The sequence below is a fragment of the Cyprinodon tularosa genome, unplaced genomic scaffold (assembly GCF_016077235.1).
Source record: "Cyprinodon tularosa strain WSP-4 unplaced genomic scaffold, ASM1607723v1 ctg107, whole genome shotgun sequence".
Taxonomy (NCBI): domain Eukaryota; kingdom Metazoa; phylum Chordata; class Actinopteri; order Cyprinodontiformes; family Cyprinodontidae; genus Cyprinodon; species Cyprinodon tularosa.
Genome location: NW_024037860.1, coordinates 955,596 through 1,027,684, shown reverse-complemented (window position 1 = coordinate 1,027,684; position 72,089 = coordinate 955,596). Strand labels below are relative to the sequence as shown.

The 72,089-nt window shown below is 38.2% G+C and overlaps 2 protein-coding genes across 4 annotated transcripts; one reads left to right on the top strand and one right to left on the bottom strand.

The window, feature by feature from the left end:
• Positions 1-23,268: 23,268 nt before the first annotated feature.
• Positions 23,269-38,338, bottom strand: sybu (syntabulin (syntaxin-interacting)). 3 transcript variants are annotated; one of them, XM_038288772.1, is made up of 8 exons: positions 37,947-38,338; positions 32,766-32,812; positions 30,747-30,933; positions 29,622-29,822; positions 27,674-27,773; positions 27,410-27,469; positions 26,227-26,382; positions 23,269-25,007 (listed from the first exon to the last, which is right to left on the bottom strand). In XM_038288772.1, the coding sequence occupies exons 1-8, from the start codon at positions 38,140-38,142 to the stop codon at positions 23,837-23,839; spliced, it is 2,118 nt and encodes a 705-aa protein (XP_038144700.1). In that variant the 5' UTR covers positions 38,143-38,338; the 3' UTR covers positions 23,269-23,836. The 3 variants fall into 3 exon arrangements, with proteins under 3 accessions (XP_038144700.1, XP_038144692.1, XP_038144683.1); XM_038288764.1 differs by having other exon boundaries at positions 27,410-27,559; positions 29,622-29,768; XM_038288755.1 differs by having other exon boundaries at positions 27,410-27,559; positions 37,947-38,337.
• Positions 38,339-49,666: 11,328 nt separating this feature from the next.
• Positions 49,667-58,708, top strand: gdf6a (growth differentiation factor 6a). Its single transcript, XM_038288741.1, has 2 exons — positions 49,667-50,367; positions 56,370-58,708. Exons 1-2 carry the CDS (start codon positions 50,004-50,006, stop codon positions 57,248-57,250), a joined length of 1,245 nt encoding a protein of 414 aa, XP_038144669.1. The 5' UTR covers positions 49,667-50,003; the 3' UTR covers positions 57,251-58,708.
• Positions 58,709-72,089: the final 13,381 nt, after the last annotated feature.

Sequence of the window (72,089 nt, the reverse complement as noted above, 5' to 3'; positions counted from 1 at the left end):
ACTCAGAAACAAGTTATGTGTAACATAACACAAATCAAATTTTCAAGATTCTGTGCCACCTTCCTGTCATCAGCTAATCTTTGATGGCTTGCACTATCATAGCTCATTCACAAATTTCAAATAACTAATGACAGAATTCATGTTTGCTTGTTGGCAAAGCGCACCTTTTACTCTCACCCAACCCCCTTCCATTCACACAGAGGGCAAAAGGACAAAAACATTTGCAGCCTCAGCTACTCATCTACTGGAAACTACCCATCCGATGGAAAACTAATATTGTGAGGTTGAGACATAATTAAGGTCAGGGTAGGGCAGGAGATTCTACAACATCAAACCAGTACTGATAGGAGAAAATGTTGTTAGCTCAGATAGGAGTTATAAACCTTATATGTGTTTTTTTTTTTTTTTTTTTTTTTTTTTTTTATAAATTGTGGGGCCCATTTTCTGGGAAACATAGCATGTTGCCTGGACCCCACAAGGGGAATTGGCGTTTTGGGGTCAGGGGTTCCATTTAGGACTAAGCTGTAAATAAAGTTTAGGTTAGGGTTAGGTATGGACCCGTAATGCTTAGGTTTATGGTAAGGTTGACGGTTAAGAAGTCAATGGAAAGGCCCCACAAAGATGGCAGCACAAATTTGTGTGTGTGTGTAAGTGTGGGGGTGCAAAGACAGCAAATAATTTCAAATCCATTTGAATTTTATTATAACATATTGGCCAATAGTTTGATTTCATTTTTTTTTTTACACGTTTTCTTTATCTGCTAAAAAACAACACTTTATTCCATTTTTTTACTTCTCTTTAAAAATTATTCAGTTAAAACCAATCAAATATAAAAATACTTTGAAAGATTTCTATGCATAACTGTAAAGTTCTAAAGTAATCGGGCACAAGGGATGTTTCAAGTTTACTGGACTTTGTTTGGTTTTAACTGGTATACTCAGTTTGGGACCTGACTTCCTCATTCATTTCTCACTGCAGCTCATTTTAATTAAACTTCAAGCTGCTGTAGGATTTCAGGTGTGCAGATGGGCTTGTTACGCTGCGTTATTACGGTCTGCATTGTTCAACTGCTGATTTTTATCCCTTTGTTTCTATGCACTTGCTCTTGATTCAGTCTGTGGCTTTTATCATCACTATTTATTGCAGTAGGTTGGTGATCTTGGCCTCTGCCTCGGCCAGAGTTTTTCCCCTTTTTGTTAGACAGCTGGCCAGGGTGCATCTGAGAGCCAAAAGCTGACTCTGAAGTTGTTCTGTGCTAGTAGATTCTTTATGTTTGGGGTCCGGATGGACTATATGGTGCTGGCTCCAACCAGATCACAAACATAAAGCATCTGCTCACACAGACGCTTTATGACTGCTCCCCTTTTAACCCATCAGCAATTGGCTTAAAGCGTGAAGCCAAAAAGCTTGATGAAAAAGTATTGTTTAGGGTTTGATTCTGCAATATCAGTTGGTAGACTGGGCAGGTTTTTGTGGAGTCATTTTTTTTTATTTTCTGTGCTCCACTTTTACTTAAAGAGGTTACTTTAATCTACTTTTATATGGTTTAAAAAAAGGCTTTTTACAAAATGCTTTAGTAGTACATTATACATGGTGTGTGAATATTGGTACGCTATGCTCCAAGTAGAGAGCCTGCAGAATTAGGAAAAAAATCATATTTGACTGATGCTTATGTAAAAGAGGATTATGCAAAAGCTAGGGTGCGCCGCTGTTGAAATCCGTATCTAAAGACCCCTTGTTTGGTTAAAAAGCTACTGTTACTGGCTTAGTTTGGGATGTGATGTAATTTAGAAGAACTGACACCAGCAGCTATACACTGGGCAGCTAAAGCATGCTTAGGAACTGACAATCAGTTGAATAACTTTGGTAAAATGGGAAATAATAAATCATATGTCCCCATTTAATGGTTATTAAAAAATAAGAAAATTATACAACATTAATTTTGTGAAAGTGACATGACCCTAAAGTTACTGGAGAACATTTATTTTGAAAAGAAATATAAAAAAATGAAAGTGCATCAAAATTGGACAAAAGTGAGTGTGCCTCATTTATTCTAAAGTACAATATTGATTTCCCATTCATTTTGTGGTATTAGGTCACAAGACAAAAGTTATACATCTTGATATAAGAAGAGTGTTTGACGCCTATTGATAGTCAGTATGAAAACTATCTTATGTGGGAGGAAGGAGCAGCCAGACAGAACCTCTGAGCCAGGAGCTTAAACTGGTACGGCTCAGGGATGCAGGCCTCCTCAACAGAAACCCCCTCTCTGCTTCCCAGTTCCTCTGTCTATGTTTAAGACAGTAGAGAGAGATCAAACTTCACATGTAGTGAACAGCAGAAGCGCTCATTACAAAGCCCAAAACATATGAAGCTGTTTACATTTACATGTGTCACACAGAATGCAGGTACACATATTTCCTGAGATGTGTTGTGTCCATTTGTTCTGTCAGCAAAATGATTGTGGGCAAACCCCTAAACAGCAGACCGGAACATCAGGAGGTCCTATTCCTATTCCTACCTCCTTCCCTTGTAGCAAGCCCTCACTAGCTACAAACAGCACACATGCTGGCCATGTTGGTTGCCAAAAGGTCAATTGCAAAAGCAGGTTAAACAAACTCCGACTCCTCAACACTGAATTGATCTACCCTGAGGTTAGAAACTATGAGTAATCAGTTTCACAGTGGTTGGTGTGAGTTAGTTTAATCAACACTCTGTGTAGCAGCTATGAAAAGATATCATAACTGAAACCCTGATACCTCAAGTCACCATGACAACAGGCAGCAGGATGTCTGCCCATCACACCACTGGATCTAGAGATTTTAATGTAGAATTTAAAAAGATATTGGTGAATCTGTGCTCTGCCATGGACTGGAGACCTGTCCAGGGTTTACCCCACCTCTCACCCGTAGACAGCTGGAGATAGGCAGCAAAAAAAGAAAAGAAAAGAAAAGGGCAAGAGTAGTACAAAAGAGAGGGAGATGTCATAGGAAAAGATAACTCCTGGAGTTAATGCGTAAGTTTAAATGTAGTCCTGTACGGCAGGCCATTTTTTTTAAAATTTATTATAAAACTATCTCCTCTCTGTTGTTCCATTTATAAATTACTAACATTTTCAGAAAGTCAAAAAACAGAATTGTACTACTATTAAGTTTCAGATACCTTGACATGCTTATGTTTAAGTGCTTATTTTGACATTCATAAGGTTTACTGAATATTACTGAAATAACTATTGATTCAAACAAAAATGTCAAAATGACCTGCTATACTTATTTTAATAACAATATAATTACAGGGCAAAACTACTTTATTGCTTGACTGGTAGTGGATGTATTTGATTTAGGTGCAATCCCACGGGGCACATGAACACATGGCAGCAGGTGCAGATGAAGCAAGAAAACATTCTTCAAACAGGTTTGACCTGTGCATCATCTCAACGGGTTCCTCCTGAGTTTGATTTTGTCTTCAATTACACGGTAAATACTAAATGGTTTGCAGCTGCTTTGAATGTTATCATCCAAATAAATGGCCGATATTTATGGTTACTAGATCTAGAGAATAGCATTACATTGTGCCTCCTAACTACCAGTTGGCTCATTAAATTATTTAATTTCTAATATATTATTTAAAATATATTATCTGCCGTACTGTAAAAAAAATTATATTAATACCGCCCATATAACAAATCAAAAACAATTAAATCTCATATCCTGTCTACTGAGTTGTCTAAGAATCCTCTCCCTATGAATACTTAATTCTCCATGAACTAATTCTGACCAATCTTTAATAACATCCTCGACAAAAGAACATGCAATGTTTGTCTTTCAACCAATAGTGTGTCTAATGGATGCAGTAAATTATACCTTTTTATATGCACAAAACTACAACAAAAATCAGTTTAAAACAGGAAATAAAACAACGTGATTGGCTGTAAGGAGAACGGAGACAGAGGACACTCTGAGTTTACTGAAGAAAACCTGCTCCTGACCAGGTCAGCTCTGGGGAGAATGTTGCTACGGTGACTGAAACAGAGGTTAAGGAAATTATCTCTGTGAAACGGAAAATGTAGTTTCCCATATTTCAGGCTCAGAAAACTTGGAGTTTTCAGTGAACCCGGCTCCCTGCTGGTTACAGCACCCTAGCTGAGATAGAAAACAGAAAACACCACTCACTTATATGCAGACACTTTTGCATCTAACAAGGTGTTAAGTATTCATATTTGCATGTCATCAATTCATTATTATGCATGGTCTGCACCTACTTTGTAGAACAGCTTAGATGCTGCATTGTTTTTCATTCTGTGAAACAATTACCATAATATTATTTTCTAAACTTTGTTATTGTAACAAAAAATTGAAATAAATAAAGACAGGTGTAAACATGATGCAAATTTTATCATGTGGCACTCATAGGCATGAAAAAAAAACAGCTATTTCGACATGCACTGGTTGTATTAGGCTTATCAGACAAAAACTGAGGGTTCATTTAAGATTGCATCACTGCTGTAAAGGTTTTGGTCCAAGCTATGCTGTATTAAAGGTTTAATATCTTAATCGGTAAGACAAGAGTTATATTACCCTAGAAGTAGTTTTTCTTGTTTGGGAATATGTGAGGCGACACACTCATTTGGGCAGCTTCCATAAAAACACAAGCTGCTCAAAGTTGCAAGCTAAATATATGTGAAAACTTAATTGCTAGTTAGTAATCAAACTCTTGGAAGGATAATAATGCTTGTTGTTTTTTCTGTGAACAACTCATGCTTTAAATGTTGTCATATTGAATGATCATTCGTGACTGAATAATTACCAACCAGATGCAGCTGGTTCCCTCCCATTTACGTCCTGCTGCATTCTATGTTTCTCACAAACTACTGTATGCTGGGTGTGAAGTGCGTTATTCTACAATTAGCAGATAAGAGTCTAAGCTGACCTCAAGGGGTGGACAGGGATCTTATAAAAGCAGCCAATTTAATGTGGACACCCTGTTTTAGATTATAATGACATAGCTTGGTCTCAGATATATGCAGTGCCTTTGAGAAGGATCCTCAGCTCTTGAAGTTGTTTTTTTTACTTTTTGTCACTTCTTGTGACCTCAATATTTTCTGTTAGGATGTGATATGAAAGCGCAAAGTATTGAATATTTGTGAAATAAAAAGTTTATAAAAAACCTTTTGTGTTTTTTTTTAAAGATACATGAGGTTTTGGTGCTTTTGTAGAACTATTTAACCATATTTCTCTACTATTAGAGTTGCAATTGTAGTACTTATATAGACTTTGATTGAAAGTCTGTATATGTACATTTTTTTTCTTATGCCTGAGCCTTAGGCAATATTCAGGACTAAATTTTACTGGGCCTATCTAGGAAACATATTTCTAGAAAACATTGCAAATATGTGGTAAACCCCTCTATTATCCCAAAATGGGAAATTCACTCTCTGCATCTTGACCCATCCTCTTGGTGAGCAGTGGGCTGCCATTGTGCAGCACCCGGGGAGCAGTGTGGGGTTAAGAGGTTTGATAACTACTGTTTTTAAGGCTCAGAAGAAAAACACCTCACATGAGGGATTTGTTGATTTGAATCAAATTAGACTATAAAAGAGGCAAAACCCCCGCAATAAGCCTGTGGGTAAAACATCAAGACAGCAGAAAGAGGAGCCTCGCTGCTGAACAGTGTCTTCTAAACTTCTGCAGTTTATTGGGCAGAATTGGGACATTTACACAGAGTTTATTTTAACTGGAGACAGCATTGATACTGGAATTGGCGTTGATATACAGACTGCTTCTCTTATACTTTTTAATTTTGTGGTAAAACATTTAGCAAATTCACGGCAGGCCTTTTTAGTGTGGAGTTCATTGACCACTGTGATAGGATGGTTTGATAACCTGTCCACTTTGGCAAATAAGGCTAAAGCATTCTTCATGTTTTTGTTGATTATATCAGAGAGAAAAGATTATCTTGCATCTTTTAGTCATAAATTATATGTGTGAAGTTTCTCTTCATAGATTTCATAGTGGACTTGGAGTCCATTTTTTTACTACCTTTTACCTCTTCTTTTCTTTTTGCTGGAGCAGTTTTCATGGAGATTTAATCTTTTGAGAAACAATTTTCACTTTAACCGGAGCAATGGAATCAATTATGTCTGCAACTTTAGAAATAAAATTATCAACCAGGTCATCTACTAAATTCCTGGGTAAAGTCGGAGCAGAAGGATAAACCCGGGTAAAATTATTAATTGACAGAATCCAGGATCCAAACAGATCCAGCAACAGAGCATAACAAAGGCAACCAAAACTCAGAAGTCCAGGGAAGGAAACTAGTCAGGATCAGGTATTAAGATACACTCAGCTCGAATAATCTGCTACCGATGGCTGTAAACAGGTGGCATAAATAGAAAGCAGGAACAGGTGAATCAGATGAGTGATAATGAGTGCTGTGCGGAGCTAAGCAGATATGAGAAAAGGGCCAAATCCAGCCATCAGTGCCAAGATCGTGACATATTCAAAAGATTCAAAGTCACCCAAGGTCACTTTTCTACACAATGTGAATCATTAAACAGAGTAACAAGTTTCCCCCCTTTTTTTAAACAGTCTGTTCTGATGGAGAAAATTTTTATTTGGAGGTGTGGTCCACAATAAAATCAGCATCTCATTATTTTCATCAAGCCCCATCTCCGTTAGAAACAAATAAAAACAAAAATCAATATTTTACTGAGTAATTAAGTAATTGATTAAAAATGACTTTCCTGATCTTATTTTAATTAAAGCCAGTTTAAATACCTCGGTCGATATTGTCTCTTTAGCTGGATGACTGCTGGTTAAGCGTTCATCTCTGCTTAATAGATATTGCGTTGACCTTTAGATGTTCGGTGAGGTATGCCAGCTAAGCTCTATCCAATATAAACCGACTGCAGCACAGTTTTTTTATCCATTCCCCACTCCTACTCCTAGAGATGGTCCACTTGAGCATTCTCCTCCAATAGCCCTCCCAGGACAATCTTTTTGACTCTGGTAGACTCAAATTCATACTACTTGGACCTAAACTCTTCCTTAAAGAGACAACATGTAATTTTTTTACAGAAAAAAAGTAACACTTTATGATCCTTTATGACTAAACACTGATGACAGAGCAGTCCTGAGGAGGATTAAAGCACACAAGGCTGCAGGTCCAGATGGCATCCCTTGGCGTGTCCTCAGAGTGTGCTCTGGGGAACTAAACACGGGTGCTGACGGACATCTTCAACCTGTTCCTGGCCCACGCTGTGGTACTGACCTGCTACAAGTCCACCTCCAACGTCCCGATCCAGAGAACTCCAACCCATCCAGACACAGTGACTACCGTCCAGTAGCCCTTACTCCCATCATCACCAAATGCTTTGAGCACCGCTCTAGCTAACCTCAGATCCCATCCTTACACACAAATCCACCAACACTTCTCATGTGCAATTCTCAACTATAGCTGTATATAATCTGTAAATCTTTTATCTGCTATTATTTGTAATCTTTTATCTTGTATTATAACCCCACCAATATATATATATATATATATATATATATATATATATATATATATATATATATATATATATATATATATATATATATATATATATACATTTATTTATAATCCATATCCTAACTTTCCTGTATGACCTGTATATATTTTATTTTGTTATTTTGAAGCCCCTTACAATTACTCTCCGTTTATCTAAACCATATCTAGTTGTAATGATCTCAGAATATTGGACCCAGAACTCAAGGCGAGACAGGAAGTGGGAAAGTTCAAAGCGTTTATTAAACACTAACAGGTGCGCGGGGCTGCTCGTCTGCTGCAGGGCGGATCTCTGCAGAGGTAGGAGAATACCGGTCAGTGACTGGATGTCGTGCTTAACACGACTAGGAGCAAAGTCACTGACCTGATTCAAAGTTCAGTCCGTTCGCGGAGAACATCAGAATCCTGGAGGGAGGTTTAACCACAGATGCGGCGGGTGACGCCCCCTGAGTTTCTAGAGAGCAAGCAGAGCGGGCGCCAGCCGACGCCAAGCAGCAACAGAGTCCAGATGGGAAATCCAAGGCCAAAGTCAGAAGACAGTTCCAGGTTCAGAAGCCGGTAGAATCCTTGACTAGATACGACAAACAGAGCAGACAGGGGCAAGACAGAACTCAAGATCCTCAGGGCAGAAACTGGTCACAATCGGGAAAACAGACAGACTAAAGAATGCTAGGGAACGTCTCACAAAAACACACGAATAACTTGGCGCTGATGGGAGGCAAACACACAACTTAAATAGTAGAGGAACCAGGTGGAAATGATCGGCGATAATCAGCCGCAGAACCAATTAGACAGGGGAGCAAGGAGCAAAGGAAAAAACCAACCATCAGCGCCAAGATCATGACACTAGTCAATACATACATAGCCTCTGTGCACATGTATTTAAATATTTATATCCTGTATAGCACTTCTGGACAGATGCAAACTACATTTCATTGCTTTGTACTTGTGACACGGTAATGACAATAAAGTTGAATTCTATTCTATTCTATTATGTTCTAAAACAGTTTGATGAGCAGACTGACACCTCAGTAGTTCAGAGCATCTACAGCATTGGCCTGTAGCCTTTTTTCCTGAATTTACTTCAGGTTCCCACCCTGTTTGGCGGGTGTGACGTGTTTAGCAGTTCCAACTTAGCAAACAATCGAAGCGTTATATTCAAGAGGGATTTTAAGGATAGCAAGAAGCGACCAACATCCCGCTTGGCTCAGACACTAATAGAAACTCCAAGTGAGGGGAAAGAAGTACAAAAAAAGAAAAAGAAATTCTATTTATGTAGGAGTCTGAGCAGAAGAGTGCTGCAATTCTGTGTTGTGGCCACAGTTTGTAGAATCATTATAAAACACCATAATGCCTGTTTAAGAATAGTTTATACTCCAGAGCACTACTACCTTCCTGTCCAATTAATAGTTGTCATGCATACGGAATGATGATTATTGTTAAGAGAAAATTAAACAAATGTTTTGCCAAAAAACCTATTCTTACCCTTTTTTTTATCATTGAAAAATTATAAAACTTTAATGTTAAAAGAAAAAAAAACCAAATACACCACATCTATTTAAAGCCATTTACTGTGTTTGGGGTATCTGGAAACATGTTGTGATGCTTTTGACTAAAATTGCTTTCATAAATTGAAACAGTGACTGGTTGTGTCAGCTCTAATACCATATGTTGCTCCATATGTTTCTCACCAATTTTTTCTTTTCACATGAACAGAGAAGGCCATTTTTTCTCCCCTCTGCCTGCATCATCTCCATATAATAATCATACATATCTGTGTAAATTCTCAGTCATCTGAGTCCGGATACCTTCCAATTTAAGCATTTATAGACATTGTCTGTGCGCATCATTGTTTCAAATTCTGCCTTTTGGATGCACAGTTAAATCTGCCCTGCTCTCCAGAACTGCAGTCTTTTTTAAGATAGGGCAGTCCCCACCAATGGTGCACTAATAATATATTGTAAACACACTCTGAGTAGTTCACTTGCAGCACTCATTAATTTGAACAGGAGTTTTTTTTTTTTTTTCGTAAACGATGTATTGCTTTTTGATCAATTGTTGTAATCTTATTGTTCTTAGTGCATACATTGTTGACATACTAGACAGTCAAATTAGTTATTACTACATGTATTTCGTGTATTTTCAAAGTTTAATTAACAGCTAGTATTGTTTGTAAGTAAATCAAACCACTTAATAAAAAAATGCAATTCATTAAAAACAGATTTTATCAACAAGGCACATTTGAAACAAAGCTTCTTTCCTCCTGAAGAAGCATGTGTGCTACAACATGAAAAACAGTTTTATAATGTTTTGATGCATCTTCAATTATGATTGTTTATGAATGAGATATTAGAAAAAAAAAAGCAATGGTTTTTTTGCACGGGTTTCCAATTTCTAAGTCAAATATTTTAACATGTAGGTAAATAAGACACCAACGACATGGGTGTGGGAGTTGTTTGTTTTGGATAGAGATAACTCTAGAAAATTCGATTCCATCTAATACTTTCCATTTAAATAATTGTTTATGTATCACATAGCTGTAAATACACAGGGAATTTGACCTCAGCAATGTCACATTTGTGGGCACTTTTAAAAATGAAATTTTACAACAGAAGCAGGAACGTATGCTCCACACCTTCAGGTATCCAATTTTAGGGACTGCATCCACAGAAGGGTCCAGCCCAAGTAGACCAGGTCATTCGAAGACCTAAAAAAACAAAAAAACAAAGAAGACCAGAGAAGATAAGTTGAATTGTGAGGCCTTCAGCTGCCATCCATGCCATCGCTTATGTGAAACTTTGGTCACCTTGCCAACATGGGAGCATGTGCCATAGCTCTGTGCTCTTCTACCTCTAACATATGTAACAGATATGTAATTACTGGTAATATATCCAATGTTTTGGTCACCTAAAAGTCCAACTCTTCACCATCTCATTAGAAATCATTAATTTTAGCATTTCTCAACTACCACAAACTAAACATCTGAAGAACGTCTGAAATAAGAACTTCAACCTAATTTATTTGATGTATTTTCTCCTTTAGTCCTGTAATCAACCCAACATTTGCACATTTTGGATATTTTGGTATCAGCTGCAGCCCTTATACATGAAGAAAATATTTTGTGCAAAACAATCCATGAAGATCATTTCAAAATTACCTTTACGTATTAGGTAGGAGGTTAACTAGATTATATTGGTTAAATCCAGCCTTTTTTATGTAGAAAATCCAACATAAAACACATCTAAAATAACATATCTAACATCCAAGAGATCCTTACAATAAGAATACAGTGCAATTTTCAAAATTAGCTTCTTAAATCTAACTGCATATACACTACCGTTCAAAAGTTTGGGGTTACCCAAACAATTTTGGGTTTTCCTGAAAAGACATCCTTATTCACCACCATACCTTGTGAAATGAATAGAAAATAGAGTCAAGATATTGACAAGGCTATAAATAATGATTTGTATTTGAAATAAGATTTTTTTTTACATCAAACTTTGCTTTCCTCAAAGAATCCTCCATTTGCAGCAACTACAGCATTGCAGACCTTTAGCATTCTAGCTGTTAATTCGTTGAGGTAATCTGGAAAAATTGCACCCCACGTTTCCAGAAGCAGCTCCCACAAGTTGGATTGGCTGGGTGGGTACTTCTTGCGTACCATCTGGTAAAGCTGCTCCCACATCAGCTAAATGGGGTTCAGATCTGGTAACTGTGCTGGCCACTCCATTACCGATAGAATACCAGCTGCCTGCTTCTGCTATAAATAGTTCTTGCACAATTTGGAGGTGTGTTTAAGGTCATTGTCCTGTTGTAGGATGAAATTGGCTCCCATCAAGCGCTGTCCACTGGGTATAGCATGGCGTTGCAAAATGGAGTGATAGCCTTCCTTATTCAGTATCCTTTTTACCCTGTACAAATCTCCCACCTTACCAGCACCAAAGCAACCCCAGACCATCACATTACCTCCACCATGCTTAACAGATGGTGTCAGGCATTCTTCCATAATCTTTTTATTTGTTCTGCGTCTCACAAACGTTCTTCTTTGTGATCCAAACACCTCAAACTTGGATTCATCCGTCCACAACACTTTTTTCCAGTCTTCCTCTGTCCAATGTCTGTGTTCTTTTGCCCATCTTAATCTTTTTCTTTATTGGCCAGTGTCAGATATGGCTTTTTCTTTGTCACTCTGCCCTGAAGCCCAGAATCCCACAGCTGCCTCTTCACTGTAGATGTTAACACTGGTGTTTTGCGGGTACTATTTAATGAAGATGACTATTGAGGACGTGTGAGGCGTCTGTTTCCAGAGTTGCCATAACCATCTTGACTGCTTTCCTGATCAATGCTTTCCTTCACATCCAGCATCGCCTGTTTTAAATTTCTTCCCAGCTTTACATCCAAACTTTCGCAGGTACCATTATTGATGTGATAGTGTCCTCTTATAACTGTTGGGATATGGAGATCTGCCACCTGTCTCCAGCAGGGTGCGCTGTGGATCTCCTGGGCTGGAGCCCTCCAGCACAGCTGACGTTCATCAGCCCATCAGGAGACCTGCCTATTTAAGCAGCTGCCAGACCTTCCTTCAACGCCGCAGTGTTGACCAAGTTTGGTTAGCGAACCTGAGCCTCTGTCATTTTTAGAGAATCTTAGTTGGCTCAAGTGAGAAACTAGATTCTAATCAGCCTTTGTCTTCTTTACTCACAGGAAACCCAGAAGCTCTGGATGAGCTCTGCCTGGAAACCTGCCAGTCTGCCCAAGGAAGCCAAACTAGAAGATATCAGTCTGGGTTCCTCCTGCAGCTCTCAAGGAAGAGCTAGGAAACTGAGTCAAGGTCAGAAACCCAGAAGCTCTGGATGAGCTTTGCCTGGAAACCTGCCTGCTTGCTCAAGGAAGCCAAACCAGAAGATATCAGTCTGGATTCCTCCTACAGCTCACAGGGAAAAGCTAGGAAGCCGTGTCGAAGTCGGAAACTCACAAGTCAGAAGCTAGACGCTGCTGCTGCTGAGCTCCCTGCTGAAACCATAGTCTCTGGACCCAACTGGTTCCCCCCCTCTCAAAGGATCTGCCAGAACCTCTCCAAGGTACTCACTGAATTAACACGCTCGACAAGCCATCAAACTGCCTGGCAAATCAAACTACTCATCTCTGCAGATATCAGTGATTCCAGTCCCGGACCTGTACCAGAACCTGATTATATTTCTCTGTGTGTGTACCTTTAATAAACTGTTGAACTTTTACCCCAGACTCCGTGGTGTGTTCTGCATGTGGGTTTACTTCCTTAAACCATTCATGACAATAACCTGATACTTTCACAGATTTAGGTGTGCCAAAGTGAACTGGTATATACACTTCAAATATATATATATATATATATTTTTTTTTTTTTTTTTTTTTTCTATTTGTACATGCTGGATGATTTCAAAATAAAACCCATATAAACTACTTTAAAGTTTAAAGTATAAGAAAAAATATAAAAAAATGACAAACTTTAAGAGGTATTTCTATTTGACTAAAAACTGGATTTTTTTACTTTAACACTGTTCCTTTATTTAAGGTGAAACAGATGAGGAACTAATAACAAACCAAATAAGCTTTTACTATACAAACACTGGACCTGAATGTGGTCTGCTTCAACAGGGTGTCCAGCTGCCCGAGGCTGCTCCAGCTGAGATAAGTGTGGTAATGGGTGGCGGCAACGTCAACTGTAGACTGAGGCAAAAGCAGATAAGGGGAGTCTGAAAAAGCTCCAAGCAAGAAGCAAAGTCTTTGCAAGACCTTTTGCACAGAGGCTTCCACTCTCTACACAAAAGGGATGTCTGCATGAGTGTTCCTGCTTAACGAGGTTGAATACAAACACCTTTACAGAGAGTGGGTACAAAGGATCACCAGCAGTAATAGAAACCCATTCACCTTTTCTCCTCAGTTAAGGGCCTGCAGTGGTAATTAACCACGTCTCCTCACATATAGATAGGCCTTCTCTGTCATGTGGGCCTGCACTCAATCAAGGGGCCACTGGCTCTGGGCAGAGTAGGTAAAGTATCCATCACTCTGTCACAGGCTGATTCAGGAGGAGTCATTTCCCACTCCAACAAGACAGGAAGCTCATACTAAATTCCTCACTGACAGATGGAGAGTTATTCTCAGCCAAATTTTCAAACGGCAGACATGTGGGCATCAAGCCGCAAAAGACCTTTCACTTTTTACTTTTCATTAAATGTTTTCCAACTTTTCTGACTGGTCGTCAGGGGTAGCTACACGTGGCCCTGCTGGGTATTGCTAACGTATCTGGGATGGCAGTAATTACAAATGTATGCAAGCAGAGGTCAGTGAAAGTGGTTAATTAAACAGAGTAACAGAGCAGAACTTAAGTGACAGTTGCTGCACATGCTTCCTTAACAAAGCAAGAGAAGTTCAAGACCTTTCTTATATTTGAGAGTTTTAAAAACTAAGTCTGAGTTAATAACCTTCTGAATCATAATGACCAAAGTCTGCCAGCATCTCCCCTAAGACCTGGTGCTTTGAGCTGAAGCCGGGAAACTCTTCATTCAGCATATGTAATGGATCCTCAGATTTTCCTTGGTAGCGTTTTTCTTCTTATTCTGAATTCTCTATCTTTTTAGCATTCAGTTTCTTTGCTTTTTTCTTTCTAAAGGTGGATTTCTTCTTTCATGGAAATTCTGCTGATTTCTTTTATGCCCTTCATGTAACCCTTCTCTATCTTAATTTCTGTTAACTTTAAGCTATATTTTGATTCGTACTGCAACCTTTAAATAACAGAGATCATGCTCAGCAAAGTTTGCATGGAGTTTTTCTTTCTTTTACATCCCCACTAATTTACTTTTTATTTTAAGACCTAGAAAAAACAGAACATTCTTGATAGGAAATTCTAACATGAAACTACATATTAAAGGCTTGGACTGCTTGCCAGTAATAATGAATTAAATGACTTAGACTTTTATTGACATTTTATTGACTTGTATTATCAGTTTGTACACACAGATTGTAAACAAAACAAAATTTATTTTAGTAAGCTTTTCAGATGGGAGATAACATAGAAGATATTCCTTGAAATAAATGTGATATAGTATTATAATACTTTGAAATTGTTTTTATTTCAGTTTATAAAGAGATACAACTCTTTTTATTTTCTTGTAGAATCACTTATGTTGTTAGGATCTAAATGAACACTGTTGTTCTGGACTGTGCAAAATAGGAAATGGTCATAAGCCTATGGCGGGCCGAGCTTTCTGATGTCGTTACAGTTTCCACCCCATAATGGTAGTTCTGAGACCTTATAGTGCCCTGCAAAGATTGAAGCTTCCCTGTACCAAAGGAAACATGAAGCGAAACAATGCCCATCTAATGTTTGGTTTTTGATATGACCAAATTCTGACCCCTCCTTGTGAATGTCAAGATTTGTTGGACTCGGAGTTGTTATTCCCAGCTGTTGTAATCAGCTTTCTATTGGGCTTGTGTGAGCTGTAGCCTCTGTTAGTAGCTTACAGAAGGGCCACATTGTGGCTCCTTTGTAGCTATAGTCCAACTGCTTTGAGTTTTGACACGTTGCATATTCACACATAGCATCGTGCATAACTTAGTTGTTGTTCGAGCTCTTTTCTTACTTTATGTGCTCTTGAGCAAGTCTAATCCATGTCCTTCTAACTCTGATATCAACAAGGTATGCTGCTCCACACAAAAGCTGCTTCCAAAATATTTCTTTTCTTTTGAATTATTCCCTGTTCACCCAACTGTAAATCCCCACAGAACCAAAGTGTCTGAAATACTTAAAGTGATCCCTTAAATCACCTTTCTGTCAGGTTCTGATCATTGATTTAAGCTTCATCTGTCTTAACAACTTTTGTTATTGACTAATTATTATTAGCTTTCTTGACAAATGACAGATAAATTGATCCTGTGCTTATTTTTTGTTCTATGTAATTTAGTTTCAGTGCACAAGTCTGTCCTAAAAACAACAAACACAAAAGCTCCCAGCAGAATAGAAACTCATCATTTTCTGCAGTCTCTGGAGATAACAATTCCCTTGGTTATAAAGCATGCAATATGGAGGAGCAAAAATATCCTTTTTCTTACAAGTATGAGAGGTAGATGTAAAGGAAGATCAGATGCATTATCTTGATCACATGCGACTTTATCTAAATAGATGCATCTGCTCTCTGCACAAGCTTCTTATGTATTTGGGGCACAGCCACAGACTGAGTTGGATATTTATCTTGGTTATTGGCTTTCTATATATATATTTTTTTTTTAAGTCACAGCATCTAAGGTTAGATGTGTATGCTTGCAGTTACAACTTTTAACCTCTTACTGGTCTTACAAAGCACTACAGTGTATATCAAATACAAATGTGCTTGTCAAGGACCTAAATTGTGTCGTTTAAAACAAACCACCCCAAAGGTCTAGCTTTAAGTTCAGTTTGGGTAGCAAATAATTTAACAACTTAATCTTGGAAAAGACTGGAGCAGTTTTCAGAGTTTCCCTCTTTTCTCACAATCCTCCTGGGATATGCTGCAAGCAAAGCATCTATAGACCCACAGAGCCCATCAGAGGCTGTGCAGTAAGACCTGTCAGCTCTCAAAAATCTGAGATAAAGACTTTCATTTACATGTTTACAGGGTCTACAGTTTGGATCAAATAAACCAACAAAACATGGTTGAACTAGTAAATATCAGTCTTGGCATAATTGCTCAACAAAATGTAAGACTCCCATGAGCTGATGTCTTTGCATGCATGTCTCATCATGAACAAACAGCATCACAGAGACCAAGGAATACAGGCAAGAAAACTCCATTGTTTGTGGTTCTAACATGAAAAAGTCTTAAAAATCTCTGGCAATACTTTTACAAGTGTTGCATCTTTTCGCATCCTTTCTGTCTTTAAAACCATCTGACAGTTATACAGTGTAATAAAAAGGAGATGAGTTTATTACTGAAAAACTCAGTTCTGCAAACACACAATCCCACTGCAGCTTACCACAACAGAACCATCCATATCAGATATATATATAAAGAAAGCCTGGGCAGTAGTCAGTGCTTCCCTCTATTTATATTGATGAGCATGCATCACACTAAACACCTTGATATATATCGCACCTGAAGTAGCCGTAGATCTTGTTACATCAGTGGGTCCAAAACTAAATCCCTCTATACACACACTCATGCACACACCTTTAAAGAGAGAAAACAGCTTTGGGAGCATTAGAGATGTTGTTTTCTTTGGTATTCAGGTTGAGCATGTTTTCCTGCAGTTCTTAAAAGCCAGGGCTCTTTTCTGTTGGGTACTTGTGGAGGAGATTGTGTACCTCTGCCTTTAGAAACAAAGCAAATGACACATTATCTGAGACGCTTTAAACAAACCATGTGACAGAGTGTGTTTGCTTTACACAGGCCAGGCACAAATTACTAATTACAAGCAGTACAAACCAGGATTAGTCTTCCCACAGACTATCAACAGATATTTATCATAAACTGACACACAATTTTCTATTCTTTGTTTTTCTCCCATTAATATGGAAAGGTATCATATTCTACTATTTGTTTTGCGGCACACAGAAAAAAATGTGAGGTGACATCAATCTGAAGACAAAAGTAGATTTTTTTAAAGACCAAAACACATCAGTTTCAAAACAAAACAAAACAAAAAAAAGCTAACGAGCTTAAGTGAAATAGTGACTATGAAGGATTTAATTATTCCTTTGGTGAGACGCTAGACAAAGCTCAACCACTAACATTTATCTAAACTAGACCGAGGCTGCCTCCTTGTGATTTCTGACGGTAATACAGCACATGCATGGCTGCTACTTCCGGAGCTCCAATGGTGGGCGAAAACAGCTCCACTAGTATGCAGTAATCATTACAGCTGGTGATACTTTGTTTTTGTGCGCAGGTATATCTCTAGACAATGGTAAAACAACAACAACAAAAAAAGTCTATGTGACAGAGTTGCCAATATTCCTGTTTAGGTCACACTCACACAGGATTTCACTGACTACTTAAAAAATGCAAAAACCTGCAAAGGCTTTTTCCAGAGAGGTTTAAAAACAAGTAATAATCATTGGGAGGAAAACAATAAAATGTTGAAAGAACCTTAAGAGGAAGAAGTCTGAACTAACTTTATTCTCTCTCTGCTTTTTCTCATAGTATCTTCATTTGGTCTGTTCCTGTTTGGCTGTGCTGCTGCCATCAACACCTTTGTTTATAGATGTTGGAAATCGGCCTGTTTTTCGGTGTAGTCCTGTTTCTCTGACTGTGACTGGCTGGATGTGCTCTCTTCATCCTCTGACATGGGAGCTGGCTCGGTGACCTGCCTGGCTGTGTGTCTCCTGGACGAGGAGCTGTGCAGCTGGTTTACAGCTGCTTTTTGTATCTCTGCTTCTGTCTCCTTGAACCCCAGTCGGCCTCAGCAGATGGCCGCTCACACTGAGCCTGGTTCTGCTGGAGGATTCTTCCTGTTAAAAGGTAGTTTTTCCTCTCCACTGTCGCTGCTTAACGTCAATGAGTTGTCAATGAGTCGATGCAATCAACTGGTTTTCCTTAGATAGAAAACTTTGAATCAATCTGACTGTATCATCTGGTTGAATTGTCTCTATAAAGTGCCTTGAGATGACGTGTTGTGAGTTGTGCTATATAGATAAACTGGATTGAATTGAATTGATCTGTGATGGTAAAAATTAACCTCTGTTCCATTATTTTCTGTTGCAGGTCTAAGTAAATAATAATCAGCACACATGAAAATTGTATGAAGGGATTTTATAGGTAATAGATTTTTCTGACCACACACCTTTTTATAAATGGTCATCTAAATTATTTTAAAGTCTATAAAAGAACACAAAAGTAAATTACCGTAAAATAAATGTGCATATCAGGACATTGACCTGGAGGAATATGTATTACAGTATCTATGCTCTCCTATCTATATAGGATTATAGCTCAGTGCAAACTATGCATAAAAAGAGAGAAAAAAAAAACAGGATGCAGCTTTTAAATCCAAAGACAAATTGTGTTGCAGAAAGGCCTGAAAAGAGCTGAGAGGGAACATCTAGCAGGCAAAGCAGCATCGGCACCAATAGCAAACTTATGAGCATTTCCATAACAACAGTCCACCAAACATGTGGGAAGGCTTTGGCTCTGCCTGAAACCTTCAACTGCTTCTTTGCACAATTCAACCTTTCAAGCTACAAGAAGATTGAATGTCATCCAACATCAGAGCTTTAGCATCAGCCTCTTGTTCTTGTCTTCTTGTCCAAAAACCTCATCCTGAACATTAGCGAGACATAATAGATTGGAGGAGGACAGGTTTTATATCCCTGATACCAGACAAGAAACTGTGAAATGTTTTAGGAGCAAGATCATTCCATGCGCTGTAAAACCACTAAAAACCATTTTAAAATGATCCTGTTTTAAGTACAAGCAGGCAGAAGCAGGAGCTTCACTTTTTTTTTTTTTACCATTAGTCAAACTCTTTAACAAATCTGTTGCCCAAATAAATAAAATTAAAGTAAAACTGCAAAAAATACTGACTACATGTAAGCAACATGATGTTTTGCGGCATACAGCTGTTGAAATATATTTTTTTAAAGAACGTCCATAGAGGCCATGATTAAAGTGTATCCCTATGAAAGTCAAAGTATCCCTGAGTTTTTCTGTTACATTTCAATAGGAAACCTGTTATGGAATATCTAGCCCAATCACTATAGATTAAAGGAATGCAAAAACCTATTGCAGAAGATGCAGCCTGCTGTTTCTGATTAAAAGTAGAAGAACTGAGTTTTACAGTGTCAGAATCCTGGACCAGAACACCTGTTTACATGGAGACAGATTTGAAGTAGTGATTTATTGACAGGTAAGATACACATTTTAAATAACGTAACTAAATAACCGAGTCGCTAAAAAGAAATACATGCCACATTTTTCCTTATTGTTTTGTGCTAAGAACAAATTTAGATGTTTCCTTGATGTTTTGTGTTGGAATAGAAATTAATTTAACAGTCTGTATGGGAATAAAAACAGTTTTTACAGGTGCTGGTCATAAAATTAGAATATCATGAAAAAGTAGATTGATTTCAGTAATTCCATTTAAAAAGTGAAACTTGTATATTATATTCATACATTACATACAAACTCATATATTTCAGATGTTTATTTTGTTTAATTTTGATGATTACAAATGACAACAAATGAAAATCTCAAATTCATCATATCAGAAAATTAGAATATTGTGAAAAGGTTCAAAATTGATGGTCCCTGGTGCCACACTCTAATCAGCTAATTAACTCAAACCACCTGCAAAAGCCTTTAAATGGTCTTTCAGTCTAGTTCTATAGGCTACACAATCATGGGGAAGACTGCTGACTTGACAGTTGTCCAAAAGACGACCATCGACACCTTGCACAAGGAGGGCAAGACACAAAAGGTCATCGCTAAAGAGGCTGGCTGTTCACAGAGCTCAGTGTCCAAGCACATTAATAGAGAGGCGAAGGGAAGGAAAAGATGTGGTCGAAAAAAGTGTACAAGCAAGAGAGATAACCGCACCCTGGAGAGGATTGTGAAACAAAACCCCTTCAAAAATGTGGGGGAGATTCACAAAGAGTGGACTGCAGCTGGAGTGAGTGCTTCAAGAACCACCACACACAGACGTATGAAAGACATGGGTTTCTGCTGTCGCATTCCTTGTGTCAAGCCACTCTTGAACCACAGACAGCGTCAGAAGCGTCTAAAGAGAAACAGGACTGGACTGCTGGTGAGTGGTCCAAAGTCATGTTCTCTGATGAAAGTACAGGTGCTGGTCATAAAATTAGAATATCATGAAAAAGTAGATTGATTTCAGTAATTCCATTTAAAAAGTGAAACTTGTATATTATATTCATACATTACATACAAACTCATATATTTCAGATGTTTATTTTGTTTAATTTTGATGATTACAAATGACAACAAATGAAAATCTCAAATTCATCATATCAGAAAATTAGAATATTACTGAAGACCAATAAAAACAAAGGATTTATAGAAATGTTGGCCAACTGAAAAGTATGAACATGAAAAGTATGAGCATGTACAGCACTCAGTATTTAGTTGGGCCTCCTTTGGCCTGTATTACTGCAGCAATGCGGCGTGGCATGGAGTCGATCAGTCTGTGGCACTGCTCAGGTGTTATGATAGCCCAGGTTGCTCTAATAGTGGCTTTTAGCTCTTCTGAATTGTTGGGTCTGGTGTATTGCATCTGCTTCTTCACAATACCCCATAGATTTTCTATGGGGTTAAGGTCAGGAGAGTTTGCTGGCCAATTAAGAACAGGGATACCATGGTCCTTCAACCAGGTACTGGTAGCTTTGGCACTGTGTGCAGGTGCCAAGTCCTGTTGGAAAATGAAATCTGCATCTCCAAAAAGTTGGTCAGCTGCAGGAAGCATGAAGTGCTCTAAAACTTCCTGGTATGTGGCTGCGTTGACCCTGGACCTCAGAAAACACAATGGACCAACACCAGCAGATGACATGGCACCCCAAACCATCACTGACTGTGGAAACTTTACACTGGACTTCAAGCAACGTGGATGAAGTGCCTCTCTTCTTTTCCTCCAGACTCTGGGACCTTGATTTCCAAAGGAAATGCAAAATTTACTTTCATCAGAGAACATGACTTTGGACCACTCACCAGCAGTCCAGTCCTGTTTCTCTTTAGCCCAGGCAAGACGCTTCTGACGCTGTCTGTGGTTCAAGAGTGGCTTGACACAAGGAATGCGACAGCAGAAACCCATGTCTTTCATACGTCTGTGTGTGGTGGTTCTTGAAGCACTCACTCCAGCTGCAGTCCACTCTTTGTGAATCTCCCCCACATTTTTGAAGGGGTTTTGTTTCACAATCCTCTCCAGGGTGCGGTTATCTCTCTTGCTTGTACACTTTTTTCGACCACATCTTTTCCTTCCCTTCGCCTCTCTATTAATGTGCTTGGACACTGAGCTCTGTGAACAGCCAGTCTCTTTAGCGATGACCTTTTGTGTCTTGCCCTCCTTGTGCAAGGTGTCGATGGTCGTCTTTTGGACAACTGTCAAGTCAGCAGTCTTCCCCATGATTGTGTAGCCTATAGAACTAGACTGAAAGACCATTTAAAGGCTTTTGCAGGTGGTTTGAGTTAATTAGCTGATTAGAGTGTGGCACCAGGGGCCATCAATTTTGAACCTTTTCACAATATTCTAATTTTCTGATATGATGAATTTGAGATTTTCATTTGTTGTCATTTGTAATCATCAAAATTAAACAAAATAAACATCTGAAATATATGAGTTTGTATGTAATGTATGAATATAATATACAAGTTTCACTTTTTAAATGGAATTACTGAAATCAATCTACTTTTTCATGATATTCTAATTTTATGACCAGCACCTGTATAAGGAATGATATGGAACCCAACGAGACATACTGTTTCTATTTTATTAACTGGACTTTTTTGCTTAAACATCCTTAATCGAGTCACCCAAGTCTCCATAAAATCAAATTCTTAATTTCTCTTTGCTTTTCCAGATTCACTGGCATGCTTTTGTTCAGACTCCTGCTGCAGGATCCAGAGGTGATATCGGCTTATTTTTATTATATTCTTTTAAGTTCATGTCCTTTGTTTTAGCATCCAAAGGGGGAAAAAAAACTTATGTACAAAAAGAACATGCTTCAAGAGTGAATCAACTCTTACATTTATTTATATCTAAAAGTAAAGTACAAGAGTCTGATCAGTTTGAATTATATTAAGTCAAAGATATTTTCTATATCAGAGGCCATAGCCATTGTATATAAGAGAATTATTTGTCATATTTACTATCCATCAATCACTTACACATGGTCTCAATTGCTGGGTTCGTCAGCCATTGGATGAGAGGCAGGGTACATCCTGAACAGGACCGACAACCATTCACCCAGAAACATAAGAAAGCAAGCATTTAATCATAATACTTTGGACTTTCCTTGGACTTGGGAATGAACCTACCAATGCAGGGAGTACAGTACATAAAAAATGACAATCACAGACTATGAAAATGTGTATAGGCTACTTAAAACCTCCTGTAAAATTCAACTGCATTTATAGTCTCTCATTTAACCCCTATTGAACCATCAAAGCTGCCGTCCTGGGAACTTTCTCTGCTTGCCAAAACAATTGGGAAACTGACCCACTTAAAAAGAGAAATCCACTCATCTCCAGTAGCGCGGGGGTTGGGGTTAAGCCTCAGAGCAGGATCTAGGGCTGTTTAAGAAGGAAGTGTGTTCTTAAGCTTGATTTAAAGATTTACTGCTTTATTAATCAATTACAGTTTAATATGTTATGCAACAGTTATGCAACAATTTCACCATATGGCATTGGGGGTGGAATCAACTTTCAGCTCATTTTTAGATTATTAATAATGACTGAATGAGGGTCTTGCACACAGTTCTTTTGCCGATGGGTTGATATTTTTCAGTGTCAGTATTTTAAGGGATTCCAAGTAGTGCGCTCAGTACTGTCCACTGGAACTCTGGGGACCTCTAAAAACACAGCTTGAAGCTTTGGAGGAAAGATACTTTTAGGATTTTATTTATGTAAAAACCTAATCCAAATAGGAAAAAAAAAATAAGATTACCAATTTAGATTTTCCACAAGCCTTTCATCTTAACAGCTTACTGTACATAAAGTCCGACAGAGATTTTGTTCATGAGATCAAAACAGAGTCCAAATATGCCCATAATTATCATGCTTTATTAATAAACTTACAATGAAATTTGATGTAAACCAACAATATTGCACATTGCTCAGGCACAGAACAAGCATCAGGTATCTATAAAGCATGAACATTATTTGTGTGAACCATACATAAGCTGTACAGGTAAAGCTCTACTTAAGAGAAAGGGTCAAGTGAGGGGATTTCACAGAACAGTGAACTCACATTAAAGCTTTGGCTGAAGGTTTAAGGTTTCTTCATTAACAGCAGCACAAAACATTACAAATAAAAAAAATACCATTCAGTCTCATTTCTTAATGGCTTTTGAAAAAAATAAATAAATGGAAAAGGAAACATTACAGGACATAACCATCTACTCAGATGATCTGCGTATTACATTTAAATAAATACTCTTTGGTCACCACTGAGCTTCCATCCATACCAACTGTAGAGTGCAAAAATAACAGTGTTTAAACCCTAGAAAGCTCCAATAATCTCATCAGGTGTTAAACAAAAAAACAAAAACATAATACCCTTGGCAATGTGAAAGTTCAAAGTCAGGCGTGAGCATGCAAATTTAAGGTGATTATGCGTTTGGCCTACGAGCAGCATGACGAAGTGAGTGCAATCCCATGATGCAACAGCCCCTTATCAAAGCTCCAATGTTGTACACTGGAGCAGTTCCATCTACACCGTGCCGTGAGTACAGCCAGGCCAAAGTGGGCAACACTGGAGCTGCCACTGCCACCAGATCAACCAGGAAGCTGCTGCTCCAGTACTGCTTATCCACTAGGTCTAGCCTTTTAGACGACAAAGATTTCTCTTCATAGACACCAAAGTCCAGCTCTGCCATGAACCGGCTGCTCTCTGTTGGGTCTGAACAACAACTTTTAACATGTGGACCATCAATTACCATGCTGGGCTGTGAACGGTCTAAGCCAGAGTGATCAAGAGTGAATGTAGATGAGGGTAAGACTGGGAATCCCAGGGGACCACTGGGAGCTACAAGAGCTGAATCCCCAAGTGATGCTCCATTGTACTTCAGGAGCTGAAGTAGTAGAGCCTGCAGGTCTGGAGATATGGGAAAAATATCAGTCTGAACTTCTTTATCATCCGTTTTCTGGTGACAAAGTTTGCTTGAAGAGATGGTATCTCTAGATACTACTGCATTTGTTGGGGATGCTGTGGGTGTACTAGATGCTGCCACCAAATGTCCGTTTATCAGTGCGGGTTTACCAGCGCTAGTCTCAACTTGGGGCCCTGGCCTGCAGCTGGAGTCCTGACTAAAATCCACTGCGGTAGACATGAAGACCTGCTCAAAAATATCATCTCTGTTGGCCATCTCATCATTCACCAGAAGCCCACTGTCTGCCATTGCCTCTGCTCCCGCATTCCCCAGCTCCATCCCACACCCTTCTTCCCCCAACAACTTCTTACCCCCTCCCTCGGGACTGTCGCACATAAACTCCAAGGCACCTTCGTCTTGAAGGGTGGAACCATTCTGGGCAAGCTCCATGCTTTGCAGGAGGGACTCCAGCTTCCTGTTTTGGATGTTGATATCAACAAAGTACTTCTGTATCCCTTTATCCTTCTCCATCAGACTGTTCTTCATAGTTTCCACCACCTGGCGGAGCTGTCTGATCTCCTTGCGAGCTTCTTTGAGGGACAGCTGAGCCTCCACTCTGTGGCATTCCTCTTCAATCCAGTCTTCCCTCATTCTGCAAAGCTGTGTCTTTAGCTCTTCAATCTCATTCTCTCTAGTAAATTAGAAAGAAATTGTCAGGGGAAAAAAATATTTTGTATACATCATAAGAGAAAGTCTCAGCCAAAGACCTGTATATATTTTGTACACAATAGCTCTTTTCTAATTTATTTTTGACCCATTTTATTCTTTTATTGCTTTGCTACTGGTATGTCTACAGTGTTTCTTCAAAAGCAGTCATCTAACCATCATAAGCCAAAAAGCAAGAGGTGCATTTTCTTTTCCCCAAAGTATACCAGAAAAAGCAATAATGAATATTCATTTAAACAAAAGAAAAACTTTAAAGGGCAATGCTTAAACAGATAAAAAAAACAATACAAAAAAAAACATCCCATTTCTGTAATTTAGTTAATATCTGGAAAACCTCAGAATGTTGGAAGTAACAACAATGGTTCAGAATAAAGGAAGGTTTGGTACATGGAAGAAAGTCTATCTGTCGGCATTGGTAGTCAATAAATCAGCAACTTGATTTTGACGCGGATTCCGAATCCTTTTGATCCAGTCAGACTGAGGTTTTCCCTGAGGAAGCATTCCAGTTCTAATGGATCCAGCCATTGCCGAATGTTTGAGCCAACAAAGGACAAACAAACCATGATGGAGGCTATTGTAGATGCAAAGTCTGAAGCAAACAAGGTGCTGTTATTGATCACCTACAGAACAAACTGTTGAAAATCAAATTAAGTCAAAGTTTCTCAAAGTCTTTATAAAATTAACATTTAAAATAAAGATTTATTCCCACATTAAGCTCCACTTGGAAATGTAATGACCTGCTGACCACTTAACTAGAGATGTACTACACCAAACCAACCGAGTGTACTGCATACTCAGCAGAGCACAAAGTGTATAAAATCAGTGGAGGACTCATTCTGGAGCTTTTACACTAAATCAGGAGTCAGGGCTAATGGGTAACTTGCATGAGTTTTTTTATGGTGTTGTACTGCAGATACAATTAAGTCATAGCTGGAACCCTATTTATAAGGTGGTATGAAAAAAAATTACTTTTCAGTCTGCCCTGCCATCTTTTCAATTTGTATCTGTACTAAATACTTTGTAAATAGTAACTTATCTGGCATTAGTTTCTAAGTTAAAACAAACATTTTGTGAACAGTACATAAACTGTATGGCGTGTTCATTTGGTTTAAAAGAAAATCTGGTCTTTTTTAGTTTCTTTTTCATTACTGACCATTAAAGACGTAGTTTCAGTAATGCGGTACCTGTCATGAACTTTGTTCTCAGACTCCATCAGCTTGGTCTTCAAGTGTCTGATGGCCACTTCCTTCTGCTGCAGTGGGGTTAGGTACTGCTCCGGGTTCGGGGGTCTGATTCCATGGTTTTCCCCACAGGAGCGATAGCGGCCCAAACTCAATCTTCTGTTGAAGCACAGTTGGCGATAGTGAGCTGAATCATTTACCACCTCTGGAACAATTCTCCCATCTGTCTTCAACAAGACATTTTAAAGCCGCAGCAAAAAAAAAAAAAGAAACTGACTTAAAAAGCAAAGTGACTATTCTGCTAAAGGTAATTATCCTGGCTGACAGTGTGCTGTCAGGGCAGATGCTCTGAAGCCTGGAATTACTCGCTGACATAGGATTACTAGCAGTCTCACTTAAGCAAGAAATCTCACTTGCACAAATGTCTAGATTTCAAGATTTTTTTAGAAACCTGATATTGTTTAAGTCCTTTATTTCATGGGGTTATTTTTTGTTTCTCAGATGAGCAGAGGGTTGATTTGGACAAAGCAGGATGTAAGCACTGCTCTCTCACAATATCCTAGCAACATGGAATGCTTGAGGCCTTTGATGCAAATGCTCTGCCTCCCTGCCCGAAATAGAACAGCCTAGAAGAAGGCAACACTGGGGAAGAAAGGATGTCACATGACAATGGCAATACAGGCAAAAAGAGCTGTCAAAGGACAGGCTCTAAAGCGGGAGCAGTTGAGGATTAAGCTGCAAGCAGAAGATAAGGAAGAATCTATGCAGACAGAAAAAGAACAATATTGCTAGTCCAAAATTTTAATTCATTTAATTTTGTGCATTAAATATTTTTTTGGGTCACATTCATGTTTTAATGACCAAAAGACTAAAAGTTTAATGATGGAAGTTTCCAGATGTACTGAGTCAGGCTGAGGAATGTCAGAGTAGATTTGCCCGATAAAGTCCTCATTATTCCCCGTCACACTATAACCAGTGTAATCCTAGTGCTGTATGGACAGTCTAATCTTAATCCCAACACCCATTCATCGCCATTCTATGAAAAACTTAAAATCTCATAATCAAAATCCATCATTTCTCCCTCAGGGCAAATTTTTTAAATAATTTAAAGGCAAAACATTAGGGTGTTCATAGGGCTAATGGCAACCAAAGCATTTCATTACATGTAGAATTATTTATGTAGTACCTTGATGTCGGGCTGGAGTTGCTGCTGCTGAGCGTTGAAGAAGCAGCTCTGGGAGGAGTCCTGTAGGGAGCATAAAGTTCTGAATCATGCTTCACAGATGGGAGCCCAGCTGGTTTGAATACGTGGAGCGTTCTGATTTGAGAGCCACGACTTCAATACATTTGATGAAGGTATAAAAACAAAAAAAAACAAATTTTTAAACTTACTCAAATTAGAAACTTCATCTAGTTATTCAAATGAAAGAAGAGGATTCTGTAAACATACCAGCGTGAAGAAACTTTCTTTCCAACCGAACTTGACGTGAGGCTTTCCTTGGTCTTCAGGCTGCCTGTGCTGCTGGAGGAACTGAAATCTGCTTCACTGCCTGCAGGGGGAGCAGTTGATGCGTTAGCATGTAGGCATGTGTTAAGTAAAAGAAAGAGCAAAAAATACTTAAAAAAAAAAGTAAACAAATGCACCACCAAAGTAAAATAAAATACAGTCGCATGTGAAAATGGAGTTTTTGTTGCTACATTTAGCAACTTTTCAGACCCCTGTAGCACTTTTATTTAAAAAAAAAAAAGCGCCTAGCACCAAATCTAGCAACTTTTTCTGCTACTGGAGACTTTGGCAACAACATATAAGAGAAGCAAACTCTGCTCTCCAGAGCAAGTAGATTGGTAACCCCGCCTCCTGCTCTCCTGCATGTCTGCTGTCAGTACTTTTGACAGCAGTTGCTTTACTTTTCGCCTTTTTGGAAAAATAGGAAGGAGCAATCAGCTAAGTGAGATGTGTTTTCTTCTCATTTCAGAGGGCCTCTGCCTGTCTTCGCCTAGGGCCCCAAGTTTCCTAAATACACCCCTGCATCTGATGCCTGTGAGTAAGAGTTCTCAGGCTAAGGAAGCCATGCTGATTAAATCAACTTTGGGGGGAAAAAAACTAATTAGAAACTGGGCTTAATATACCTTGGCTCCACTACCTAACCCATCCCCCCCCCCCAGTTTTGCTTAATAGAGGCATCCAGAAAAGGTAGCTGTAGTATTTGAAAGACAACATCTGATAAAACCCTAGATTAATTTTTTCCATCCACAGAAAGATCGTATAAGTTGTGATTCAGAACATTTGTTTTGGAGGTTATTTTAAAACATTAACAGGATTTTTAAAATGCTGTTCTTTTTTTTAATCTTTAAAATTAATAAATTATTAATTAGTTTAAGGGAAGGTAAATTAATTTGGGAAAAGAAAATGGCATCTCCTATTTGAAATATTTGCCTACATTCTATGGGAATGTTTCTGACCCAACAACAAAATTTGATATTTATACCGGTCTATCATTAAATGTTGATCTGTGTCCATTATTAATAAACTATTATTGGCCATAATAATTTGAAACAATTCCATTAAAATGTTTAATTTGAAGATTACATTTCAGAGAATGTTATCACTGTTTCTGTGCTTTGTAATTTGTATTATACTTTCATGCATATGTTGGATTACAAAAAAATATTGTATTTGCAAGGCAACAAAAATAAAATAAAGAAACAAACAGGATAAACTTAAGTCAGAAGTCTTCACTACTACTACTACTTATCAAAACAATTAAACTTTTAAAGTCCTACCTGAGAAACATCTTTTTCCATCAAACAACACCATAGTAGCGTGTTTAGTAACGTCTGTGAAAGACAAAGTAACTCTCAAACTTGACTGTGACCCTTCACCCCTTTGTGAGTCAACTGAGGCTCCTGTCTGTTCAGAGAGAGAAGTAACCTTCTGCTAATCAGACTAATTGGTTGAGCTCCCAAACTTTTCCCACAACCAATCAGCTTCCTTCTCGGCTCTGAATCACAATCAGTTGTTTTTTTTCCCCCCTCTATTATTCCTAGATTAAAGACCAGGAAATTTAATTGGGGATGAAGAGGAACCACTGTTTCTGAACAACCTTAAACGGAAGATAAATATATCTTTTTCTTCTTTTAGGAAGTAAACACTAAACCCTAAAAGTTTTGGAGATTTCATTGAGATTCATTGTACTGCTGATGTATAAGTTAAGCTATCAGTGTACTATGATCTCTAGGGTCAAATAGTTAGACAGAAGCCTATAAGTAAAAACTGATTAGAAAGATTAAGTTGAAGAAAGATCTAATAAATTATGAAAAGAGAACTTTAATATCTCATTGTTAATATTTCCAAAAGAACAACACATTTTGTTGTATATTTCTATCTTGTACTTTACCTCGGGCTCTCAGGGCCGACCTTAGCTCCCTCTTGTGCCTCTGTTTGCTCCGGGCCTCTCCTCCGCTCTCTGCCATCACCCTCACCCTCTTCACTTTGGCTTTGCGCTCTGGCAGTGTCGGCGACCCATTGGCGCTCTGCTCTGAGCCTGACGGGGTTTTGGAGGGGGACACAGACTGACTAGTGGGGCAGCCGGTGTCATCTATTGTAGACAGGCACACAGACCAGTAACAGCCACGAACATGCAAGGCAGAGCATGCAGCCAACACAAGCAGTCAATCAGCACCAGATTCAGCCCCAGATGTTTTTTGGCTGACAATGCAGTAAGGGTTCATCAACTCTGCTCACACACAAGCACCTTCTGGTGTATAGCAGGCAGGACTAAGTTTAGCTGCTGTGTTTAATATGACTTAGTGCAAATTTAATTATACAACCAAGGTAATGTAATGTAATAGGACACCTGACCTGAAGTTGTTTATAGGGCAAGTTACCGTTTCTGATCACTGGCATACCCCTTACAAATGGAGTACCTCAGTGAGATCTAGAAGCACAAGATCTATATTCAGCCATTCAGCAGAGATACGGCTACATAGCTGTGCATCTTATTTTGGCATTGACCAATTAGATGAGCCCTTGAATGATATATAACCTATTGTAAAAAAGTTAACTAGTCAAGAAAAAAACTGAAGTAAGTAAAGTAAGTTAAAAAATAAAGTTAAAAAGTTAATAAGCCTCCTTAACAATTATATTTAGGGTTCTAAACTAAAAGAAATCTGAGTAAAAACTTATGTCTTTTTCACTTAGAGTTTTTTTTCATGAATTCCTTATAGAACCACTTGTCTGATTTTTTAAATATATTTAGGCAAGTTGACGTTTTCTGTTATTACATTGACATTCATTTTTGCCTTCAAAAGATCCATATTATTTGAACGTTACAAAGATAATGAGGTCTTGTCCTCGATTCCAATAACATTATTGGCTTGAAAGTTTGATTTTCATAGTATTTCACTGAGGGCCCTGGAACGGTTTAAGGCAACTGAGTTTGAGCTCAAAATATGCACCAATATTTTTCTGTGAAAAACAACAACAAATGTTTCTAATCTTAGACTGCATCTAAAGTTCTTACCAGAGCAAAAACTGTTGGTGCTGATGGTCCTCTTGGAGTACTCAGAACTGATGTCACACTCCTTCCCTTCCTCCTCGGACAAAAGGGAATCAGACAGAGGAGATCCTTTGTCCTTTGGAGGACAAGGATGGAGGACCAAACGTGGGATCCGGCTGCGTGGACTACCTTTTTCAGGGGATTTCTTTTCCTATTTTAAATGTTGATCAGTAAAAAGTCAAAATGAAGAGAAATTAGCATAATTGTTTTAGTTGTTTTTTTTTCATAAATACAGTGGTGCAATGTATTCAAACCCCAAATTTAGATCTAAATCATTCAATTGTAGCTCTGATGTATGTTTAAGGTTTCCTTTTCTTTGGGGCTACATCAGCTCTAACCCAGCTTTCAAATAACACCTTAAGAAAAACATCCACACAACATGATGCTGCCACCATGTCTCACCAAGGATGTAGTGCTTCATAGTGATGTGTAGTTTTAGTTTTTTGTCATTTACATGTTTTGCAAAAAAAAAAATCATATTTTGGTTTCATTTGATCAGCAGAGCGTCATCTATATGTTTGCTATGTCCCGTGTTTGTGGCTTTATTCTTAAAACAAGTCTTCCTATTTATTTATTCTTCATACCTCTATCCAATGGCAAAATGCGTCTAGGACCCTCTGGACATCTGAAGCTCCTTAAAGGAATAGTACACCCAAAACATGATTAGCCTTCATTTTCTACTCACCCCCATGCTGAACAACACCCTGGAGTACTTTTTTGATATCTCAAATGCATCTGGAGATCTGGGAGGCTTCTTGCTGTCTGCTGACATTCAAATAATGGAGGTCCATGGCGCCCGAGACAGAAAGGTCCATAAAAGTCCACAAAAACGTGTCAATATTCCTCCATACTGCTCGTCCAATGTAATCCAAGTGTCCTGAGTGGGTAGCATCCAGAATTTACTCGAAACGAAGTCATTTAGAATGTTTTTAGAGCATAAACAGTAGTGTATAGGATTTCCTAATAGCGCCCCCATGCGCGCTCACGACGCTACGGAAGCCGGCAGACCAAACCGGAAGAAAGTGCGCATTCAGCGTCTGGTCTGCCGATAATGCAAGCGTAGAAGAAGAAATGTGCTGTTTACCTGTGCAAAGAAAGAAACAACGAAAGAAAAATGTCTGAGGACTTCAGTGTTGAGGAAGAGCATGAGTTCTTTGCTGAGCTGAATGCGCTGGTTTGGTCTGCCGGCTTCCGTAGAATCGCGAGCGCGCATGGGGGCGCTATTAGGAAATCCTATACACTACTGTTTATGCTCTAAAAACATTCTAAATGACTTCGTTTCGAGTAAATTCTGGATGCTACCCACTCAGGACACTTGGATTACATTGGACGAGCAGTATGGAGGAATATTGACATGTTTTTGTGGACTTTTATGGACCTTTCTGTCTCGGGCGCCATGGACCTCCATTATTTGAATGTCAGCAGACAGCAAGAAGCCTCCCAGATCTCCAGATGCATTTGAGATATCAAAAAAGTACTCCAGAGTGTTGTTCAGCATGGAGGTGAGTAGAAAATGAAGGCTAATCATGTTTTGGGTGTACTATTCCTTTAAGGCTCTTGGCCACTAGGATGAAAGCTCTCATTGCCCTGTCTGTCACTTTAGGTGGATGGTCATGTGTTGATGGATTTGCAGTTGTGCAATACTATCTTTCCATTTTCTACCAGATGTTTAAACCTTGGAATAATCTATTTTATAACTTTAAAGCTTTTAAGCTTTTCAACAACGTTATCCCCATTAGGATAGACACTATTTAATCACTGACTTGATTGGATTTCCGATTTGAGTAGAAGGCATGACCAACACCCTTAAAAAAAACATAATAAAAAATAATAAAAAAATAAAAAATATGAAAAAAGCTCAAGGGGTAGTAGTTTATATAATTTATATACTTATTATAGTGACCGTTTTATTGCATTAATGCTTAAAAAAGGTCTCTAAATGAGATTATTATCAAAGTACATAAAAGCAAAGAGAAGACTCACCTCATATTCTTGGAATGGCCCCATCTTGCTTGACACAGCCTTATTCCCTAATGAACAGAAGATAAAACAAAAATCCAGTGATTTATCTTTAGTATTAAACATGCCTGGGGCAGCATTTTGACGTGGCACTGGAGCTGTTTAAGGACAAGAGCCCTCTGTCTGAACTCCACTACCTTACACCACTAAATCCCACCCTCTGCATACACACAAGCACACCCATTCCTGGTACAGATGGCACAGGAACTTTTGAGCCGGATATAAATGTAAAAAGTCTCATCCAGCATTTTTATCTTTTTAATTTGTTGAACTCAAGTTATGAGCAAAGGTTTAAGCTAACACAGGGCTTCATGAGGATAAGTTTACAAAAATGCAGGAAACCCAGCTCTTAGAGAAATCAATGAAATATTAGACAGACAAATCCTATACAGCAAAAAAAACAACCTGCTCTGCCGCTCTTATGGCTTTACCTGTTGGGGAAAGGGAAATAATTAAAGTGTAGAGTCCATGGAAAGGATTCATTCATTTCATCTTTTTTTCTAAAATATTAAAAGGGGTCACATGCTTTCTATATTTAGCTCCCTCTGCTCTAAGGCTCTAATTGAAACCTGTTAGAAACATTCTGCAAAGGACATTTTTGTGTTACGATGTACCATAGAAAGCCTGAACCTAAATCACAACAATAATTGTGGGCCAGATCATTTAAATCTAATCTAAATTAGCTTTAGTTATTTTGATAAAGACAGTAGGCAACAATATCAGTCCCTAAACATGTAAACCACCAAGATATAGAAAATTAGCTGCAAGTTTTACTTAATTTTATATAGAAAATCCATGTTTCAATAATGTCAGTTATATATTTACATATTATTGATCTCATCTGTCACATAAGATCCAAACAAAATACCCTAAGAGGTTTATGGTTGAAACAAGAAAAAAAAAAAAAATAGACAGAGATGTGGGTGCTATTGGAAGGGACTTTGATTTAATTTTAGACATTAAGGATAACAGAACTTCACAGTTCTGTGATACATTCCATGACGCAACACGAACACTTGCTCAGAGCCATCTGTGCCAGTAATGTAGGGCTGTCTGCCAAAAGCAGTAGAGTGCTTCAATCAGTGGGATATAATGGAGAATGGAGAGATAATATATCCTCCTTTTTAATGGGTTTCAATAAGAACACTCAGTAGGAAAGGACTTGAGTAAGAACGCACCTTGCTTTTAGTTCATGCATATTAGAAACAATCTTGAAACATTTCTTATTGATGCTAAAGAGCTAAATAATGTAGATTTTTAGTCATGCTTGGAAAAACTTTATACAGTTGCTTCACTTCTACTCCCTTGTTGATTGCATAAGTGGGTGAGTTGCATAAGTGCATAAATATATGTGTGTCTTTTTCTATTAGAAATGTTATCATAGATCCCTAAGCTTTGGAATTTTACATTTCCATATGCTTTGGCTTCACATAAAAAAAAAAAAACTATATGTGACCATCTTCTAATATTAACAGCCATTAGTCCTTTATAGGTAACCCAGAATAATACAAATTGCTCTTTTTTTCAAATCACAGAGGCCTGGAGATAATTGCTAAAACAGGCCAGAGTGTTAGGGGAATAAAAGCTCAGCTCATTTTTAGAAACCGATTGAGGTGACTTCAGTCACATGGGTGGCCCACGCCCCCTATTGAAGAGCAGTATCACATCAGCCAGCTGTGTGGCAACAAGAAAGAATCAGATTATAAGTACCAATACTAAACAGCCTTGCCCTAGCAACACACTTAGCAACGGAGCAGGAAAAAAAGAGGAGCAGCTCTGCACAGTGTTCTCATCCTGAGATTTGTCCTTGAGAAAAAAAATTATATTCTAATGCTTTATGGGAAGCATACTAGTTTTTTCCTTTTTATAGCAATAAGAATAGTAAATAGTAAATGTAGTTTTGCCAGCTACATAGTAGTAATAGTTCCAGTGTGTAAGGAATAATAGGTAACATTTCTAAACAAAGGGTGAAAAACAAATAAACAGACACCAATATGATACCAGGAGACCCAGTAACTCAAAAAAATTAGACATTACACATTTCAATGTATTTAAACTGGATTTTGTGTTATAGTTTAGCCTGATATTACAGTTTCTTTTTAGTGTTTTTCGTATTAGGTTTGGCCAACGTGTTGGCCAATTAATTTGTGCTTTCAGCAGCCATGCCTTAAAATCATGCAAGATGCATGCAGTGCCACTCCCTCCATTTACAAGGCATTGATTTCTTTGATATGCTAAATAATGTTTAAATTGAGAGGAGAGTAATATTCAAACTGAGAGTATTGTAACATTTATTATCACTGTGAACTTTTTATCAAGTAACTGAAGGAAGAAAAGCAATATCAGCCTGAACAATTGGCAAAATAAAGCAGGAGTACTTATATGGAATGGGTTAGACTGGCAATTGTCCTTAAAAACGAGAGAAATAAAACTCCAAATGGAACATATGGGACGTGGTTATAAGTTTTCATAAAAGAAAGACTAACATTAACTGGTTTAATACATGAATATGTTTTGGCTAAACCTCCATCTAAGGATCAAATCTTTTGCAGCCAATAAAATATTTTCTCACAGGACTGACATGTCTTCAACTCCAGACATTTTCCATAAACTACAGTATGACCACCTTCCTTGCTTCTGCTGAGGAAAAGTATCGACTCAATATGTTGCTCCAGAAACCATGTTTCATGTATGATCATTTTTTAGGGCTAGTTTATGCCTTATATGGTTTTATGCACAAGGTTCTAAAAGTCTAAATTTGGTGTTATCTGTCCTTAATTCCTCCCTTCACCTACAGTAGGTGTGGCAAACATTTTGGGCTTTCTTTTAACAGTAACTCTTTCTTTTCTAACTTTAAAACATGGACATGTACAGAGGGTAAAAATATTTTCAATTTCTGCTGGTTGATGATAAATGTTAAATCTTGACTATCAATTTATCCACTTGAATATTTTTTAATTTGAATAAAACATTATTAGTTTGAAGTGTAAACATCGGAGTTAAAAAAGTATATCTTAAGTTGAATTCATTTACGTCTCGCTAAATAAAACTTTTTTGGAACAAATATCAGAAAGCTTTTTTCAGCTCCAGTTGTCTGTGCTACGAAATGTTTAGTCTGAGATTCCCATGTTTCTGATTGTCTACTTTATGCACCACTGCTACATTTAACTCAGAAAAATAAAGTCACTTCAGCAAGGAATCAAGTTCTATCAGACTTTTCCATGCTTCTCTTTTCATGTTGCACCACTGCTAGAAAATGATAGAATGGGATATAAATGTAGTGTTTTGATATAATTTTCTCTTCATAGACCACATTTTTCCATTCTTCTCTTTTTCTGCCATTAGCTTAATGTGCTCTAAGTGGACATTGTGAACAGTGAAAGTCTATCCAGCTAGCTAAATCTGTTACTGTATATACATATCCAGGGAAAATACTTTTCCCTTGAAGACAAAACACTCACAAAGATTGTGTTAAATCACCAGTAAGAGACTGCCAACTGTAGTATTGCAATAATGAATTAGTTTGATAGAAAATGTTGCTGAACCTTAACATTTTACAGGTAAGATGAGATTAATACTTCAAACCTGATACTGTAGCTTTATTAGGCAAACTGATATTTTGACAGGACAATCTAGAACATTCTGACTTTGAAAAAGCTGCTGGTTAGCTGTTAATAAACAAGTCTTTAAACCTCTTCTGGAACATTTCCTCCCACCCAGATGGTGTCCTTTCCAAACAGCATGGAGTGGGCGTTGATATTAATTCCCTTAATCCACCCCAGAGCATTTTTTATAACGTTGATCTCTTATGCAGCCTAATGTTGAGCTGTTTACCCCATTTTTAAATCCATATGACCCACTCCGTTCATTTTCGATGGGACAATCTGAGTTTATTTTTCAGTTATTCTGTTTTGTTGATTTTTGTCTTATTTTCCAGCAGATTTAAGCAGTCTTTAATTACTCTCTGTTGCCGCCTTGTATTTGTTTCCTTTCTCCTTGGCTTCCTTCTAGTCAGTTCCACTCATACCTGCTTCATATTCAGCTTATTAGCCCATCCTGTGTTATTTTCCCCTTATATACTCCACCTCTACAGTCATCCAGTGCTGGTTCCTTGTTTTTGTTTGTTTTTCCTTCATCTCTGGCTTCCCACATGAATGTTCCCTGATTCTTTCAGTTTTTTTATTCTTATTATTTTATTTGTTTATTTTTTATGAAAATGAAATAAAAACAAATAAAAAACAAACAATAGTATTTTGGATTTTTGGTTGTCTGCCTATGTTCTTCATTAAATCTTCAAGATTCACCTCTGCCTCCTGGTCTCTGGATTTGGGTCCTCAAAATCCTCCACCCCATTGTGACACAGTTTAAAAAGGTTGGTCTTACATTAAAATAAAACACAAAAAAAAAACAATAGTTTTTAGGTGTGGATAACAAGATTCATTGATTGTATCTTTCTCGATTCAAAAAAGAATGAAACCAATCAAACATGATCAAACAGAAGCAGGAGCTTTGTTTACACCCAGTTTCCACCATCACAGCCAGTTGTTCCCCATGTTTTGACACAGTTTCCCCGAAACCACTCCTAAATACGGTCTTTAAACAATGCAGCATGTTTTTTAACATAAAAATTACATCACTGGTGGGATTAGTTGAGTCATCACACAGAAACAGAGACCCTGTAAAGAAATGCAGATGACATCTGATGTGTTTACACCAGTCCTTTTGTTTACCTCTTCTCAGTTCACAACCATAACGGGGTTCATTGTCTTGTTACATTATATAATATAACCCCCAAATAAGTGTTGGCTGAACAGCTGCATTTTTAGGTCTAAAAATAGATTTATTTATTTTTGTTTTGTTTGATCAGCCTTTTGGCTCAAACAAAACAATAAGTAAATAAGAAAAACATGCGACTCCAACGTTAAGTACGATTTCAGCAAGGTAGCTTTTAAAATAGCCTAGACGATGTGAAATATTTGGGTTTTATAACAAAAGGTTTTAAAATAACGCGTTTGAACTTGTAAACAGCTCATCGGGCCACCTCCCATCTCCAGAGAAGTTTCACTTTCATTTCAAATTCATACAATAATATCTCGTTTTATTTGTTCGAATCCATATAGAGGGAAGATGGAGTAAAACACCTACCAGAATGTTGGATATTTTCCCCCAGAATGCGCGTGAGCTGATTCACAGCGGGGCTTGTTTCTCTGCTGCTGCTGCTGAGGATGCTGCTGCTGTCGGTACCAGCCTCGCTCTGACGGAAGGATGAAGACTGGATGAGAAGCAACAGACTGGGCAGGAATAGGGAGCTTTTATGATGCGCACTCAATGTTCCCGACATCCCCGCTGTGTTACATAACGCGTTACTTAACCAGCGAAATGGGTGGAATGCAACCCGACATGACAGGTCAACTGGAAATGGCTCAGATGAGTCATTTTATAATGTATAAATATGCATTTCTCCACGGATTTTTTCTGATGCCGATGTTTGTTTGAAGCAGGGATTGAATCCAACCAAATGTATTCAGTCCAGTAGTGTTGCTAAAGAGCTCCAGCAGAAAATCCACGTAGAGCCATTTCTGTTGTTTCTTAATGTTGACTATTCAGAAAGCAGAGAGACTGTGTTCTCTCCATGGTGCTGAAATTCAGTAAGCGCTCTAAATCCAACCTTCTTGAAAAAGTTTAGCTTGGGATTAATTTCATGCTGCTGACAAACAATGACCGCCTGGTCGTTAAAACATTGCCTTGGCTAGATGCCCCACGTTGCAAAAAATAAACAAAATTCTCCTGCCCTTAACACAAAATTAGGGTAAAATGGTGACGTTTTCCGACTGCGCCACCTGGCTTGAGAAACCTGTTCCAAGACTTACTTTTACTTATTATTTAGGTAGCACACACATACCATCCTTATCTTATTTTACTGTTATATCATATTTGTACTTGCAATCTTATTTTATTTTTTTCGCCTGTAAACGGTTAAACTGAAAAAAAAAATAAAATAAAAAAAATAAAAAAAAAAAACAATGGATTATAAAGTCATTCTGATTCTCATCCACGAAGCCCTTTGGTAGAATTCAAATGAGCCATTTTAATCTAGATTAATTTAAATTATTTTTCTTTATTCAACCAAAACTGTTTTTTTTTCAGTGGAAAACTGGAATGACATCTCTCCCATGAGTTAAATGATCTAAAAAAAAACAATTTCTATAAAACAATGCATTTTAATATATTCATAATTCAGTTAAATCTAAAATAAAATAAAACCAAATAAAACCAGTTAAATTGTTTATTTTTTTCCTCTGGATGGAAAGCTTCCCTGCCATCACCCTAATGTTTGGTACTTTCCACAAATGAACGATTGGATAAAGTTCAGTGGTCTGACAATGCCACTCCCCTAAATGTCTATAAGGCAAGTTTATTTTTACAGTAGGTATACATCTAGTAACAAGAAAACTCACATTGCTGTGCATGTACACACAGAAAAAGACAAATGCACAGAAAACTGAGCATTGAAGAGGCATAACAGTGGCAGGTGAAGAGAAGTTGGACAAAAAACTTAATTAAATGAGGTTTCAGTTAACTGAAAAAAACAGTCAAAGCAATCCATGCATCCTCTGATGCTTATCCACTAGGGTCACTGGGGCTGGTGCCCATCTCCATGGGCGAAATGACAGGTCATTCAAAACCAACGCTAAACAAATAGCTTTGTAATGTTGATGTAAACCAATTTAGGGTTTAGTTTTCCAATTTAGATTTCTTAGAGTTTGTTTCATTTGTGGAACATACAAACCAAATGTTTGGTCCAGGGTCTCAGTATTAAAATAAGCAGACCTGAGAGGTCGAGGCAGTTGATACCCTCACATGTCTGTAATGTATTTTGGTGCTAAACCATAAGTGATTTATAGAGTAATAGACATTAAAGCTGAAGTCTGTAAGTTTTTAAAAATCACTTTTTTGTCATATTGGCTAAAACTGTCCCTATGCCCAGACAGCAGTACATGTGATATGTAACCTGTGAAAAAAACTGCTTCAATTGGTACCGCCTACCTACTGCCTGTATTTCAATCTGGAAAGAATAATTCGGGACGAGTCAAAACAACCAAACACAGCCAGAGGAGCGCCATAGTGGAGCGCCATAGTGGCTCGTTTTTCTGACATTAGGCTGACAAGTAATGGGGTATGAGAGAGGGGGAGAGACATGCAGCAAAGGACCACAGGCCTGATTCAGAGCCGGGTCGGCCGCGTCGAGGACTAAGGCATGGGTTGTGTACACTAACCACTGCTCCACCAGCACGCCCGAGATACCCAGTTTCTGAAAGGCTCCATCATCTGGTTAAAGTGTAATGTAAAGCTGTGCATCATCTGCATATTTATGGTAACTTGATTTTTTTGTTATAATCTTAGCTTAGGGAAACCTGTAAATAATAACTAAGTCAAGTTAAACCAGTCCAGTGGCAGACCACAAAGGCCAAACAAGTTTTACAGGTGCTCTAATAAAATGAATAGATCAACAGAGTTGAATGCTGCACTAACGACAAACAATACCGACACTGTGGTTCTTCAACAGTCTTTATTTATGCAGATGTCACTTTGACAAAGAGAGTCTCTGCATTGTGGTGAGCTTGTAAACCTGACTGAAAGTCAGAAGAAACATCTTGTTAAAAGAATTGATAACTTTAAGAGGTAATCAATTAACAATGCTTGCAAAACTTAGATGCGGATGCCTGTAACTAAGAATCTATTTTACTCAGAAACACCTTGAGCTAACTCCTGAGGTCAATGCTTTCTTTTTTATAAATACATGCCAGAAAATAGGTTTACCTAAACAGTGGACTAGAACCATTTTAAGGACTCCTTTTGATCAGGATAAGTATCTATTCTTCTGAGGTCACCCCAGATGTCAGTACTCCTCCCACTACTGTATTTCAAAGTGTGAGTCAATCCATCCATCCAACAGTGAAAATTTTCTCAGCTGCGTGAATTCAGTGTCTCATTTTTCAGTCATGATCTTTATCCCATAACCTTGGGGGAAAGTCGAAAGCTGTCCATAGCAGTAAATCAAAAGATTTGCCTGTTGATTCAACTCTTTTTCCCCACAAAAGACTCCAGCGTCTGCGTTACAAGAGGTGAGCAGTTCTTCATATTCAAGACATCTACTTAAACCCCTTCACTTAGTCATCCTGACAACTGTGGCATTTATTTATTTATTTATTTATTTATTTATTTATTTATTTATTTATTTATTTATTTATTTATTTATTTATTTATTTATTTATTTATTTATTTTGTGAGAGGGACCTAAAGTCTAAAAAAAACTGCAAAGGGACATGTAAACTCTGTATAGGATTATTTAAATTACAGGTATTATAACCCTAGAATATTTTATCCCACCCTAACTGCTTCTTGTCATGAAATTTCCCCCACTGCCTCCTGCTACCACTACATTGGTTAATTGTCCCCACCAGCTGTTTATAGGTGGAATTGCATGTAATGGTTATTCAGTGAGATTTTACATGTTTTTAATACAAAAGGACCCCTGATACCCTGTGCTCTGTTCATGCAATATGTAATACCTTGCTCATATTATAGAGTTCTTAAACGTTTATATGAAAAGTAAGCAAATATTAAGTCAATGCACACAACCTTTACCTTGAGAGTTATTATCTCTTGTAACAAGGATGCATGTCACATTAACACACATTTGAAAAATAAAAATAGTACAAATGTTGGAAGCTAGATAAAAACATCTTATTTGGAAATCCTTTTTGGAATTTTTTTTCATAGTTTATATGAATATTCCTTTTTTAAATAATAAATAATGAAAATAATAAATGCTGTTACAATGAATGCTTACATTTCTTTAAAGACTTTAACAGTTTGCTGCACTTCATTCATTCTAAATCATAGGTGTATGAGTGTGTGTGTGGATATCTGAATGCAGCGTAAAGTGCTTTGGTCAAGAACTACTTGAAAAAGCGCTATATGAGCACAGGCCATTTACCATTTACCATACAATTTCTACATCTAACATACAACTGTTATAAAGTGTTGATTCCATAGACCTAAATACATTTTTACTATAAATAACAGTAAATTTGAGTTTTAAAGGATCTTCCTGGTTCTTTTGATGAATGATATACCTTTGCTGTGAGTGTACTTTATCTGTCCCTTACTGTTTCATGAATGCTGTCCCAGAAATATTGGTTTGTGCCAAGGCATTCTTGAAATAGGCTCCAACCAAATAAAATAATTAAACCTTGTTTGAGCTGCAAAACCTGATGAAAAAATAGTTATCTATCTTAAAATAGATGTATCTGCTGTTAATTAAATCAGGTAATTATGAGTGGAATGAGTATGTTACCATTAATATAAGACAATTAGATATTGTTCACTAAAAATAAAGTTTATATTGTAAATGTAAATCATTGTATTTCATTGGCACACAGTCCTATTTGCTACAATCCAGGGGATTAAAAAAGAATCCTACTTATATTTCCTTTTTTGCAGCGTAGAAAAGAATTCTGGTGACGTTCTCATGCTTAATTTTAGAAAAAAGGATGTAATTTTAACATCAAATGTTTAAATATTTGTAATGTTTATTGTTTCATTGTTTGTATTGGTTTGTTTTTGGTGTAGAAGTTACATCATCAAGCATACAGGCAGCAGTGCATGAAATGCAGAATGCAGCTGGTTTGGCTGAGTAAATAGAATGACACAATCATTAGTTGGATTAGTGCTGTATCTGCAGAGTGTTGGAGAAATATCCTGTAAAGGAGAGCATCTCAAACTAACTAACCTACCCACCTTCAATGTTTCATCTTATTCCCTGTTGAAACAAAAATGAATCATATTAGTTGGGGATGCACTATATACAAAAACATACTTTTTCTATATTTTAATAGGTTCCTTTGACACATTTTAAAAAAACGGTCTTTTCCATATTGAAGTCTTTTAGGTGTCTTTTGGTCAACTACAGACTTGTATAATAATAATATAAAAATACATTGCTTTTTTGGTTGTTGTTTTTTTTTGCTTAGTATTGGGACTAGGTTTCTGATCAAAAGAAGAGTGATGTAACAATGTGAAGGAAAACATTTAAAGAAACTTAAATGTACTTACCTTAAAAAAGGAACAGAAAATGAATAAGAATTCATGGCTAGATTATTCATTGTACCCTCTCTGGCAAGACCCAGTTATTCCAGTGGCAGGTTTTTTTACAGGCTTACTATGATATCTCATAAAAGGTCAGAAACCACTAAAATAAAATACAAAAACATATTTATTGCCCCTCAGATTAGTTGTCATTTGCTTTCCTTGCAAATCTTTTCAGCTGAAATTAACAGTTTTGTTCTTTTTGTAACAGTAAATAATATTGCTAGTAAACATGGCCCTACCCTACAAACAAATAATAGACATAATGAATGTATTTGATTTCAACACTAATCTAGGTCTATTTCAATCTCTTCTACAGAGTCAGGAGAGAGAAACTAAGTGTATAAAAACAGCTAAGAATGAAACAGTAGCTGTTAAAATGTTCAAGAACAGAGACATGAGAGAGGTGGCCATAAACAACATAAACGCAGTGGCACCAAACCGATTCTCCTTTTAATCCAATAATCTTGTATGTATTTATTTATATATATTTTTTTTAACAGTGTCCTGTCTGGCGATGTGGCAATAAGAATAATTGTCTTGATTCCAAAAAAAGAGCCCAGCAAAATTTTCTTTCACATGTGGAGCAGTATGGCTATCAACATAGTGTTCCGCTTGATTTATGCATGTAAATAGGTTTATTATAATTCGTGCAGGGAGTATTACAGATTATATGGACACTGCAATGTAAGTAGAACAGGAAAGGAAAAACAGAAAAAAGGAGAAAAGATGAAAGAAAGAGGAAATAAAATGGAGATAACGATAAAACATCTTCAGTCTACTTCATTACCTGCACAGAGATGTAAAAAGAACAGCACAACCAACGATATAGTATAAGAGATACAACAAAGTAACACCTTGATACTATCGCTGAAGTATAAGTAGCATTATATATTCTGACATCTATACTGTGGTAGCTGAATATCAGCTTATGGGCTTTCTATATGGAAGTGAAGCTCTAAGTTCCTGGAACCAGGCACCTGTAGTTGTTTATGAGGGTGCACTCATGCATGTTAAGTTTATCCAAAGGAAAAATGCTCAATAGTGGTTGTGAGGAGCCAAAATCCCGCCCCTACAGAGGGTCGAGCCAAGCACCGGGGGATCCAAAGCCCCAGATCCCAAGAGCAAAAATCTATTTTGTCAAAATCAATATTTTATTTATTGATTTATAAAAAAAATTATATTTATATACACATATTTATATATATGTGTATATATATATATATATATATATATATATGAATACACAGTCTCAATCATGCCTTCTTGCCCCAGTGCTCCCACTCTCAACGCACAGTCTCTGTGGAAAAAAAAAAAAGTGGACACACATTCACACATAATACATCCAATAATGCCAGGACCGAGGACCTGGGTCATCCGGTAGGCCCGGGACCGGTGGCCGGACCCGGGCCTACCGGATGACCCACTCCCATTGTTTTAACTTTAAAAAGTCAGGTTTAGTTTTACTTCTCAAAAACAGGGGTGGATTTGGGAAATTTGGGGCCCTAGGCAAAGACAGGCAGGGGGCCCTCTGAATTGAGAAGACAACACATAAAACAGACCCATTATACAGACGCAGACATTTTAATAGAATAGCCATCTATTATTTGTTCTAGGCTTTATCCCTCTATTCTTGTCCCTTTTCTTGTTTTCTTCTCTATTTTTTGTACTCAGCTGACTTCTCATGCTGTCTCAAAAGGAATGAAAGATTTTTTGCAAACACTAAGCTCGCTTAGCTGATTGCTCCTTCCTGTGTTTCCAAAAAAAGGCAATGGAAACAGTAAATTAAAGAGCCTTTTTTTTCACTGCAGAGAAGCCATGAACTGCTTATCATTTCTCCATTTTTCATTTGTCTGAAATAATGTCTGCATGAATCATGACAGCAGACAAGAAAGGAGAGCAAATCTACTTGCTCTGGAGAGCAGTTATTGGTGCTTTTATATGCTGTCGCAAAAGTCTCCAGTAGCTAGATTTGGGCGCTTTTTGAAATAAAAGTGCTAGAGGGGTCTGAAAAGTCTTGCCAATCTAAAACAAAAGTGTTAGGTTGGCAAGACTGCTCTTTGCATCATTTATTTTCAAATGGTTTGCTGCTGTCTGTTTGGACCTTTCTGAACATGTGCAGCAAATGGACTGATCCAATGTGGTGGACACTTTTAGCAAAATGATTTTTATCAAAAACATAATTAATGTGCACAAATAAGGAATAGTTGTATTAACCACACATGTAAACAGGGTTTTATGGGTTCTGCAGGAACGTGGGGCCCAAGGCAAGTGCCTGGTATTGCCTAATCCCCCTCCCTGGCCTTAAGGTTCAGTTTGTAACACAATAATTGATGTGAGATTTAAAAACAAACATCCAGTAAAATATTTCAAAATGTTTCCGTATCTGATCCGCCTTTGGGCTGATGCAACCCTAGTTGTAATAAAAAGCCACAGATTTGTACACACTGATGTGAAGGCAGACATCATCAGGAAGTTGAAGTAGCTGACTTTGGCTTTTCCTGCCTATGGGCCGGTGTAGGTACCAGATTGACTCGGGCTGCCAGATTGACTCGGGGGCCTGCGCCTTTTGATGACGTCACAATACATAATTGTTTTAACGTTTGCACAATTGCGCAAAACATTTTGATTGGTCTGGACAGCTTACTAAAGTAATTATAGCGGGGTGTAGGTTTTATTCGAAAGCGGGATTGCTGTTTGTAAACGGACAATTTTACGAAGACATTCTCCATGGTCCCTGCGCCTTCTGATGACGTCATCGAATTCGCCATGGGCCTTGCGCCTCCCGATGACGTGACATTATGGCAATGCCACTCAAACAAACTACATTGAGCCCGCGGTCTGCATTTGTAACGAGAATAAATTCAGGAGAATGAAGCTAAAGGGATACAAAAAATAAACTTGTAATATTACAAAACCAAAAATACTACGAATACAAAGTATATTCAGAGATTAAAGTCCCTCTGATACTGTTTAAGTGACTGAGAAACTGCAGATTTGCCACATTTAAGATGGCGGACGCTCTGACGCATCTCAAAAGGCGCAGGCCCCCGAGTCAATCTGGCAGCCCGAGTCAATCTGGTACCTACACCGGATCTATCAAAGGTTTGCGTGTATAAAAACGTGAGCTATTTCACTGCGCACGCTAAAAAATGTACAAACTGATCTATCAACAGCGTGCTAAAAGGATTTGGTCTTTAAAACGTGCTATAGCGCCTCTTATCCATTTAGTACTTTTTCTGCAATGAATATGCAATATGGGGCGTTTACACGCAAAAGTGCGTCTTGTAGGAGGAGAACATGTAAATATATTAATTTAGCACTCGCAAAGTGATTTATCAAACCTGAAAGCAATTTTGCTAACGGTATCTGACTCTATATTTAACACGTTTCAAAAGAAGGTGCAAATGGTCTGTATGCGTAATTGCGCACACATGGCAGCGGTTATTGTCGCTAGAAGGAGACATCGAAATGAAGCAAGGAGACGCAGAGAACGCATTTTTTCACTCCGTGTGAATATTTTTGGAATGAACGAGGAAACGATCATCAAAACATATCGTTTATCTAGTATTGCCATTTTGGAGCTGCAATTCCAGTGATTTGCTCCTCACAGAGCGTCACCTGTAGCCTACTTGTTCCTGGTCAGAGACATCTCATCTACTGTGCCCCCTCCTCTTTTGTTCTCAGATGTTTTGTTATATGCCAGTTTTTCTTTGGTTCGCCTTCTAAAATCCTGGTATCTTCTTTTTACTTCATCCACTGTTCGCAAGGTTTCACCAACAGCGTTTACTTTATTACAGATTTGTTCACATATAGCGTTCCTCTGTGTGACAGTCACACTTCTTTGCTGTAGCTCACTTAAATGTTTGTTGGCTTCATCCACCAACACCTCCATTTCCATGGGGTCGAATTTCCTTTTGCGCCTTCTGCTGTCCAAACTCGCCATGCCGCAAACCACAAAACGCGCAAAACCATCATTTCAATAGGGCGTCTCCAACAGTTTTGCTCCTGCCACCAGTTACGCAATCGCTCTTGTTAAATCACCCGCAAACCATGGTTCAGCCCCTCGCGCAAAATTCCAGTTTTCGCAAAATTGGATCTTGATAAATCCGGCCCTATGTCTCATATTGAAGGTCAGCTCGTACATTTCAGCATAGACAGGTAAAAAAAAGAAGATTGCAGTAGTTCATATTTCAGTTCTTATCAAACAGGCAGAACATGTAATGTTTTTGTGTGTTTTTGCCTTCTTCAGAGGCCATTCTTCAAATTCCTTTTACATCAGCAGTTGATGCTGAGTTATTCCTTGAATATCTATTTTTGTCCAAGAAGTAGTGAATAGAAAAGGGTTAAAAGTATTATTTATAAATCTTCTTTACCAGCTGAATGATCACACTGTGAAACATTAAAGACAATTAGTATTCAGTGTGAGCTGTTAATTATTTGCTAAATTTGCTTCAATATATTTTGCTAACTGGGAAATAAGCTCCATTTCATGAGTTGTGAGGAAGAAGTAAATATAAAAACTCTACAACTAGGATCCAATTCTATGATTAAATGCTGTTGGTGTTGAATAACAATTTCTGGTATTAGAAGTCTGATTATGGGAACGACAATGTAATTAATCTACCCTTCCTAATTTTAAGGTAAACTATGTAAATTTGGACCAAAGAGTTAGTTTAATCTGCTATATTTATCTAATCTTAATCTTGAACACTTTTTTTTTTTTTTTTTTTTGCTATATGTGACATTTATTATGTCAGAAACTAACAAACGGAAAAACAATACACGTTTTGTCTTAAAAGATTAGATGAGTACGTAGGGGCAAAAAGTTTCCTAACTCCATGGATCTAAATTTCAATTTCAACTCAATTTATAAGGTGCCAATTTCCAACACACGTCATCTCAAAACACTTTACCAAAATAATCCAGTCAAACCATACAAACAGATTGGAAAGTGGATACCAATTACTGAAAGTAATCGAGATTTTCCCTTTTCATGTTAAAGTGGCTCACTGACATTTGGATCTCATACTATTTAGAATAAAGACCTCCTATTACTCTTTTGTGGCATCAGCCATCTTCTATGGAGCTGTCTGTTGGAGCATTGGATAATCTCTAGCTGAGAGAAAGCGGTTGGATCAGCTGATCAGTTAGGCCAGATCTGTGATTGGATGCCCTCTGGACGCAGCAGGTGGGAAACAAAAGGATCCTAACTAAATCAACATCTCTGTTGGATAATGTCTCCCACCTCATGCATGAAGCTGTTGCAGAACTAGAGAGCTCCTCCAGTGACAGACTGCTGCACCCTAAATGCACCAGGGGGCGTTATCACAGTTCCTTCCTTCACTTTTCCCAACAACCTCAATGAGTTGTTACATTCATGCTGATTTTGCACAGTTTCTACCTTAGTCAGATAAATTACATGCTGCTATCATTTTGCACATCATTAATATTGCTGCTATTTGCAAATATCCATTACTGTGAAAATGTCCATAGCTACATTGGTTATTTATTCTCCAGGTGCACAGTATTTATATTGTTAAAACGCTTTACAGTACAGTATTTTATTGTTTATCTTTTAACTCTTCACTATTACTACTCTTCATTATTCTTATACATTTTTCTAAGGCTTATATTTGAGACCATTTTTTCTCTATAATCCCTTTTCTGCTGTAAACACCAGAATTTACCCACTGTGGGAAAATAAAGGGCTTTTCTATTCTATACGCTATCCTCTGTCAGATGAAGACAGCAGAGCAGAACTTGGGAACTAACAGGAGGCAAAGGCTTCCCTTAGATTCAGACAAACAAATCATAGCGACTAAACCACTTCAAGATTCACTTATAACAACAAAGTCCCGCACAGCAGGATCTTGTAGAAAACACATGCATTCACTTTGGAGTCTTTTTCATTTGACAGACCAATAAAAATGTTTTAATCAACATTTTATTTTAATTCAGTTTTAAATCGTGCTCAATTAGAAGTAGGGAGATTTAGTTGCCCTTTTAAGGGTGTACAGGCTTTCCTAAAAGTTGGCTTTGCACCATTTAGCTGAGATGCCAAGCTTTTATGTGATATAAGATATTAGCCTCTAGAGGTCGCTAGAGTCCTTCCATTTGTAATTAATAAATTGTAACGACTATAAAGCTTATTATTATGTGGCTAACTCTTTCAGAACTTACTGTCACAATGAAAAGGGTTTGGTTTACTGTGACACCCCTCTGTGTCTCATGTTTTAATATCTCAGAATAAATAACGTTACAACTGATGTTAGATCTGATTTATTATTTTTTTTAGTTTGGTTTTGCTTTGTTTTTTTGTTGTTGTTGTTTTTTTTTTTTTTTTCAAATAAATTCCAACATTTTTTATACCGGTTACTAGACGTAAAAAAGAAGAAAAAAAAAACACTATACATTGTAACAGCCTTCTTTGTGATTAACTGCTGTCTGTATCTGCGCGCAACATCTTATCTGATGGGATTCAGAGACTTTGTGATCAGTCTGAACTCTGTGGACTTACACCTTCATTCTACAGGATCGCAGACATGCCTCTGCTGATAAGATGTGCTTTCAGCTTAAACCAGCTTTATTGAACGAGGACAAGTTTGGCTTTCGTTCTCTCTGGAAGAATAAATGTTTTCTATTTGGTGTTATTTAGAAACAAACAACAACAACAAAATGTATATGTTGTTGAAGTTAGATGCGCAGATGCCAGAGCCATTTATTGCAAAGAAAAATACTGAACTGATTCATTTCTGTGGCTTCTGTGACGCTCCACTGGCTGCAGCTGTGGCTCCTTGGAGCTTTGTGACATGAAAATTGTTTAGGAAGCCCTGCATTGAGCCACCATGTGGGCGTGTTTCTCTCGACCCAACAGTCTCCAGTCTTGTGTGGAGTTCAGAGCGAGAAAAACGCATTGCTTCTGGTGCGACTGCAGAGCGCAAAGGTGGGAGCTCTTCGACTCTGACGCGCTCACCATCCTCCTGGCTCCAGCGCTTCATCTACAGAAGAGGAGTTAAAAAAAACAAAAACTCCACGCCACAACCAACCATGGATGCATATCGAGCCTATGCTATACACCTGGGCCTGCTCCTTGTTTTGTTTGGGAATATACCTTGCTTCCAGTGTGCTGCTATCATCTCTCCATCTGCGCCTCGGAGGAACAGGGAATCCAGGATCTCTCATCCATACGGACAAAGGTCATCCAAGCTCTTCAAAGACATTATCGCGTCCTCGCACTCTGCAGCAGGACGCCACAAAGAAGAAGTCCCAAAGGACGCTGTTGTCCCGCACGAGTACATGCTCTCCATATATAGGACGTACTCGGCGGCAGAAAAACTTGGACTAAACGCGAGTTTTTTCCGCTCCTCAAAATCAGCCAACACCATTACGAGTTTTGTGGACAAAGGAACAGGTTGGTTTTTGGACCCAGTTTTGCATGATCTGCTCTGATATGATTCTATTCGACCTGGTTAGATTAGGGTCAGGAACGAGTAGATCAGCTCGGTCTGCTTTTACGCACAATCCAAATGAAGCTAAAGGAACTGGCGCACTATTACGCGCTTATATTTGAATCAAATCTTATTCATTGCTTAAGAAATTTGTAAAGACTTAAATTTACATTTCTATTAATCAGAAAGTGGGCGATTTATTTTGCTTATTAACTTTTTATTTCAGGCAATTAACTTAGAGTCAAATTAACCACTAAATCTTGGAGGGAAAAACAAGGTTTGTGGAGTTAAGAACCTGTTGCTCTAAGAACGCTGCATAGTTCAACACTTTGATGTGTTCACGGTGTTAGATCAGCTGATTGGCTCTAACTTATTTTGCATACACTAACGGAATCAAAAGCAAAGCAGCGACGCACTTTAATGCGCTTAAATTTTGAGAAACATTTTGATTAACTTTCTAAGCGCTGCAGTTATAAGTTTAGATGCCATGCTTTATTTTTATCTAGTTTTTAAGAGAAGGGATTGAAATAAATGTTAGATTGCCGAAAATCTAAACTAACACTGGAGTGTTTCACGACGCTTTAGACTGTCAGTTTATTTCATTTTCTCCGCGCACAGGTTTGCGGACACGTTGATTTATCAGTGGTTACTTCCTTCACTTTTCCTCCTTTAAAAGACCTTCAAACAGAGTCCAACCCCCATACCAAACCGCAGCCTTCCCTTATTAAAACATCCAATCTGTTACCGTTACGGTGCGCAGTATAAGCCCAGAGGAGCGGCGGCGCAGAGCGGGAGCAGCAGGTGTTTGGGTCAGTTAAACAAATGATAGGAGCGAGCTGTGAGAAAAAACACAGTCTGATCTGCACCGATACCTTCGATTCGCACAAACATATGCTCCCACATATACAAACAGCAGGAACAAGGGTTAATCTTTGAACAAAAAAAAAAAATCTTTGGTTAGAAGCGCACTGAACTCCTGCGCACTGGCGCGCACCACAGGCAGCAGAAACAGTTCCAAACATCTCTGCACGTGAGAATCAATTGTTTTTTTTTTTTTTTTTTTTTTTTTTTTCCTTTTTTTATTTCTTTCTCTATTATTAACTATTCTATAAATTAATTTTTTTTTTTTTTGCTATTCCAGGCAGGATTTTTTATTTATTTATTTTTATTTCAACTAAGGTCAATCCACAAAGTTCCTAATATGGGTGTTTTAATAAGATAAAAGACACACTGAAAAATTTGTGCTCCACACCAGCCCAGAAGTTGGAACAGGATCCTTAAGCCCTGGTTCTGTCGTAGAGGCCTAGGGTTGTTGGGGAGCAGCAGTGGGTGAAAAGTTTAAAACTGGATCGCAGATGAAGGTAACCTGAAAAGAAAGTGAGTAAGTAAATAAAGAAAGACATAAATAAAACTGTGAAAGAGGGTGTGATCAGCAAATTATAGGGATGTCCACTGCCCTCCTTTGCACCCCCAATAGCTGCAGTCAATACGTTTTTTTAGCGGGATTTGAACGTAAAATACTGATGGGGATCTGATGTGATTGGAGGGGGACGTGTCAGACTCTGTCTTGTGATTCTGATGTGATGTGTCAGCGGCTCTGACCCTGAGCTGGACCCTTCAGAGGGCCGCTTGGCATCGAACGGCTGGCTACAGTGTTTGAACTCGGTGATCTAACAGAGTGTTGATGTCATAACATATCAAACACTTGTCTATTCTCTCGTAATGATCCAACCCGGCCACGGTGGGCAAATCCCCAAGAAAACAAAAAAAAAGAGGAAAATTAGAGCGCTTCCTTCTCTGTGAAGTGGTTTGGATTTTTTCCCCTTCTTGTTTTACTGCGGAACCTCCCTTTGCGAGCAGCACTTTAATTGCGGAAACCAAATTCTTGCAGCTAACGCGCCGTTGGTTGCTTCTTGTGCTGCTGTCAGCCAATGTCTTCAAAGTGTTGCCAATGAACCTCGTTGGAGCTATGAACTCATTTAAAATCACAGAAGTGACACACTTTTACGCCTACACTAACCACCTCTGCGTCCTTGGGCAGGATTTACGCACAGAAGACCAGAATCATTGCGAGATCCTTCGCTGCACTTGCCTTATATAATAAATAGATGGATAACATGACATAATTAACAAATAAACGCATACATAAATAAATTACTTAAAAGGAGAAGGGTCTATCATCTTTAATATGTTTTTGAGAAAGTGCAACTCTTGCGATTTAGCCAACCAAAATAGGAAAAGTGCGCAGGATGTTTTAATAAAATTAAATAAAGTAAAAGAAAAGACTGATAGCTCATATAACACAATCAGTCAGTCAGTCAGTCACTGAGTCGTTCAGTGCTGGCGAATTGGTTTTCAGTGGAATGTTGTCGTTGGCAGGATGGGGTGAAATGGAAGAAGTGAAGTGTTTTAATGAGGAGGATGGGAGCTGAGAACTGTTAATTATACGTTGTATTCGATTTGTTTGAGCGCTTATAAAAGAAAAAACTTAATGCGAACCAGACGGAAAAAGTCAATAAAAAGGAGGCACAATGTTTCAATCTGCTTATACTGTCTGGCTCGGCGGGCTTTACGGAGGGAAACTGACGGATTTATTTTAGGAAAAAAAAAATTTACAACTGATGCAACAGCGAAGTTTGTACTGAGATCTATGACATTTTAAATCAACGCAGCATTCAAAGAAACGATAACAACCTGAGAAATGTGGCGACCAAACCCAGAATTTACTGCAGGCCTACAAAAAATAGAGATTAATAAAATACAATAGGCCTAAATAAAAAAAAAAAAAAAAGAAAATTTTAACAACATGATAAACATAGGTAGATGTATTTTTTTCTATTTTCACTTTAACCTTCCTGCTCATCAATCAACTTATTATTAAGCTGCTGATACAATAACGAGAGAACAGCTGTCACCAAAATGAAAATAATGAAAATAAGTGATGCAGTTTTAAAGCATAAATAGTGTGTATTTTGATCTCATTGCGTTTAGGCTGCAAAAACTGAGTGCTGTTTCTTTTATTTTGCTGCTTTATATTTCCTTTTACTCTGTATGGCATGCCATCCTTATTGGATGGCCTTGATGAAACGCGTTCATGCCTCTGGGGAGGAAAATAAGTTCATAATCGGGCTCTGTTCAGCTGAGTATGCAGTTATTCTGTGTCAGTTGTGTTCCTCATTCTTTTTTACATCTTTAATTTCTTGTTCTTTAACCCTCTGCTCTATTGTAGTGGTGGGCATTATTAATAAAATGTCAGCTCATAAAACAAATTGCAAAAAAAAAAAAAAAAAAAGAAAGAAATTAGAGACACTTATTATCACCAAAGCAGTTTCTTATCAATAACTGGTCCCTTTTTTTCCATATCTGCTTTTTTTCCATGATAAATTAGAATAAAATAAAAACTTTTTTTATTATTTAGGTACAAAATATCCACAACACTTTATAAAACTGTTCTAACAAGGTGTCAAGCTAGAATATATGCATTGCCAACAATTGCTTCCTCCCTAAGAGTTGTAGCTCACTAACAAGTTTGACTTTAGCCTCAGTCTTGCTGTTTATCTAGTTAAAAGCTGCGTGAAGTTCAAAGAACTTTCTCAACAATAAGCCCTAAGACATAGCCTATATAAGACTCCTATGGTCATGTGTGCTTTACAAAGAAAAGAGCAAAATTTGAACTAAAATCTCGTTTCGTTAGGTGGGTAGTTGCCAACACTGATTTAACTGATATAGTTACAAACAAATTTGATGAATAACTTGAATCAGAATCACTTTAATAATCCCAGAGGGAAATTACTTTTGTTACACGCTCTAGTTACAGTTTTACATGATATATACACACATCCAACTATACAATATAGTTGGATTATTGTAATGCTTATTTGATATGATCTCATATTGACTTTTACAATCTAGTTTGTAGGTATAAAGGGCTTAAACGAGAAAACCAGAGTAACTAGTCAAAGCTAAAAACTTTTAAACTTTCCTCCTCCAACATTGAGCATTTTATCATTCATAATCTTAATGTTTTAATCATAATAAAACCCTTTTTAAACATGTAATCTTCTCAATTTCTTGGCTGCACAGAATAGTAGCTGACTGAACCAACATCTTTAGTTAAATTCTAACCCATTTTGTTATTAAATGTATCCCCATTTGTTGTGATGCTTGAATTTAAGCATTGTCGAAAATTGAATAACAAATTTATTCGATTCCATATTTTATAATTTATTGCAGTGATGTAGTATATACCCTGAAAAAATATATATATACACTGTAGATTGGTAGCTACTCTTATGAAGTGAAATTATTGCTGCAAGAAAGAACATTTTACCATTAAAAACAGTAAACTCATTATGATAGTCATTTTTAACACTACCCATAAACGCTCTGGGTGGATTTTGCGCTTTATAAAATGATAACCAGCATGATAAAAAAAAATTTTTTTTTCTTTTTTTTCTTTTCTTTTTTTTTGTGGGGTGTTTGAAATGTAATCCGTCCTTATGCCTTTCACCTGCAAAATCCTATGCTTGGTTCAATCCTTCCCAGCGTTTTTGAACGGTAACTCCACATTCAAACGCGTGCATTTGAGTAAATATGTGAGCGCAGTTGAAATGTATTAACGGACTGCATCTGCATCAGTGTTTGTTGTGGATTTCTGACATGAAAAGCTGGATTTATTCGAAAGGGAAATAAAGGCCATCCATGCGCAATGCGCGCAATAGATGCAGGCGCGCTGGAAGCTGTTTCAAGCGAGGGGGGCTGATGGCTGGGTTGGAAAACACATGACATCATTATGTTGAAGGCTGTGGCTGATGTTTTTAACATAATATTGTAGGCCTACATTTGTCGCAGAGAACTTCCATTTAAAATAAATTGGAACAAAGCATGAACATTTTAAACTTTATTTCTTCTCTTTTAATAATTCAAAACAAACAACAGCTCCCAATCAACAGGATCAGGAATACTTGAATGAAACATGGCCTAAATATAGCCTAAACTGAGCATTGAACGTCTTGAAAGTCCATTCGACTATGGATATGGGGAATGATTTCATATCTGAAACAAAAAACACACACACACAAAAAAAAAAAAACTAATTTCATATTTTATCAGTAATTAGCTTAATACAGACATAATATTTAGTGATATGCAGCCTTATTCTAGCGTAGACTTCTTCAGCCACAGGACTACGACAAACGGCACAGCATATAGAAATAAATAAGAAATAAATAACGCTAAATAAATGCTCGGCGGAATTAAAACCATTTCTTACCTCGAAATAGTCAGAAATATGTTTCTGCTGCCTATTGCTAGCCATGCCTAAATGATTGTGAGGTGGCGGAAGCACTTCCGGGGGAGAAGCCTAGTTTTTTATGAAATATTAAAATAATGAATCATTAGTTTATATCTTATACACAGCCCATTATTTTTATCCCATATCAAACACAGTCTTTAAAAAATAAATACATAAATAATTTCATGTTTTTAAGTACAATATTATGTTACTCCACAGCCCCCCACAATGGGGGGGCTGATGCTTTGACGAGGGAGGCTGCAGCCCCCGCAGCACCCCCCTTCCCGTGCCACTGAATAGATGCGATCCAATATTTACTGCAGGGCAGCAGGCGCTTCGTGTGTCTGTTTATTTCTCTATAAAAAAGTAAAAGCAAGGCCTTGATGCTGATCCATTTATAATAACAGCGGATGTGAGTTATAAAATAGAGAGAAACATGAATCACGGGCCTACTTCTTTAATGTCCGCGTGGGGGTTTTGTCTTTCTCCTCCGAACAGAGGCCTTGTCAGCTGCAGTTTGTTTGAGGCGGGCTCATTGGTGAACATTTGAAAAACAAGAAAGAGAGAGAAGGCCTCTGTGGGAGAAAATGACCCCCTCCTCTCTTCTCTCGCTGAACACTGTACACTCTAAGTGAATCTGACTGCAATTATTTTTCTCCTTTCTCCTTGCAGACAATCTTTTGCACTCCTCTTTGAGAAGACAGAAGTATCTGTTTGATGTTTCCACCCTTTCGGAGAAAGAGGAGCTGGTCGGAGCAGAATTAAGGATATTCAGGAGAGCATCGGGGGCCCCGCAGACGGATGGACCCCTCCACATCCAGCTCTATCCATGTCGCTCCGACACACTGCTGGACTCCAGGTATTTGGACCCCATGGATTCCAATAAAGCCGGCTGGGAGGTTTTGGACGTGTGGCATGCATTTCAGACACAACACCAACAGAGAAATCAGCTCTGCTTCCAGCTCAGGGCCGTTCTCAGTAAATCTGACACAGAGGTGGACCTGAGGCGGCTGGGGCTGGACAGGGGCGGCCGCGGCCAGCAGGAGAAGGCCATCTTGGTCGCTTACACCCGCTCCAAGAAGAGAGAGAACCTGTTTAACGAGATGAAGGAGAAGATCAAGTCGCGAAGGTCGGTTGAAGAGAAGCCGATGAAGGGGGGTACGGGAGAGGGCCCCCGGCGGCGCAGAAGGACGGCGCAGAGCAACCGGCACGGGAAGAGGCACGGAAAGAAATCCAAGTACAGGTGCAGCAAAAAAGCTCTGTATGTGAACTTCAAGGAGCTCGGCTGGGACGATTGGATCATCGCCCCGCTGGGCTACGAGGCCCACCACTGCGAGGGCGTGTGCGACTTCCCGCTTAGGTCGCACCTGGAGCCCACCAACCACGCCATCATCCAGACCCTCATGAACTCCATGGACCCAAACAGCACCCCACCGAGCTGCTGTGTGCCCACTAAACTCAGCCCCATCAGCATCCTGTTTACAGACGCGGGAAACAACGTGGTGTACAAGCAGTATGAGGAGATGATTGTGGAGCAGTGTGGCTGCAGGTAGCGGTCATTTAATTTAATTTAATGCTGATAAAACAAATGAGAAAAAAAACTCATTTGTTTAAAGTGAAATCCTGATGGCTCCTGGACTGAACTATCCTCTCCTCACAGGGTCTGAAGATGCGCTCAAAGTACCCTCCATCATCTTATTTATTTTGACTAATTCATACAAAAAATGTCCCGCACATTTGTTCTTGTCCATGCAAAGACCAGGGCGAGGTGTCCGGGTTGTTAGGCACAAATCTGTGAACAGACATAGAGCACGCTCTGGCTGCAGGCCACAGAGGAGTCTGCTTCCAGGTGCGCCATCTGGACGGCCAGTGAGAATCCTGTCAGCTACAGAGGCTGGACTTACCTGGAGTGGGCCCATGAGCGCGGCACTATCCAACTGGAGCCAATCAGAACCTGCTTTCACCAAAAAGTAGATTATTAAATACATGAGGTGAATGTCTAATGTACCAAACATTAAAAAAGAAAAGATTGGATCACTTAGCGAGGAAGAAAGGTGGTGATGGTGATGCCTTCAAGAGATTTTTTTGATTGTTTGTTTGTATTTTTTTGGGAGGGGGTGGGGGGGTTGCCTTACAAGAGAACAGTTGAAAGGACCCAGATAAGACCTGTGCATCACCTGGGCCCCTGACGCGTGAAAACGGGAAGATTTCTTTCGAAAAGCACACATATCTGGCTCGGATTTTACGCTCAAAAGTCTGCATCTTTACGCAATGCACTTCCACGACTTCCTGCGCCATGCGTGGACAAGTGGGCAAGGAGAAAATGTAAAGACTCACCAAACGAGACGATATTTAAATGCACATTAGCTTTGAATGCACTGCTGTTCGTTATGTTTTCTCTCTTTATCTCTAAGTTGTAAATATTTGTACAGTCAAAGAAAAAAAGAAAAAAACTTTACAAAGTGCTACAAATGAGGATATGCGCAAACGGCATTTCTTTGTAAATGTACAAAAGGGCACTCAAATCGGTAAAGATTTCTATTCTATAATTATTTTATTATTTGTGATGTACAGAGTTCCATGATAATCATATATTTCTTACGTCGAAAAGAGTAATTTAAGGTGTCTTCAATATTTTTGCAGAGGGTGGAAAGTACCATTATTAATATCTATCTACCTCATTATTGCATATAGGTTCTGAGTTTGAGGTGCGTTCAGTTAAAGTGTAAAGAGCTTTTGCAATGATATATATATAAGATCATTTATATACATATATAACTGGATACTACTCCACACCATTACTGTACAAATAAAATTCCAAACAAAGTCTGGAATGTCTGGTGAGTTATGCCTTTTCTGTGTTTAATTCATTCAAAACATTTGGAAATTTGCCAAAATGTTGAGTGCTTTTAATGTTTCAGGATAAATTTTTGCCATTGCCTTTTACGGTTCCATGAAAAATACCTTTTGTGTTCACATTTTGTCAAAATTAAAACTATTATTGTGTTTAATGGGAGTTTTATGAGAAAGATAAGAACAAATTAGAATGAAAGCTACATTTATTTTTTTTGTCATAATATAGAAATAAAACTAAAAAGCTGCAACCGTATTTAGCATCCACTGAGTAAATGAGTGCACTTCAGTAGTTCAGTTGTTTGGGATGTGCCATCTAAAGAGTAATTTTATATGCTATTAAAATAGATCAAGTTTGGTTAGATTGGCTTTGCAGAAGATATATAATCATATCTGGGTTTGAACTAATAAGGGGCATTTCTAAACATAGGTGGATTCCTATTGGGGTATGCGGTTAGTTGACTTTGGTGAAACAGTGGGGAGCAGGAGTAGATTAGGTAAAAGAACCAAATTTAAACTATATCGGGATTTTTATAGCTTTTATACATGTGTGGTAAACAGAGAGTTGGTATCACTGCTTCTTGCAAAAGAAAAACAAAGAGGAGACTGCACCTGAGAATTTAGATTGCTTATTTCGTCAATGATTTCAATACAAATTTCTCTTTGATCTAACCCTTCAGTGTAGGTCTTTGTCAATGTGCTATACTTACATCCCTCCATCTTTCCATAAACGTGACCAGCTTCCCTGATCTCGTCAACAAAAAAAACAACTATTCCCATAGCATGATGCAGCTATCACCCTGTTTCAGAATAGGGATGGTGTTCACAGGTGATGTACTCTACACAGCCATTTAGGCTGCAAATGTTTAATTGTGGCCATCCACATCTTTGTTGTGTTCGGCTTATGGCTTGTAGGGAACTGCAAATTGGATTTCTTATTGATTCTTTCAGCAATCACTTTCTTTTTTCCGAAAGGCCAGATTTGTGTAGTGAAAGACTAATACTTCTCCTCAGCTCCTCCAGAGTTACTATTGGCCCCCAGGCTGCTTCTTTGTTTAATGTGTTCCACGCCAGCCCTGTCAGTTTCGGTGGATACCCATGCTTTGGTAGGCCTACAGCTGTCCAGATGGATTCAATATTGGTCTGAGATGTTTAAATATTGAACTTTTTATTTTCTATAAACTAACTTTCCTTAAAAAACGTCTGCACAATATCTCCCTGACCGGGTTTGCCATGTTACTGACACTGCATTAAACTGATTTATTAAATAGACATTTCTGAACACAAAAGGTTTTCAGTTGATTTTATTTAGAGTTAGCAACATAATTATGCATGCTGCACATCCCAGATTTTGTTTTGTAAGAAGCCTTATAAAAGTTTATTATTTTGCTTTTATGTTCATTTAAATATATTCCACGTTGTGTTCATGTTTTCTTACAAAAACTGAACAACCTTGAGGGGTTATGAACACTTTTGCAAGGTGCAAGACTAATAAGTAGACAAATTACATAACTTTGCAGGAATCCACAAATTTCTTGGAAAAAATGACAGATCAGCTTAGACTTTCCATACTCCTAAGAGATCTTCAATTGATCTGAATCAAATCAACCTTTGCCCTCAGATCAGACTCATTCTGTTGTCACCCTTTAGCAAACATGCTCTCATCATAGCCAACAAATGTAATTATGGAGCGCCTGAAAGTTTCAGGGACTGCAGCTGCAGAAACCGCATCAACATATGGTGTCCATCGGACAAGGAGGAAATCCACAGCCTGAATGTCACTGATACAGCACCGAATGCAGGAACACTGACTATTTCCCAATGAATCTACCCCGGCTGGGTCAAGTTTACTTAACACTTTAATGCTTCCCAATCTGCAGATGAAAACAAGAGAAAACTGGGGGAAAAAAAGCTTGCATAAAAGCAACGACCTTGTCCTGGAAGCAATTAAGGATTTGCTTTGATATGCTATATGCTGTCCAGACTCTTGTACAGTATCATGTCACTACTCACATATTTGTTGAGGGAACAAAAGATGCTAAGTGCACTCTTTAGTAGTCATTTTAAATGATTGACACAACATCCATTAACCTGAGCATGACCAACAGCCCATCCAAGGTGACCCCCCACCCTCCAACATATCAATCAGAGTCAAGAATGAAGAATTCTCAACTGATTTCTTATTGTTAATAACGGTGCAATGAGCAGATTTCCAAGCAAGTGGTAAACGACGGAAATAAACCTTTACTTTAAGATTTATTTTTATTTGACAAGCTCTCCGCTCTGCTGGGCACTGGCCTGGAGGTGAGGCTGAGTGTTAAGGGAACAGTTAAATGGTGATGAAAGGGAAAGGAATGCTTTGTTTACTAGCTTCAATCCCTCACTCTTAGGCTAAATGTTCCTATAAAGTTCTTCATCACAGCTCCCTTATTGTCCCTCCACGCACACAAAGGAAGAGAAAGAGAGGGTGGAAAGTGTTGTGTTTATTTGAAACGCGTCCCTAATATATATTAGTCCAGAGTTAACCAAAACTGGCAACGAGAGGGGTCCTTTTCATCAGGAACAGGGAGAAATGTGGGGAATGTATAACACAAATAGTCTTGACACCCCACATCTGTGTGGAGGCTGCTGTTTGGAGAACTGTAGACACAGTATGGATCTGCAGAGCAGTGAAAAAGTATTTAGCGCTGCACAGATTTTTGTTTTCAAATTTGTCACACCTCGATGTTCTAGATTATCAAACTGAATTTTACACAAGTCGAAAAAATGTAGGGTTAGCTAACTGTACGTCTATACGATTACAGTGAAGAGGATTGTAAGCCATTAAATAAAAATGGAAAAATATTGAAAATTGGTCAAACTAACGTGGTCTTCGTACCAAAATCACTTTAAGCATATAGTTTTGTCTTATCCAGGAGTTCTGCAACCTCTGTCAACCTCAAATTCAACCCAGGTCAGTTTTCATACTTTTAAAATGATTTTAAAATAATGGCATCAATAGAAAAGTTCCAGTGAATAAAGCACTGCACTGGAAAAACGATCTATCGAAATAAGTAAAAATGTCTTAAATTAAGTGTATTTACCCTTAATTTGAGTAGGTAAATGAGATAGTTTGCCAATGGAATTAGTATTTTTACTCTTAAGATAATTAGATAACATTTACTTAACATTGAAATAAGACAATTCAATTGTTTTTTAATTATTTTTTTGAAATGTAAATTGTCTTGTTCCATTGGCAAAATGTCTCTTACCTCCTCAATTCAAGAACAAATGCACTTATTTTAAGAAAAAATGACTTATCTAGATTTAGATTTTTTTAACTGTGCTGATCAAATAGAGAGAAAAGGCCCATTTTACATTCATTTATATTCATGGAAACAAGACAAATTCTGCAAGTTAGAAACCAGACAATTAATTTTTCTATACTATTCTATCCAAAAGACAAAAATGTAAAGTTTTTGAAAAAAAATCTATGTTCTATTAGATAAAATGTAAAACATAAAGCAATTCAGAGAAAGTACAACAAATAGTAAAAAAGTATGCTTAAATTTTAGCGTGAATGTGTGGCTTTAAAAAAAAAAAGGTTCCTGTTTAAAATAATAACACAAATGCTGAATTAGGCAGAAATGTCAATAATTCTTCCAATTACCACAGGTAAAACTTTTCCTCAGCACATGGAAAAGCTGAGGAGAAATCTCAGTTCTCACAAATGCTTGATGGGAGTTGTTGTCACAATTAGCTATTAGGGTTAGAAGGCACTTACTTCTTTACATTGGGCTAAGGGGGTTGGAGAACATCTCATTATAAGGATCAAAACTACATTTTGTATTTACCCCAGGTACATTTTCCTGACATTATGTTTTTCATGAGACAAAAAGAGAAGTGCATATGTTGATTGGCTGTAACAAGGTTCTCATCAGTTAAAGCACAGGCATAAGCATGGAGTTGTAAGGAGTCCAAACTTGGCAGATGAGTATTCAAAGCCCATTCTGAAGGGCTTAGATATATAAGAAAATTAAGAAAGAAACTCATTGTTTATTTCTTCTCAGGGGCTTTTCTGCCACTTAGGGCTCAGCTGTTCTCCTCTCCCTCTCATAGTTAGTCTTTGTAGATCCTTTAGTTTCCTTCATAATAAAACCAAACACCATCCTTAAGCCAAAATTGACTCTAAAAAGTCTCTAACGTCTGTAAAGCAAATGTCTACTATACGCCATCATTTGCACATTCATTGGAGAGAGTGTCTCCTAAACCTAGTTGTGTATAGCAGAGAATGTTTGAGGGAACAGAAGGACAGCGAGGTACACAGATGGGCAGCTGAGTAGTGCCGGAGCATAGCAGATGCCTAAAGTGACCCCTATTGCTTCTTTTCATTCAACCACTGGATTCAACACAAAGGTAGGGCTGGCCCCAAACATTAAATACACTTGCTTTTGACTTAATGCCAGAGGTCAACTTGTCTTTTTCTTCTTTTTCTTGGTTTCTTGTCGTCATTCTAGGAACACAAAAATCTTTAGATCATTCAAGCATCTGCTGATCAACAACCACTACCTGACAAATGCAGCCCAAGTTGAGTAATAAACCTTGGGCATTGTAACAATAGACCTGGTTGTTTACCTCTGTTAGGACATCTGCCCATCTTTTTTTTGCTCTGTCTTCCTCTGTGGTGAAACAGACGGCTACACCTCCCTTCTGTCAGGCCAACTGGAAACAGGAAGAGTGCTCCATTTTACCACAGATAACCTGCTAATTGCATTAAACTCCTTCCCTACTGGGCTTTTGAAATGTGAGGATGAAGCCAGCTTGCAGTGATTGTGGTTGAAACCCTGCTTCGCATCTTTGGAACAGAGAGGTAATTTATGTTCTGTTGGGGGAGTCTACTGATGTGTCATTAAGCATATTTAGAAACTCAAAAACTTGCACCAGCTGAGGTTGATAGATCTACTTTAGAATACCTGTCCAGAGAAGCCAGTTTTTGTTCTGTTTATTTTCTAAAAGAATGTCGGCGGTTGCCCTTTCACCCCATCTCATTCATTTCCCACCCCTGGTCTATGTTAAAGATGGTGACCCAAGACCTCAACATCTCAGATTGACAAGCACACCTTTAAATCCTCCAACAAATCTAAGCCAAACTGAACATTGACTTCTTGTGTGCTCAAAGTCCATTTTTTTGTCTCCTTTTTTTGTGAGGCAGTGAGAGTGTGGGTGCTTTGGTGCAAGGGTCCAAAGGAGCTCAAGTTAAAAGTAAATTTGCTCAGTTAACTCTGACAATGGTTAGGTTTGAAAGCTAGTTGAGGAGGGTTGCTGAGCAGCAGAGGGCTAGACAATAGCAGTCAGGGGTCTGAACAATTGATCCAATGTTGTAATATGAAAAAAAAAAGTTTCACATCCAATACCTTATAATGTTATATAGAGTAAAGAGTAAACAATATTAGAAAAAAAAAAACAATATTAGACTCCTGTGGGTTAAAATGAGGTAAAGGGGTCAATATGACAACATTATTTATCTTTATCTTGTACTTTCTAAAACCATCTTTTGCAGGAATTAAAACAGGTTATCAATTAATTTTAGGGCTTCGCTTTGACTGAGCCACTCTAATACATATGTATATGGGTTTATTGAATATAATTTTATTGTTGCTCTGGCTGGGTTTGTGCTTGTTCTGCTGGATATCTATTTCCAAGTTAAACTACTGTGGAGAGATGCATTTCCACAGTAGTGGTGTCTTTAGGATGGCTTACAGTTCTCTCCACCACACAAAGCCTTTTGCATTAAGCCCAGGAAGTTTGGTTTTAGCTGTATCTGACAGGAGCACCAAGCTGCAAACTTACTGTGAAAACCTTGATGCATCTTTAGATTCTGAGCTTCTTTGACTCATTTTCACCTCTGGGTTCTTCTGGAAGGAAAAATGTCTCATTTTCAGTCAAATTCAAGATAGAGAGGTATGGGACAAAAAAATAAATAAATACAGAGATTTTAGAGAAAACAACAGACCTATCATGGATGTTCACTGATGGGAGGAAACCTTTACACGGAAAGGAAGAAATGCAAACTCAGTGCAAAATTACAACCCAACCCATTTCTTTGCTGCAAAGATGGTTGGGTTACATCATTTTGCCTGGTTTCTTCAATCATCTTTATAACAATGTTTTCTATAAAAATCTCCTGTGATCCTAAAATGACACATGTATTTAATAGGACTTTATCTCCTGCTTACCAATTTAGTGGGGGAGTTTTTTTTATTTCAGGGTATTGAAATACATACAAATGCATATCAGATTTTTCAGATATTAATCAGCAAAATAAATGACAAATAATTTATTGTTTCCCTGCACTTGAAAAAATATGCACTAATTTGTATTTTCTATTATAAAACCACTACAAAAAAAGATTGAGCTTTGTGTTTGTAACTTAAAGTAACCCCGAAAACTTTACAGGGCTATTAATACTTTAGCCGATTAGAAGTGATGATTTTGAAAAATTATTTTTGTCCCTATTTGGTTCCTACTCACTTTTTTGTTCCTTTATTTTAGGTTTCCAATTACCTGAAATCTTGCCTGTATTACGCAGCTTTTAGAAGTGTCCTTACTTTCACGCATCTGCACCAAGTGGCTGAATTACCTCCTTAGCATGCAATAAAGTTCTCCAGGGTGATTTGTAGGTTCAGGTGTGTTGAAGCAAACATACATTCTTAAGATGCAAGACACTGGATTTTAATGACTTTGAATGAAAGTGCTGTATAGTATTATGGGATTAAACCTATGATTTGTAAAGTTAAACAGACAGACAAACAAACATGGCTTGAAGGTAATGAGTCAGAAGGACAAAGACCCAACTCTGGAAGGAAGTTAAGGGGGCAGGGTGGCAATGTCTTGGAGGACTTGATGGACAACTTCGCAACTCAACAGGGGCAAAGCTTTCACTCAAAAATGGAGCCTGGTCTATCTCAAAAGGTCAGAATGCAGAGAACTAACACACTACATTAATCATGAGAGACTGAGGCTCACCTGTCTAGCATTTCAGCCCGCCGTACAGTTAACCTCAATTATGCTTGATTACGAGGTGTGGAAGATAAGGGGCTCATGAAGTCCGACGCACAACATTGGGCATCAATAATGTAACATCAGATTAGATGTGCCTGTCTGTCACTGTTCAGAACTGACAGAAAAGTTTTCAGCACAGAATTTTGGCATTAAACAAACTAGCAAACTGTTCTTCTTTTAGTAATACATTAAGCTTGAAGTCCCTCAGACGAAGCCCACAAGTTCAACATATGGATGCAAAGACATACTGTATGCATTTGAGGCACAAACGCTGAACCCCTATGTGGTGAACCAAAAAGAGCCAAAGGCTTCATGCTGTCCCAGCCCCCTTCCTGGTAATTGCCCCATTATGTGTTGGTGGTGGATTGAGCCGTTACAGATGTTTTATGATGGGGCCATTTTCGTTTTGTCTTCCCAATGAGCGACAGATTTATGGCACAAGACAGTATTTCATTCAGTGTTAAGAAAAAAAAACTCCACAGGATTTTCACACACACTGCCTCCAAGAGACACACAGCCACAGACATGCCTTCAAACCGCTGCATCATCTATGTAAGTTTTTTTTTTTCAACCTCACCATCCTGGTAAGCAGCTTGCTGAAAGGAGCCAAAGAAATTTTGGGTGAACCCACAAAGGAAGACTTCCAGTGCCATTGTCGGTCTGCTGTTTGAGTGTATGTGTGGGGCGGGGTGGGGTGGGGGTCGGGGGGGTGATCTACAAGAGGACCCCCTCGAAGAGTCCTGGGTCTTCTGGGAAGCACACATCCTCAAGTGAAACCAAGTCTGACACTTTCTCACCAAATGTTATCCCACTAAAAGAAACCATCATAGGAGTGTAAAGTAAACATCAGTTAGCTTTTCAGAATTAATCTCCTTTAACTCTGGATGAAGTGTTTGAAGTGTTGAAGACTATCTGACTGTGTGGTTTCTCTCCGCTGGGTGTTTTGGTGTGGTTCCCTAGAGTTCCCCTTTGGAAATCAAACCTTCAGTTCAGTAGCTTTTATGCCAAGAAAAATATTGGTCGTAAATTGGTTCCTGTACAGGCGGTGTAATTACAGGGCTGCAGACTGAAAGTTTACCCCACGACTGATGGCTGCAATTATTAAGGTTAACAATGGGAACACTTTAGTAAAGACAGCAAAAGGTTCAAAGACTTCAGATTTTTAATGACTCATTTCTCTGGCCAAGAAAGGAGGTTTGAAACAGAAGACGGTTCTCTTCTCAGTCAGAAACAGTTTATTTGTCATGCACAGACTGTGGGAAGTTGTCAGGTACAAGTCTTTTAACAAACAAGGTCAGTAGAGGAACACTCGTTATTAATCATTTACCAAATCTGCACAAAGAGAGAACAAGAGACAAGATAGCCCCAAGGTCCCCAGGGTTTGAGATTGAGAGAGCGGCTCATCGTGTTACACACCATCTACTGTGATATTTCTAACACCTTACTCCTATCGACCTCACCTGCCCGCTTGTGATTGATCTCCTCTCTGTGAGAGTCACCTAGGACCAGGCATCCTTGTTGTCTGTGTGATGGATTTATCACTGTTTGACTTGAGAGAAAATCCCTGTTGTGGCTCCAAACAGCAAGGCCTAGAACTGCAGCTGTTTGAGCAGCTTCAGGAAATCTGACCTGGCTTTAAACATGCTGCATGGATGCCGGGTTGAACGAATGATCTATGTCCGACCAAGTCCGAGGTTAGTTCCTGTCAATTCTCTCAAATACGGCTCCTTATTCACTACAACATAAATTCTCCTGCTCTGGCATGAGGAATGGAGTGAGGTTTGTTTGACCAGATGTAACTTTATCAGGGTCTCACTCTCTCTCTTTCTTTCTCTCCCCTTGCTGTTCTCCAGCCCTCACATCTCTGAGTTCAGGCACAAAAAAAAAGGAGCTCTCACACAATATTTCTGTTTGCTGTAGTCTGACCTCTTTGTGAACTGCGGTAAAGTGAAAGGCACTTTCAGCCGGGGGGAATCGGATGGCAGTAACCATATGCCTTTCAACTGATACAAAGGTGGGAAAGGGGGAGGCCATGGGTGAGCATGAGTGTGTGTTGGGTGCTGTGGGGGGGGAGGCGGTTGCATGCTAGGGTGAAAAGGAAAGTGCCGTGCTGCATCTTTTTGTGTTGGTGAAGTGGTGGTGGTTTAGGGTCGGGGGTTCTGGGGGAGGAGAGGGTGGGTGTTGGCTGAATGTGGTGCTAAACCCAATGCAATGTCCGGCTGATTGGCTGCCGAGGGGGAGCCCTCTTATGGATGAGTGCAATAGGTAAACAGCATTCCTTTCTCTCTGTCTGACCTTCTCTGTGTTCCTGTCTTTCTCCTGCAAAAGCTTCAGAACTTTTAAAAGTAGGACTCCAAAGAAGACTCTGTTCTGCCACCTGAGACGTTTTCTATAAGAACATCTGATATCTTGTGCACTCAAAGGAAAACCAGAACTTTTAAGGAACCAAAATAATGCTTTTGACCTGTGACACTTTGGTTGCTCGCAGAGAAAACACATCAATTCAATGAAAATCAGACTAGTTTTGACACAATTTCCTGCTTGAGTGGCACAGAGAATATTTATCTGACCTGATGCAGAGAAAAGAATGCTTTTAACAATCATTTCAATTATTTTTTTAGAAACTTAATGAATGACCACCCGACTTTCTTTCAGAGGACATTAATGTTGAAACTTTTTTCCTTTTCTTAACTTTTATATTGTTAACAAAGGGGAGTGGCGGCCTAGTGGTTAGGGCATAGAGCTTGGAATCCTGAGTTTCTGAGTTCAAGCCCCACTCCCACATACGGGCACTCTGGGTCTCTGAGCAAAACCCTTAACCCCTGAATGCTCCCCAGGCGCCCCAAGATGGCAGCCCACTGTTCCCCCAACGGGATGGGTTAAATGCAGAGGTAAGTTTCTCCAATGTGGGATCAATAAAGTTCAGTTATTATTATAAAGTCTTGGTCATTTTATTTAGCAACTCTCCTTTAGCCCATTAAGGTTTGTGAGCATTCATTTTGGACAACTCTCTCATTGGCTCAACATATAACCTCAATCAAGGCAATATCTGAACCCTGACTGATACATCTTAGCACCTTGACAAATTTTATCATGCACCATTTCCATGAAGATCCCCTAAAGTTTCTGGCATTAGAGGACTCTCACATCAATAATGTCATTTTTGTATCTTGAGATAATGGAGTGTTGAGGAGTTCAGGGATTCCAGGCCCTGTGGCTGTAAAGCAAACCCTCATAATCAATTCACCAGTTATTAGCAATATTTGTTCTGTGGCTTTGATTTTTGGCAAACAGGCAAAACGTCTTTACTGTGGTTTAATCTGTCAGGAGGACATTTTTCCAAAAATATTTTAGTTCATTTAAGGTGTTAAGCTGTATTTGGGTGAGTTTAAACAGAGCTCCTTCATTTTATTGTTTTCCTTATTTTGCTGAAAATCACACAGTTTTACCCTCAGATGAATTTATCAGGAGTACCTGTGCATAATATTTCCCACTACAGTTGACCTACCCTATTTTCTTTCTTTATTTGTTTATTTTTACAATTGTCATTAGAATCCTTCCCAACTAAACAAGTCACAATAGTATTTTCTGAGAAGTCCTTTTCAAATATGTCTGTCCTTCATATCATTCTTTTAGTACACACTGATATGCCCAGGGTAGGCTTGTGATTAACTTATTAGGCAAATCTGGTTGGTTAACTTCAACATTAATTTGCCATGTTTCTTATATCCCTCAGGTTTATAAATGGTAGGATTTTCTGTCCTACTTAAATGGGGTTTTTAGGACTGTATCTGTCTTTACTACAAATACCTAAGGCTTTATCTCATCATTTTAGATCAGCTTCTCTAAAGATAAATTGCTTTATGTTATAATGTCATAAACACTCTTTTTAAACTAGGCGTCTCAGACTTCCTTCCTGGAGGGCCAGTATCCTGCAGCTTTAAGATGCTTTTAACACATCTGACTCAATCAGAGCTCATCGGCAGAGCTACTGAGGCAGATTAGTCATTTGATTTAGGTGTGCAGAGCAGGAGACATGTCTCAAAGTTCAAGATGGCTCTCCAAAATTTGAGTTTTAGACCCTTGTATTAAACCAGGGTTGCTCAAATCCAGTCCAAAAGAGCTACTATCCTGTAACCTTTTGATGCATCCTATTTTTTACACACCTGAATCAAATGAGAGGTTCGTTACCATGTCTTTGCTAAACTAAATGAGGGGATTCAACCTTTAGATTCAGGTGTTTTAAAGAAGAGACGCATCTAAAAGTCAGAGGATGGTAACTCATGAGGACAGGACTTGAGCACCCATGTATTACAATAATGTGGCTTGAACCAATGTGGTGTTTTTAAACTCAGTATATTTATAGTAAAATCTTTTTTACATGAAACTGATCAAGTATTTAATTAGATTTTCAACAACAAATTAACACAAATGTAACTTTGCACGAACTGGCAGCTTCAGAGACCGATCTCCACAGAACACTACAGCATGTGTCACACATCTTAAACTTTAAATAATTACAGACATATAATACTGTTTACATGGTCACATTGTACAGACCCACAGCACTCTGGTAAATCTAAATATTTTTTCAAAGGTACTTGATTTAATGAAAGGTTTAGGATGTGTTTAGGTTCACGTTGGGGTAATTAATGGCTTTTAAAGTGATTGTAATACAGCTGTATCTGAGATATATGCTTTCTATACACTTGCTGGATTTTTTAAAAGCCCAGGAAGAGTCCGTTTTTTTAAGACAATTTCTTCACTTCATTCCTCTTTAAGGGACATTCAAGTACATTATGCTTGCTCAATTAGGAATGTTTAATCTTGCTGTCCATGCACCTGCCAACATAACTTGTAAAATATTAAAACATGGTATTTGACCAAGCAGTTATATTTTTACTAATGCTGAAATATGCTGATACTAATCAGATTAATGGATGCTTATTAAAGGGTTGCTTCTAGTGTTGCCTTGAGGAAACAACAAGTTTCATTTAAGGTTTAACACCAAAATGGGTTTGAGGATGGGGGGATCCTAGTTCGCAATAAAAAGAAAAGGTAAATATATATTGAAGGTGGTAATATTCGATGATAATGAACAAAGTTAGTGATTTTGCTGTTGAGAAGACATTGGATCCTTTCTAGTGAGAGGTGAGTACTTTCACAGAGGCTGAGACTGATAAATTGTGGTAAGCAGTGTAGGTTGGTAATGCTTTCTTTTTTGATCTTCCAGAGATAGATGGAGATGATGTTAGAAGGTAGACAGGTGAGCTATGTGGAGGAATCTGAAGAAATATGGAAAAAAAAGTAAGTCAATCCAGGGAAGCATTCAGAGGAGCAGTAAGGAGATTCCCGTAGGGGATGTTCTCTTCTCTTCAGTTCTTCAGGGAACTGGAGGATTGGAACCTAAGAAAGAACAGAACGCTGGAAGCAAAGTTTCCTAAAAGTAGGAAAACATTTAAATAATGTTTTAATGGATCCACTCCTCTTGAAGCTCCTCCTGACTAAATTTGTCAAGCTCCAGCTGTGAAGACACACCTGCGTTAATTCCATGTGGCTGTCACTTTCAAATAATATTTAAGTTGCTTTTTTTCTTGTTTATTTTATTGGTTCCTCCATTTGAGGAACCAGTTTTTTGAATATTCAATGTATCCTACAATTTTTTTTATTAGACTCCTAACAATGCAGCATGCACTTTCCAGTGTGCACCTTTATGCAGCTCAATCTCCACAGTAAATGAAAAAAAAAAATCATAAACCATTAAAAACTTGTTTTATAATGAAAATCTGAAAAGTGTGGTGTGGATTTATACTCACAGGCAGTCTATGGCTGTGTCTGATTGTCCGCCCTAATCACTATATAGGGAACTATATGGTGGTTACACCATTTTAAATGAGTCAAGCAGATTGAAAAGTGGTGGACTTGAAATTTCCAACAATGCACCTTGAAAAGTGGTCACTAGACGAGCAGATGTATCCCAGAATGCTTTGTGAGAGCTCTCCTTGCAAAGCATCATGGGATTTGTTGTGACAGCGGCCCACTGTAAGGTAGCAAAATCGGCAATCAATAACAAAGATGGTGCAGGCACCGTGTGGGGATGCAGAATTAGGTGACCAACAGGGAGCAAAAAGTAGTGATCATCTGTCCGAACGGTCAGTTGACTGAGTTCACTATTTTGTCTGTGAAATAATCTATTTCTTTAAAAAAAAAATGCATGTTTATTTCTAACAGTTAAGATAATTTTTTTAAGCTTTTTGGTTCATGTTTTTAGATTTCTGTAAAATGCTTGTATTTTTTTTTTTCTCGTCAAACTATTTTGTCTTGAACTTTATCGCGAGATTTGTCTATATTTGAAAGGCTGCGAGACTTGAACAAACAGAGAGGAAGTAGAAACCTGGAACTGAGCTACGTGTGGCAGCCTTGTGTTTCCTGTAGCTGCTAAGGTATTTTTAGTTATGTTTGTAATCTTTTGTTAATTTATTGGTTATTGTGCTTTAA

Excerpts from the sequence above, each read along its gene's own strand:
- sybu (XM_038288755.1), bottom strand. The coding sequence starts at position 38,142 with ATGTCGGGAACATTGAGTGCGCATCATAAAAGCTCCCTATTCCTGCCC. Across the intron at positions 27,774-29,621 it reads GTCGGCCCTGAGAGCCCGAG|GCAGTGAAGCAGATTTCAGT; the intron begins GTAAAGTACAAG and ends CTCCCCCTGCAG. Across the intron at positions 25,008-26,226 it reads GAGAACAAAGTTCATGACAG|AGAGAATGAGATTGAAGAGC; the intron begins GTACCGCATTAC and ends CTAATTTACTAG.
- gdf6a (XM_038288741.1), top strand. The coding sequence starts at position 50,004 with ATGGATGCATATCGAGCCTATGCTATACACCTGGGCCTGCTCCTTGTT. Across the intron at positions 50,368-56,369 it reads TTTTGTGGACAAAGGAACAG|ACAATCTTTTGCACTCCTCT; the intron begins GTTGGTTTTTGG and ends TTCTCCTTGCAG.